Source organism: Dermacentor variabilis, chromosome 8 (assembly GCF_050947875.1).
Source record: "Dermacentor variabilis isolate Ectoservices chromosome 8, ASM5094787v1, whole genome shotgun sequence".
In the NCBI taxonomy this organism is placed as follows: domain Eukaryota; kingdom Metazoa; phylum Arthropoda; class Arachnida; order Ixodida; family Ixodidae; genus Dermacentor; species Dermacentor variabilis.
The window spans coordinates 36,207,717-36,279,060 of NC_134575.1; the positions used below are offsets into that span (position 1 = coordinate 36,207,717).

At 50.3% G+C, this 71,344-nt stretch overlaps 5 protein-coding genes across 5 annotated transcripts in view; 4 read left to right on the forward strand and 1 right to left on the reverse strand.

Annotated features, from left to right (window-relative positions):
* Window positions 1-8,698: 8,698 nt before the first annotated feature.
* Window positions 8,699-28,867, forward strand: LOC142591362 (uncharacterized). The gene is made up of 3 exons (XM_075703687.1): window positions 8,699-8,868; window positions 27,545-27,718; window positions 28,715-28,867. Exons 1-3 carry the CDS (start codon window positions 8,699-8,701, stop codon window positions 28,797-28,799), a joined length of 429 nt encoding a protein of 142 aa, XP_075559802.1. The 3' UTR covers window positions 28,800-28,867.
* A 10,037-nt stretch (window positions 28,868-38,904) lies between these two features.
* LOC142590997 (uncharacterized) lies at window positions 38,905-41,181 on the forward strand. Its single transcript, XM_075703372.1, has 2 exons — window positions 38,905-39,466; window positions 40,419-41,181. Exons 1-2 carry the CDS (start codon window positions 39,243-39,245, stop codon window positions 40,693-40,695), a joined length of 501 nt encoding a protein of 166 aa, XP_075559487.1. The 5' UTR covers window positions 38,905-39,242; the 3' UTR covers window positions 40,696-41,181.
* Window positions 41,182-46,571: 5,390 nt separating this feature from the next.
* Window positions 46,572-48,955, forward strand: LOC142590006 (progestin and adipoQ receptor family member 3-like). Its single transcript, XM_075701811.1, has one exon. It carries the CDS (start codon window positions 46,771-46,773, stop codon window positions 47,656-47,658), a length of 888 nt encoding a protein of 295 aa, XP_075557926.1. The 5' UTR covers window positions 46,572-46,770; the 3' UTR covers window positions 47,659-48,955.
* A 6,683-nt stretch (window positions 48,956-55,638) lies between these two features.
* LOC142590998 (progestin and adipoQ receptor family member 3-like) lies at window positions 55,639-56,604 on the forward strand. The gene has a single exon (XM_075703373.1). The coding sequence runs from the start codon at window positions 55,700-55,702 to the stop codon at window positions 56,585-56,587; it is 888 nt and encodes a 295-aa protein (XP_075559488.1). The 5' UTR covers window positions 55,639-55,699; the 3' UTR covers window positions 56,588-56,604.
* A 2,342-nt stretch (window positions 56,605-58,946) lies between these two features.
* Window positions 58,947-71,344, reverse strand: part of LOC142590008 (uncharacterized) — a 16,674-nt gene continuing 4,276 nt past the window's right edge. The window contains exons 2-3 of the mRNA XM_075701812.1: window positions 63,248-63,479; window positions 58,947-61,134 (exon numbers count right to left, since the gene is read on the reverse strand). Of these exons, the coding sequence (XP_075557927.1) occupies window positions 61,019-61,134; window positions 63,248-63,479 (348 nt within the window). The 3' untranslated portion in view covers window positions 58,947-61,018. The remainder of the gene's footprint in view (window positions 61,135-63,247; window positions 63,480-71,344) is intronic.

The window sequence follows — 71,344 nt, forward strand, 5'->3', positions numbered from 1 at the left end:
AGCCTGTCCGCAGCTGCGGAAAGCAGCCGTTCCGGGACGGTTGGCACTAGAGAATGGCTGCCGCGTGCTGGCGGCGTTTCCTACAGAGCGTTTCAGAGGGGCAGGCAACACGCGACAACCCTCCCAGAACGGCTGCTTTCCGCAGCTGCCGACAGGCTGCGACAGAAGTTTATGCCATCGGCAACCATCGCTGAAGCTTCGCGTGCCGTCAGCAGCGCCGTAACACGCAGCCTATAGCGAGCGGTATAGACACAGTTTCCAGTATAGTACTTGCAGTGATTTCGTGTCAGCAAATTCATCGATCGTCTTGAGACACACTTTCCACGGCTCCTAACACGACCGGGAACCGGTGTTCTAGGACGTAGCAGCGCATGCGCTCAATGCGACGCGCGTGGCCATGGACAGAACTGAAATGTTGGACGTCAGGCGATAAAAGCACGTGCAAGTGGGGAGGAAGGCAGGTGGGCGCGCGTATCCTCCGCCAGCCCGACCGTGGCTGCGCATGACAGACCGCGCGGCTGAGTGCGCGCACATCCTTGGGGTCTATCTTGGAGCATGACCTTGCAGCGCACACCGCCTGACACCCGGAGGCCATGCTTGTAGGTAATCTCCGGCGGGTGCAAAGGTCCGGCGAGTCGAGATGGCTGGTGGCTATACGCATGCACTGTCTTGACCCGGGTGCAGTGGTGCTGGAAGTGGCGCATAATTTCAAGTTTCCGAGACTCGTTGTAGAAAGATAGCAGAAGCGCAGAAGAGTACGCATTTGGGCTGGTTGGTTCATGATTACGAGCAGTAAACAGCGCTAAACAACAGGTCAAAGAGAGGGACACAGACAACAGCGCTGACTAACAACCAAGTTTGTTAGTCAGCGCGGTGGTCTGTGTCCTTCTCTTTGTCCTGTTATTTAGCACTGTTTACTGCTCGTAATAGAAGTTTTCGCTCTCCTCTGCGTTATTTCCCACTTTTGGCGCGTTATGGCAGCGAGTGTTCGAGGTCATCGAATGAGATCTGCTCATGTTTGCCCGTGCGAGCATGACACCATGCTTGTTAATTTAATTAGTAAGCGAATGTGTACTGTCATCTACATGGCCGATAAAGATAGGAACCTTACTTCGCTTAGTTGTCTAATAATTTGCTATCGCTATCAGTCTTTCAGGCGAGACTGCCACATTTTCTAAAAAAGAGCACACGAGTAACTGTCAATTGTTAATAGTAAACCACGTGGATCATAAAATGTGGTCTTTCTGCAAAATTTCATGCTGTAATGGGTATTGACCACTTGGCTCGACGATATAGTTAAGAGACACGTAGATTGGAACGTCACAAGATGTAGCTTCTGTACGTACAACTGGGTTGATATGTTAATGCCAGCTACATAAGCAAGCGAAAACAGGTGGCGACTCATGGTTCGAATTTTCGCTTCGGATCTTTTCGGACACTGGCCTTCACGGTAATCTACACATGTATATTCTTGCTGTCTTTCCAGAAACTCGCCAGCATTGCAAACGAACGACGATGAACACGTATACTGAAATAGGCGTCGCAGCCTCTCGTACATGTTCAGGAGTTATCGTGTTGAAGACTAGCGTGAAAACTTTTTTGTCAAACAGAAAAGAACGCAAAAATGTGGACAGTTGAGATACTCCGCAGCACTTAATTCACTGCTAGGGTAGGGATGGATGGGATACAACTTTACTGTACGACCGGCAAGGTTTAACGCGACCCAGGCTCAGGTCTTCCACGGGGAAACGTCAAGGCCCTGCCTCAACGCCGCCTCACGGGCTTGCTGGACTGCCCAGGTCTGGATTCCGAGGCCTGAGCTGAGCAGAGCGGCGGCCCACCTCGATGGCCGGGTATCCGGAGCAACTGCCATCCTTCCTATAACTACATTGCACTCTCACAGCATGTGTTTTGAGTGTTGCTGGTCCTTCCTGGCACAATTTGCACTGCTCGGGTAGAGATGCCAATAAAAATATTGCGCTTGAATTTCATAACTGGGGATGCTGCACCGGCCGGAACAAAAAAGAAAATACTGAATTTATCTAAGTCACTTACAGCTGGCTTGATATGAAATGGCAATTACAAAATGATGCGTGCCCTCTGAAAAACTCAAGGTAACAACATCTCGGACGCGATTAAAACCACGTAAGCGATGAAGCGTGAATGGGAAAGCTTGGCAAACTGCACCTGTTTCGTAATGCCTTTTTCAGCATGGGAAGGGCTGAGACATAAGGATTAATGCCTGTCACGAGTTAACGAGCTCTTGTCCTATTGTTTTCCACGCTAGTACCAACATTACACGAAGCACAATACAGAGGACCACGGTTTCATAAAAAAAGAAATAACCGTAACTATATAAAGCTGGAGATTTTTTCCGGCAAACTAGGATTTTTAGGGAATTTTTTATGGGTTATGCAGGCACAGGAGGCAAGAAAATCTCGGAGCCCGTGGCCAACGACCACTTCCTAACGTAACAGAAAGGGATCTCGAAGACAATGACTTCGCGGGCTAGACGTATACCGAATGCAATTGCAAAGCCACACGCATGTCATAACCGTCATATTTCTTTTTTAGCTGACCCAAATTCAAGCCTTCGCGGGCCACACTATCAACGATTAATTTTGCCTTTCTCCTCTTCTAGAGCGCTGTAATCGCAAGCATTCTACAAACAGTACCGGAGTCCCGAGTTTAAAGAAACGTCACCAAACATGCTCCGCATCAGCCCAGAATGCCCTTTCGCAGTGCATGGTCCGCTCTTGTAAGATGTAACTAATGGTTCAGACCGTCGTCGCCCTTAGAGCTGCTGTACCATTTTGTTGTTTTATTAAACGTCAGAGGAATACACGATACAGAGTCACGGAGCCATGCAGAGTCATTAGATAAAACGACAGAATGGTTGAGTTTCAAAGCTGCCACTCTGAGCTTTGAAAAAAAGGGAAAGAAGGATACTAGACTGGATGAGTAATGACTGGATGAGAGGGCATGTGCATGGGACGAAATATGGGGCAAGGAAGCACGCACTGCTGGTCACGGAGGAAGAAAAAGGAACTATAGAAGCGAGCTCGGAGTCAGGCAGCTGGCCCGCAGAGTTACTGTATAGGCTCCGTTGAGCCTATGCGTGTATTATATATATATATATATATATATATATATATATATATATATATATATATATATATATATATAGTAACTCTACTAGCCACGGCAAGACCAGCCTCCTCTGACGCCGCCCCTCCCTCCCTCCCAACCTCCAGGGCTGATACGCGCGTTGACTCTCGAGAAGTAGACCATCCTATAGGTTGCCGGACCTCTCGAGCCATTGTTTGGTTTGTGATATAGGCTTTACTGAAGCCCTCGTCACGTGATCCGCCCTGACCACCTGCTGTATGCTGTATGCCAGCGCACCATGCTCATACACTCTCCGCGCGGCGCTCGGGCAGCTCAAAATTACGGCTTGCTCATCGCGTGGTGAGGGCGCGCCTATTTCTGATTACCCTTTCCTTTATACTTTTTGTGACGAGGCTTCATAATTATCACGTGACGCTACCTCCTAGTACTTTTTCCTTTTCCTTCCTCCGTTTCGCTCTTCCGCGTTTCGTACCTCCGCATATCCTGAGCCATTGAAAGTAGCCAGGGCAGTGGCCTATGGAATATGTGGCACACGGAACAACTGACAGACTTAAGACTCAGAAAGGGGGCTTATTAGCGTACGCCTGAGCCCAGAACGAAAAAGGTGCCTGCCTTCGTCTCTCTTCGAAAGCGCTCACGCACTCCCTCGCCCTCTTCTTTTTACAGGAAAGCTGTATATGGCTAGCCGATTCATCCGTCCGTCTGTCGGTAGCCAGTACGCCGAAAACTCCTCCGGCGCAACCCCATGCGCATGCGCGAAAAAGGTAGGAGAGAGAGAGAGGTGCGCGATTATCGAACATCTAGATAACACAAGGCCCATTCACTCCGGTCCATGACGTCACTCTACCTGGCCCAAGATTTCCATTGGCAAGGCTGGCGCGATGAAAGCGGTGACGTGAAAAATCATTGTTGCCTACTCGATCGGGAACACCCCCATTAAATTCTATGGCAGCCGGGCCAGGCAACATGACGTCATGGATCGGAGTGAAAGGGCATTGTGCTCTCTATGTTGTGTTGGATTAACTGCGCCTGTAGTGAGTCGCTGCTCTCCCTCGCAGCCGAGCGCGCGCGCAGCAGTTTCTCTGCGGCTCCGAAAATGGTAGGCCACGCGTCATATGTACTCCTGAGGAGCAGGCAGCTTTCGATCAGCAACGCCCCGAGTAGAACAGGGAACGAGCTCGTCTGCGCCGTGCCGAAGCTGCAGCCCGGGTTGTTACGATCGGCCTGCGGGGTTAGTGACCTTCGAACCTCTGCCAGTCCGCTGCGACGAATCGCTGCTTGAAGCCAACAATGCGCATAGAGCCAAGCCACCTTCGGACAGCCCAACGGCGCCAGCAAGGCTAGCCACGTTTTGGCGGACCGAGAATTGTTAGTTGGTTCGCTGTCGCCTTCACGGTGTAGTTGGAGCAAGAGAACTCCTGGAAGAGGGTGTTGTACGTCGCTTTCTCACGGGCCTCAGTAATCGCCACACTCGTTTGACAGACGCGGCGGCTAACTGCGGAGTCAGCTCTGGAATCAAGAGGCGCCAGCTTGAGTCAAGCGTGACAACCCCTGTCTACAAGGACCCTCTCCGCGCGGTTTGTTCAGTGAAACAAAAGCGCGGGAATGAGTGTGTGATCTCTCGTCCTCAAAGGTGGGTCAACTACGACTACGACGACTTTGGACAGTCTGATTGGACGAAGGTTGGACGGAAATTTTCCCTCACCTAGGGATCTAGGGAGGACAGAAGGTTTTCAAGCAGCCGTTTTCGGCTGCTCGGCGTGCTTCGTGCTTCGTTTTCAGTCATGCTAGACTGTTGAAATGTAACGTTCTCCTGTCTTCATGCAGATATTGTAAATAAATTCCGTACTCCTAGTTCTCGATGAGAGCAAGTTCTTCCCTTTAACCACGTCCCAAGCGTGGATGAGTTGGACGACGGCATGGGCCCACTACCACATTTCTACATGCCCGACTACAACCCGTACAGCTGGTTGCCAGCGGTGGAATTGTCCTACGACTCGTAGAGCGCACAAGAACAAGCTCGCGCAGCCGAGCGCAAGCAGCACCTGCGTGCCGAGGATCCGGCAGCCTAGTAAGCCGTCGTTTAATTAACTGTCGGGATTAACCCAGTGATAAACAACGGGGCCGCACGTTTAAGCTTCGCTGGGTAACCATCTGTACGGAGTACTTGGGCGGTGATTTTTTTTTTTTTTTTTTGAGAAAGAACGCGATAAATTCAACAGGCCTATATTTAAAAATGTGGATAAGAATGCACTTGAAAATTACAGTTCTGTTTCAGTTCCGAGTTCTATTAATACTCTATTCGAAAAACTAATTGCTAAACGGATGTGCTCGTTCTCTCGAGAGCGAATTCGTTCTTAGTAAATGACAGCATTTTTGTTTTCAGGCTTAAAAAGCCCACAGATTCCTATCTTGTAACCTTTTCCGATATTGTGAATTCGCATCTAAACGGCAACAGAACCGAGCCAGGCGTTCGATACTGTAAACCGTAATATATATTATTGGGTAAGTTGAAATGCAGCGGTTTTCGGAGTGTACCACATTTTTTTTCCGTAGCTATCTTGTTAATATAAAACACCTATATTTACTTCATTAAATACTGTATGCTTCCGGTCTCTCTGACGTAACCACAGGTGCACCCCGTCACTCGATATTGGGGCCAATACTTCTTTTTTTTCCTTGAATGTGAATGACCTGTCAGAAGCACCATTTACTTTCTCTACTACAATGCATTGCAGATGACACTGTTCTTCTTTGTGCACAGAACTCTCCCGTTCAGGCGATCCGCAATGCAAAAAAAAATAACTTTCTCTCTTTAACTAGCGCTCCCTGTCAAATAAAGATGCTCTCAACGCAAAGCAAAAACGAAAAATACATATTACTTGGAATGCGTCGACAGTAGTTCCATTTCCACTGGAGATTAAAAGCAACGAGCTCCATTGCGTAAGCGCTGTACAATAGCTGAAGCTTATACTAGTCGTTTCACTGGAAACCTCGTTATTTGTAAGGTTTGCAATAAGCTGGGAAAAAGCCTGTTATATTTTTCTGAAGAGGCGAAATTCTTTTAATACGTAAGCCCTTCGTTCGCCGTCGGCGTTGCCGTCGCCGTGATGCTTCGTATATATTTATTTATGTGTATTTAAGACGCCACGCCATGCTACGTAACATGCGGTATATGCTTGGATTGTCGGTATAATTGCTATCGCAATGATAATTTATTTCAGCTTGTACCACAGCGACCTGTCGCACATCTTGGCGAAATGCTTATTGTTCACGCAAGTAAGCCAGTTATGGAACTTCAAAAGAGGGCTGTTCACTTCACGACTTCTTCACATTGCAATGCTAACGCAGCGGCGTTCTTTCAACTACTTCAATTTTGCCATTCACCTCAGTAATAAATCTTAGAACTCTCAGAATTTTTTTATGATAGCGTTGTCGCCAACATGCCCATTCTCTGCGGTTGACTTTACGGGTGGAGTCCGGATGCAATACACACGGTGCGCTAAAAAAGTAAGCTTTTTCAACTTCCAGAGGGCCGCGATGGGAACGATAAACGAAATATTTCATGTGTTGGCGTAGTCTCTACCCACAGAGTAAACGCTCTACCCACAGAAGTAAAACAAGCAGTTAATTTTCAGACAGCATTAAAAGTGTATTTCACGGCCTTATTTCGTCTGTTTATCGCTACATTCACCGCATCTTTTGCTGGTGCACTTCCTTCTAGTTGTAATTGTTCAATGAGTGTATTGTCTGCATCGTGAAGATCTTTACGTTGCATTATCTACCTTGTCTGACATAATGGTGCTTCTTGTTGCCTCTGCTGCCTGTATTTTTCTTTGACTTCTACGCATATATTAACGTACTGTACTCTGTACTATACGCAAGAAAATAAGCTTTGGATTCAATTCACTGCTAAAGCCATGGTGGAAGGAAAGAAACTATAGGAGGGAGCATGACTCCACACAGCCACGGCCTTCATAAACGAACACTTCGTGGAACCGTCCCATCTATCACGGATGAGACAGTAAGATACTAAAGTGTCACGTGACGACTTCGAAGCCTGAATGAGGCGTTACATCCTGAACCTTGTCGAATTCCGCCACCTCGCCATGCTGCAACGGCGATATCTTTTTTCAGCCAATCAGAGAAGGCGCGGCAGTTCTCTGGGCCAATCAGAGCTGGCAAGATGGCGAATTCGACATTGTGACACGACCGAACACACGATACAACGGAGAAGACCACACTCGATCGATCATCATCAACATCGTTGTCAGCGTCGACGATGTCCCGGTGTTCCGTAAACTGCATGGCGTCGTCGTAGCCACTGCGTGGTGCCTGTACCCGATATATACATAGCGGAAGGCCAAAACTATCACCATCATCATCGTGGCCTACGACGTCTCCGGTGTTCCGGGAAGCATTAATGCCCGCTTAACGGAAGAAATAAACCTTTATTATTCTCCGTGTATATAGCGTACTGCAGGGTTTATACGGTTCTGTCCAGTTTGGCTATAATACCTCCTAGCCAGCAAATTCGTTCACCTATATATACCCTGCGGTCAGTATACTTGCCTATACTGAGAATGATCATCCCTGTTTGCGGAATGGCAAGCAAACAAGCTCGCGCTGGTTTTGCGAACCTCGTGAAAAAGGCGAAGAGGACGAGTAGGGAGCGATGAAACTACGCGAGTCTTGGAACCTATAATTAACGGATTTAACTGGCCACCGACACCTCGTATTCCCTTGGAGTAAAACAACTTCTGCCATACTCGAAAAAAAATAATTGAAGTCCTGTTCATTAGATTCCGCTGTCCATGCACCTACCTTACGCTATCATCTGCATAAATCCGGCCTGGCGTTGTCCGCCTTGTGCTCATATCGTACATACAATGAGACGAGTGAGTACTTCTTATCATTCCGCCGTATCTAAAATAAAAAAAAATTTCCCCGACTATTCCATTGTAGAAGAGTTGACTGTTGGGCTAGTTGGTCGTCCATATTTGAAGTAGTAACTGAGCGCGAATAAATTCGAATTATTCGCGCTAAGTTACTGGTTCAAATATTCCATTGTGTTGGATTGAATCTTGCCGTTCTCGATATTCTGTCTTTGGGGGGGCCTCCTCTCCAGGACATCGCTATAGGGATGTTGGTGCAGCTTTTGTGAAGCTTATAACCGCGATTTTCACGGTAATTCAATTTTAAGATCTTCGTATTATTTTACTATTCTTTTTAATCAATTCAAATTTCTCGGTAGAATTTCTTTTTAGATTCTACTAATCATTTTTCTAGCTCACCTGACTCTTTGCCAATCCGCCATAATGGACATGAGGCACTCATAAAGGAAGCCAACCAACCTATACAAGCTTAGCCTGCCTCCCACACCCCCTCCGCCGCTCCATTCCCTTTAACTGCCGGCTTCTTGGCTAATCACCCGTAGTGGGTAAGCACCACAAAAATCAGGAGCAAGCAAGCAATTTCGCCATCTTCCTAATACCATACAAATATTGGCCAATCCAATAATCCAATCCAAGTAAATCCAATCCAATCCAGTTCAACCAAGCAACCAGCCATGGAACTGAACCTTAGCTTCCTCGACGAGGGCTACCACCTGGTCTGCGTGGTGATGTCCCTCATGGTCATCGCGCACACCGTCTTCGACGTGGGCGTGAACAGCGCCGACGTGGTGACCAGCCTCGTTCAGGAGTGTCTCATGTTCGCTTTCCACGTGGTGCGGCTCAGGTGAGCCTGCCCGTTCACACTATAGCGATTGTGCTTTCGCACAATCATCCGCGAAAGCGACAGAGAAAGCTGGGACGTATGCTATAATTCAGCGCTGGCGGCTTATTTTGCGTCCGTGTCTGTGGCCACGTCTAGACAGGCGCGTCGAAGCGTGCTAGGTTGGGATGTGGGCAGACCGCTGAAGGGTAATGCCCAACAAAAGACTTGACCTTCGCAGAAGTAATTTTACACGCATCGCCTCGCCCTTTTGAGCCGCGCCACCGCGGACTAAATGCGATCCATGACAAAGGAGACGACCTCAACGCACCCAGCACTCGCCAACGAGTGTACACTGCAGTCATATATGTGTTTCTGTTTTTCCTATACATAGTTAGCACGTGACGTCACGTCTTCGCAGGTGTTACAAGTGCACGCCTACCGTAGACATGACAGAGAAGTAGAAGTCCTGTCTAAGGTGTGCGTTCGTAAAACCTGCGAATACGAACCAACTAGCCCAGATAAATTTTCTGTTAAAGGTCACATATAGCCTGCCGTAATTGGAGTAATTGAAGTGGGTAATTGGAGATCGCAGAGAAAGGCCTTCGTCCTGCAGTCGACATAAATATGATGATGATGATGATGATGATGATGATGATGGTGGTGGTGGTGGTGGTGGTGGTGTGGTGATGATGATAGCTCTGCCGTACCGCCCTTTCGGTCGCCCATTACGGTCTACCCCAAGCTTGGATCGCTCGTTCGTTCTCTGTGACTTAATTATACAACGCGTCCTTGACTGGCGCGTACGACAGTTTAGGCGCTGATTCCAAAGAGACAAATGCAGCGACTTCTGCCCTTCGCATTTCGATAGGTTTGTGTGTCCTGCGCGGGCAAAGTGTATACGAGAGAAAAAAAGAAAGGTCGAAATCTGCGACGGCGTGGACCCTTGCAGGCTACGGGCCAACGCGGATGCCATTTACAAATGCGGAGTTGCTGCCGGCCACAACGCAAGTGGATGTCATTGATCGGCTGGTTTTATCAACGAGCTATAAGTAATCCCGGAGCAAACAACTGTAAGCTCACAACTGCACACTTCGATCGGTTAGAGTGAGCAACACTGTAACAATGCGGCTATACAAGTCGGGACGCGTACGTCATCGCACTCGGCGAGGCGAGTCAGAAAATCTACAAATTCCTTCACACCAGGAAATGAAAATGACGGCCATAGATTATCTCGTCTTTATATTCTACGCATCCGTTCAAGCCGCAGTCGATTTCCCCACGCGAGCGGGAGCAAATGGGCCCAATTAAGCCCTTGTCCTACTGAGCTCGTGAACTGACTAGTAAATACATACACGTGAAGCAACCTTTCTAATCTACCCTATTTATGGAGCTCGAAGGATAAAGCTGTCAATCAAAACCCAAATCTGAGTGAATGGACGTTACCTTTAGGTTGCACGTTCGCGCAGATAATTGCATCATTAGGCGTCGCAGCCGCTGTGTACGCGGCAACACGAAACCTCGCAATGAAGTCATCAAACCAATTAACGCAACTTTGGAAAACGTGATTCCGAGCAACATATTGGTGCGGAACAGCCGCCACAGTGTGGCATGCACTGAGGAGGGAGAGGACGACGTGTGCCCGCTTGATGTAGCGTAGCCATTTCGGCGTGCGTTAGCTCCCCTGTAAATAAATTGTAAATAGCATTGGGCATCAGCTACACGTAACATTAATTTGGTGGAGGCGGACTTTCTCCGTACTGTTTTGATCCCACCGATGGCATCGGTTGTTGGGAACTCGGCGCTGACGCCCGTGGTTGTACCTGGGTCGCAAGCCCCAAGGGTAGCGTTGGCCTGGCGGCCTGGGGTACAACTGGAAGCATCCGAAGGTCCCGGCAAAGCATGAGTCGACTGGTAACAACAAAACAACTTGTTTATTTTAACATCGCAAAGAGTTGGCGGTCAGGTTGACCGAAGTAGAGAGACGGGAGAGCACTTTACTCAACAGAAGAAATCGGAGCCCTCTTTTTGGCGTCCGGGGGCAGCTGTTTTTATACTCTCGCAGTTGAGGGCAAGAAGGAACCCCTCAATAGACGAGCACGTGATTGTACAATGGGCTAATGGTGACGCACACTGTCGTAGCGCCGCCGGTCGGGCACAAAGACGGGGAGGAGAGGGTGACCCCTGCTGTCGCATCGCCTGGTTCGGGCACAATGACTGGAAGGAGAGGGTGACCCCTGCTGTCGCATCGCCTGGTTCGGGCACAATGACTGGAAGGAGAGGGTGACCCCTGCTGTCGCATCGCATGGTTTCGGCACAATGGCACATACACTCACACACGCACATGAAGACACGTGGCATCGGAACATGCCTGGAAACGCCTGGAAACACCTGGCGGGGAGCGTTGCGGCGACGCCGAACGGGCCAAAAATGTCTGCCGCCCCGCCGCAGTCGCGCCGGCAAAACCGCGTGTCGCAGGCGAAACGCAACAGACCGCCCCGCCGGGGGAAGGAGATCCCGATGGACAGGGGACTGCATCCGCTGTCCGGAGGGATGTCGCTCGATGATGCTCATAACCGAAGTCGGGCGTCCCTCGACGTTTCTTGAGCGCAGCGCACAGAGAAGGCCTTGTTCTCTCGTTCAGGTTCGCACGGGACACTGCAAAGTGACTTCGGGAGAGTTCACATTTTTGTTCTCGTTCCCGGCAAGCGTTAGAACTACGCTGAAACTCAACCGCTCAGTCAGCAAGCACGGCACAACCCTCACTAAGCCCTGCCAGGCTCTTTCCCCTTTTTATACCACTGCCTAGTTCCTTACAGTAGTCTAGCATCACTCAGAACGCGTCCACAAATTGGAAAATTGCACTAGAAAGCATATCATCACTTTGAAACACTAAACAAAAGCAATATGTTAAAAAAAAATCCTGCCTCAGGAAGAAAAACATCAGTAACCAACAATTTTGAGGCTGATTCCTACGTTAGGGGCTTCGACTTAAGCCATCGGCGTTACCGTTGAGACTCCCCTTTTTGTAACGCACCTCAAAGGAATATTGTTGTAAAGCGAGGCTCCAGCGCAGGAGGCGGCCATTTTTGGGAGAGATGGTCTGCAGCCATTGGAGAGGGCAGTGATCCGTCTCAATGATAAACCTCGAGCCGGCTAGATAGCATGACAATTTCTGAACGGCCCACACGAGACACGCACACTCTTTCTCGGTGGCGCTATACGCCTGCTCACGACTGGTCAGCTTACGACTAGCATACAGGACGGGGTGTTCTACTTCTCCATTTTCCCGTTGGCACAGTACAACGCCCATGCCTCGCTCACTAGCATCGCACTGAACAACGAACCCTTTTGTATAGTCTGGCGATCGTAGCACAGGCTGGTTTGTTAGGGCACTCTTTAGGGCGCTAAAAGCTCTTTCCTTTGTCTCGTCCCAGACGACTGTTTGAGGCTCTGACTTTCTTAGAGCATCCGTCAGGGGAGCCGCGATATCAGAGTACCTGGGGATGTACCTCTGATAGTAGCCGGCGACACCCAAGAACGACCGAATATCGGTCTTGGTGCGCGGTTGCGGAAAGTCTCGCACAGCGGCCACTTTTATTTCAGAGGGGCGGCGACGACCCTGACCAATCACGTGACCGAGGTAGACAACCTCGGCCTGTGCTAACTGGCACTTAGGAGCCTTGACTGTCAAGCCCGCTTCGCGCAGGCGGGTTAGCACTGCCCGCAAGTGTGCCATATGCTCAGACCAGGATGCGGAGAATATCGCTACGTCGTCTAGATACGGTAAAGCGAATTCTTGCTGTCCCCGCAACACTTTATCCATGAGGCTTGAAAAACAGTATGGCGCGTTCTTCAAACCAAAACTCAACACTTTAGGACGGAATGTTCCCATTGGTGAAATGAACGCCGCATACCTACTAGCCTCTTCTGTAAGTGGAACCTGCCAATAACCCCTGACAAGATCTAGGGTGGAAATAAACTGAGCGCTACTAACTTTCTCAAGGCGCTCCTCGATGTTAGGGATCGGATAAATTTGATCCTTAGTGATGGAATTAAGCCTGCGGTAGTCGACGCAAGGACGAGGTTCCTTGCCCGGTACCTCAACTAAAATCAAAGGGGAGGTATAATCACTCTCACCTGCCTCAATAACACCGAGCTGTAGCATTTTCTTTACCTCAGCCTCCATAATATCGCTCTGGCGGGGTGACACCCGATACGCCTTGGATCGTACTGGCTCTGGGGAGGTAAGTTCTATATCATGAGTAAGTACAGAAGTCCTACCAGGCCTCTCAGAGAACAGACCTTGAAACTCTTGTAAGAGCTGGTGTAGTTCGGTTTTCTGCTCAGGCGACAGCGGTGCTTTACTGATAAGGTCACTAATGACTTGACCGGTGTCTTCCCTGTTCGTCACTGAGCCTAGTCCCGGAAGCTCGACCGGAAGCTCTTCAGGAACGTTTACCATCATGCACACCACTGCTTCCCTTTGTCTATAAGGTTTGAGCAGATTACAGTGGTAAACTTGCTGTGCTTTCCGCTTTCCTGGCAGACTTACCACGTAGTTAACGTCCGACAGTTTCTGAACAATTCGCGCTGGGCCCTCCCACTGCACGTCTAGTTTGTTGTTTAGCGATGTGCGCAATATCATGACCTCATCGCCCACCTCAAAACGACGGGCCCTGGCTGTCCGATCATAATAAACCTTGGCCCTCTGCTGGGCCTTTGTCATTGCTTCACCTGACAACCCCTGTGCCCTTCTTAAGCGTTCGAGGAGCTTAAGTACGTACTCTACCACGACTGGGTCGTCGCCCCTACCTTCCCACGATTCTCGAAGCATGCGAAGCGGAGATCGAAGCGAGCGACCGTACACCAGTTCAGCTGGCAAAAACCCCGTAGCCGCATGCGGCGCGGTCCTTAAAGCAAACATCACCCCAGGCAGACACAGCTCCCAGTCAGTTCGATGTTCAAAACACAACGCTCTCAACACGCGCTTCATGACGGAGTGGAGCTTCTCAACGGAATTCGACTGTGGGTGGTACACTGAGCTGTGTAACAGCTTTACCCCACACCTTTCGAGAAAAGTTGTCGTCAAAGCGCTAGTAAACACTGTGCCCTGATCTGATTGGATTTCCGCAGGGAAACCAACTCGCGCAAATATGGACAGTAGTGCATTAACTATCTCAACTGAGCTGAGTTCTTTAAGCGGCACTGCTTCAGGGAACTTTGTCGCTGGGCAGATCACAGTCAAAATGTGTCTGTACCCCGTGGCTGTTACCGGCAGAGGTCCCACTGTATCAATAACGAGCCGTCTAAAAGGCTCCGTTATGATAGGTACCAATTTCAACGGCGCCCTTGATTTGTCCCCTGGTTTGCCCACCCGCTGACAAGTGTCACATGTCCTCACGAAATGGTCTGCGTCCCGAAAACACCCTGGCCAATAGTACTCTTGCAAGAGACGGTCCTTAGTTTTCTTAACTCCTAGGTGTCCGGACCACGAACCCCCGTGTGACAAGCGCAACAGATCCTGACGATAGCATTGAGGCACGATCAGCTGATCGAACTCCACTCCTCGGCGGTCTAGATACTTCCGGTACAGGACTCCACCTCTTTCCACAAAACGCGCATTTTTCCTGGCGATACCTTCCTTGACATTGCAGCGCACGTTTTCCAGGCTGCCATCCTTTTTTTGCTCGGCTATCAAAGCCGACCGGCTGACTTTTAGCAACCTATTAAGTCCGTCTGACGTAGGCGCGATGAGCAAATCAGTAGATAGCTCTTCTAACTTTCCCGTGTCGGGCGTTTCCTCTCCAGTATCTGGCGCCTTTAACGTTACAGACTCAAGTTTATTCAGTTCGGGCGTGCTCTGAATATCAGCTTGCTGCGCCTCTGACCCTTTTTCGTTGTTTGATAACGTCGGCCCCGCAACTACCGCCTTTGCAGCGAGCTCCCGAACCTTCGATCTGGTTAAGGCCTGAACACTAGCTTCACCAAACAAAAGCCCCTTCTCGCGCAGGAGGTGATCGGACCTGTTTGAAAATAGGTACGGGTACTGGGGTGGCAGCATAGATGACACTGCCGCCTCCGTCTCAAGCGCTCCGAAAGGTCCTTCAATAAGCACCTTTGCTACTGGCAGACACACGCTATGAGCTTCCACGGCTTGCTTGATCCATGCGCACTCGCCCGTGAACATATGGGGTTCTACGTAAGACGGGTGAACTACATCCATCGTAGCTGCGGAATCGCGAAGCACTCGGCACTCTTTCCCATTCACGAGGAGGTCTCGCATGTAAGGCTCGAGAAGCTTCATGTTCTCGTCAGTGCTGCCTATTGAAAAAAACACAACTTTTGGTGTTGTTTCCGGACACTGCGCCGAAAAGTGACCCGGCTTCTGGCACGTATAACACAAGCGCGCTCGCCTCATCTCGAACCGCTTTCTGCGTTTGGCTGCCGCCGTCTCTTTACGTTTGGTCGGACTGCTTTCACTCGCATCCTCACTACGCGTGTCCCCCTTTAATCTCATGGGTGTGAACTTCGGCCTCTCAAACTTCGAGCCAAATTCACCCTTTTGACCGTCCTTAGCTCCGCGAGCCCGACGCGTCACAAACTCCTCGGCTAGCTCAGCGGCTTTAGCCACCGTACAAACGTCTGGCCTATCCAAGACCCAGTATCGCACGTTCTCCGGTAACCGACTATAAAACTGTTCTAGCCCGAAGCACTGCAGAACTTTATCGTGGTCACCAAACGCTTTCTCTTCTTTGAGCCACTCCTGCATGTTCGACATAAGCCTATACGCAAACTCTGTATATGACTCACTTTTGCCTTTCTCATTTTCCCGAAACTTCCGACGGAACGCCTCCGCAGACAGCCGGTACTTTTTTAGAAGACTCGATTTCACTGTGTCGAAATCCTCTGCCTCCTCTCTATCCAAGCGAGCGACTACGTCGGCCGCCTCGCCGGGTAACAAAGTGAGCAAGCGCTGTGGCCACGTTTCCCGAGAGAACCCCTGCTTCTCGCACGTTCGCTCAAAGTTAACCAGGAACAAACCAATGTCCTCTCCAAGCTTAAACGGCCGCATCAGGTCAGTCATTTTGAACAATACGCGTTCTCCTGCACCGTGTGCCTGACTTCCATTACGAGCGCGTTCCATCTCTACCTCAAGACGCTTCATTTCCAAAGCATGTTCGCGCTCTTCTTTTTCTTTCTGCTCTTTAAGTTCGCGCTCCTGTTTCTCTTTTTGCTCTTTAAGTTCGCGCTCCTGTCTTTTTGACCTCTCCTCAATAGTCTCAAGGCATTCCGACAGCTCGTCATCCTCAGCCTCTAACTCAAGAATAGCCTTTAGCAGTTCTGGTTTTCTGAGTTTGTCCGAGACATCCAGACCCAACTCTCTTGCAAGCTCCAACAATTTCGGTTTGCGCAACGACTTCAAATCCATGGCTGCTCTGAATGCTGCTTTCTCTACTGCCTATTATTGTCTTGCCGCAAACTAACCCGGCAGCAACGACAACCACAACTACCAGCTCTGTTTCTGACACTAACAAAAGCCTGGCAAAGCTCAGAAGAAGAAAGTCCCGCACTCACCAAACCTCGCAGCCAAGAGTTCCGCGCAGTCGTTCCGCTGCAGGCAACCAGTCATCACACAGGGCTCGTTGCACTGCTCCCGGATCGTCGATGAGCTGCTCAGCATACAGTCAACTGCATCTCTTCGCTGTTGGCCTCCGTTGTCGCGATCTCACCGCTGGCAGACAGTTGTTTGAAGTCGGAGGCGATCTCACCGCTGCCAACCAGATGTTTGGATCCCACCGATGGCATCGGTTGTTGAGAACTCGGCGCTGACGCCCGTGGTTGTACCTGGGTCGCAAGCCCCAAGGGTAGCGTTGGCCTGGCGGCCTGGGGTACAACTGGAAGCATCCGAAGGTCCCGGCAAAGCATGAGTCGACTGGTAACAACAAAACAACTTGTTTATTTTAACATCGCAAAGAGTTGGCGGTCAGGTTGACCGAAGTAGAGAGACGGGAGAGCACTTTACTCAACAGAAGAAATCGGAGCCCTCTTTTTGGCGTCCGGGGGCAGCTGTTTTTATACTCTCGCAGTTGAGGGCAAGAAGGAACCCCTCAATAGACGAGCACGTGATTGTACAATGGGCTAATGGTGACGCACACTGTCGTAGCGCCGCCGGTCGGGCACAAAGACGGGGAGGAGAGGGTGACCCCTGCTGTCGCATCGCCTGGTTCGGGCACAATGACTGGAAGGAGAGGGTGACCCCTGCTGTCGCATCGCCTGGTTCGGGCACAATGACTGGAAGGAGAGGGTGACCCCTGCTGTCGCATCGCATGGTTTGGGCACAATGGCACATACACTCACACACGCACATGAAGACACGTGGCATCGGAACATGCCTGGAAACGCCTGGAAACACCTGGCGGGGAGCGTTGCGGCGACGCCGAACGGGCCAAAAATGTCTGCCGCCCCGCCGCAGTCGCGCCGGCAAAACCGCGTGTCGCAGGCGAAACGCAACAGTACCCGTCATGGAGCTCCGCAGCGGTCGCAACGGCGACAGTGCAACTTCGGCTCCTGCTGGCGGCACTGCATCTACGCAAGCGTCTCCGCCTGCAGCCCCGACCTACGTCGCCGTTCCCCCTCCCCCCACCCCTCGGGATCCTGGTGTTTTCACCGGAGTCGGCAGTCCTGATGTTGACGACTGGCTCAGCTTATACGAACGTGTCAGCACCAGTCACTATCCGACTACTATGCTTCCCAACGTTCTTTTCTACCTCGACGGAGCTCCACTGGCATGGTTCCATACTCGCGAAGAGGAGATCTCGAGCTGGGATCTCTTCAAAGAGAAGCTCTGCGACCTTTTTGGCAATCCGTTCGGTCGCCAAGTCAATGCCAAGAAAGCCCTTGCCACACGTGTACAGATGTCGACCGAGTCCTACGTGTCGTACATTCTCGACGTCTTGGCCCTTTGTGCCAAGGCTGACCCGAACATGTCTGAGGGCGATAAGGTTAATCACGTCCTCAAAGGCATTGCTGACGACGCCTTCAATTTACTGGTGTTTACGAACGTCACCAGCATCGATACGATTTTCAAGGACTGCCGCCGTCTCGAGCATGCTAAAAGCCGCCGGGTATCCCAGCACATCACGCGACTTCCCAACACAGCTGCTACGTCATCATGTGACGACCTCTTCCATCAGTCGTCGCGATTTGACAACTTGACCCGCATCATTCGTCGTGAGGTCGAAGCAGCACAACCGGCGGCCCCTTCAGTCCCGTCACCTGATCATTCTCCGTTGACAATCTCCTTGATCCAGGCCTTCGTCCGTCAAGAGTTGTCGAACGTAGGCCTGCAATCCATTCGTTCCGTACGCTCGGAACCTCTTTCTCCACGCACGTCTCCACCCCGCTCTTCTTACTCCTCTTATGGACAGCGCAACCCCTCCGAATAGCGAACCGTGGACGACAAGCCTATCTGTTTTAACTGCCGACGCATTCGACATATCGCTCGCCACTGCCGCAGCCGCTGGACTTCTGCGACGCGCTATTCTCCTGATTACCACCCTCATCCTTCTAGCGCGTCCTTTTCCTTCGCTCCTTCTATGCCCGCCCCATCATCGGACCATGCGACACCGTTGACACGACCCCGCCACACGACCCCGCTACTCCCGCTCGCCTTCTCCCTCCCGTCGTCAATCTCGCTCGCCCCCGTCTCGCCGTGCTCCTTCTCCGACCTACTCGCCGCACCCCCGACCGGAAAACTATACAGTGCAGCTACTGGAGGTGAAGCTGCAATGACGACATTGGCACGAAATCCTCGCTTCACCTTACCCACGAACAAGAATCTTTTGACCGTTCTCGTCGACAATGTTCCTGTGTGCGCGTTGATTGACACCGGGGCGCATGTGTCCATTATGAGTGCTGCTCTTCGCTGTTGGCTCCAGAAAGTTCTGATGCCTGCCTCGAACCTAGTTGTACAAGTCGCCGACGGAGGGACTGTCGCTATTGTTGGCATGTACTCTGCCCGATTGACCATTGCTGAGAGACATACCGTCGTCCTCTTCACCGTCATCGGGCATTGCCCTCACGAACTCATTCTCGGTCTGGATTTCCTTGCCAATCATTCTGCCCTCATTGACTGTTCGGCCGGCTCACTTCGCCTTGACATGCCTCTCCTTGCCGACCATGTGGACCCGCCTCCAAGCCGTTTGAGTTGCATGGATTTTATTCGCCTACCGCCTCAATCTGTGACACTCGTCGACTTGTTGTCCTCACCAGCTGTACCTGACGGTAATTACGTGGTCGCACCAATCCGTGCAGTTATACTTACACATGGTGCTACCGTGCCGCATACTGCTGACAATTACTGGTAACCGCGCCTGCCTTCTCCTTGTCAATTTCGCGCTAACCGCTCAAGTTCTGTCTCAGGGGATTTCATTGGCTATAATTAGCGCTTTGCAGGATGATGAGATCGAGCCATTCACAGTGGAAGATCGTTACAGCTTAGTCCATACCGTGACGTCATCGCACGGTACTGACGTCGACATTGAGAAGATGTTTTCCTCTGACCTTACACCTGCTCAAGCTGAAGGCCTTTGTCGCGTTCTTGAAGGCTATCGCGACATTTTTTTACTTTGACACTCGACCCTTAGGTCAAACGTCCGTTGTGACCTATCGCATAAATACTGGCGATGCGAACCCTATTCACCGACGTCCATACCGTGTTTCTGCGTCGGAAGGAGCTGTTATCCAACAGGAAGTAATAAAGATGCTTGTAAAGGACATTATCGAGCCTTCCTGTAGTCCCTGGGCTTCTCCCGTCGTACTTGTCAAAAAGAAGGATGGAACGTGGCGCTTTTGTGTAGATTATCGCCACCTGAACAAAATCACAAAAGAGGACGAGTACCCTTTGCCACGTATTGATGACGCTCTAGACTGCCTGTACGGTGCCACCTATTTTGCTTCTATGGACTTACGTTCCGGCTACTGGCAGATATCCGTCAACGACATGGACCGAGAGAAGACTGCATTTGTTATCCCTGACGGCCTTTATCAGTTCAAGGTGATGCCTTTCGGTCTCTGCAACGCACCCGCCACCTTCGAACGAATGATGGACTCTTTGCTTCAGGGGTTCAAATGGTCCACCTGTTTGTGCTATCTGGACGAGGTCATCGTTTATTCGCCCACATTCGACACGCACCTGACCGTCTTTCAACGATTCTTGACGTGTTCCGCCGCGCCGGTCTCCAGTTGAACTCATCAAAATGTGACTTCGCTCGCCACCAAATAACCGTCCTTGGACACCTCGTGGATGCCAGAGGCGTGCGACGTGATCTGGACGAAATTCGCGCCGTTACGAACTTTCCTGTTTCGAACTCTACCAAGGACGTTCATAGATTCGTAAAGCTGTGCTCGTATTTGCGACGCTTTGTGTAAGATTTTGCAACCATTGCACGTCCCCTTACCGAACTCTTGAAGAAAGACGCCCATTTTTCTTGGGGTCCTGACCACGACGCATCTTTTTCGCAGCTCGCTACTCTCCTTACTACGCCTCCAATTCTGGCTCACTTTGACCCGTCTGCCTCAACGGAAGTTCGAACTGGTGCCAGCTGGTCACGGCACAGGACCAGTGTTAGTACTATGCCAGCGTGAACATGATCGCGTTATAGCCTATGCCAGCCGACTTCTATCACCCACCGAGCGCAACTATTCAATCAAAGAGCGCGAGTGCTTCGCTCTTGTGTGGGCTGTTGGGAAGTTTCGTCTATACTTGTACGTACGCCCATTCTGTGTCATCACTGATCACAACGCTCTCTGCTGGCTATCCTCGCTCAAGGACACCACGGGACGACTAGCTCGCTGGGCGTTACGCCTGCATGAATATACCTTCCCCGCAGTATATAAGATGAGGCGCTTGCACCAGGATGCCGATTGTTTCTCCCGCTACCCCGTCGAGGAACCGGCTGAAGCAGACGCAGACTGTCCTCCAACAACTTCACGACGCTCCCTTGGCTGGACACTTGGGCGTCTCGCGCACATACGACCGTGTACGCCATCGATTCTTTTGTCCGGGTCTCGCCCGCTCCGTGTGGCGCTAGGTTGTCGCTTGTGAGCTCTGTCAGCGCCGGAAGAAGCCCTCCACACTTCCAGCTGGATGTCTCTAACCGATCGACATCCCACCCAAACCATTTTTCTGTGTTCGTCTAGACCTTCTCGGATCATTTCCTCTCTCGGGCTCCGGAAAGAAATGGGTCGCCGTCGCTAGTGATTATGATACACGGTACGCAATCACCAGAGCCCTCCCGACAAGCCCTCCTGACGTTGCTGACTTTCTTCTCTATGACATCATTTTAGTGCACGGTGCTCCGCGCCAATTACTCACTGACCGTGGCCGCAGCTTTCTCTCGGCAGTCGTCGAGGACATCCTCCGCTCCTGCTCGACAAAGCAAAAGTTCAGCACGTCCTACCACCCACAGACCAAGGGCCTCACGGAGCGCCTCAACCGGACCATCACCGACATGCTTTCAAAGTACTTTGCGACCGACCACCACGACTGGGACCTTCACTTACCATGTGTGACGTTCGCGTATAATTCATCGCGTCACGACACCGCCGGCTATTCACCACTCTATCTCCTATATGGCCGAGAACCCGCGTTGCCCTTGGACACTTTTCTGCCCTCGGCCACACGTTGAGCCACTAAATACGTCCGCGACGCGATCGCACACGCCGACCACGCACGCCAGCTCGCCCGCACCCGTCTCGAGGCTTCACAGGAGCATTAGAGACGCCTCTATGATTGCCACCATCGCGACGCGCACTTTTCTCCGGGTTCTCTGGTGCTTCTCTGGCCACCCATTGGACGTGTGGGCCTTTTCAAAAAACTGCTGTCGCGCTGCACTGGCCCACACCGTGTGGTGCGACAAGTGACCGATGTCACGTATGAAATCATCCCCGCCGACGTCTCAGCGTCATCGTCAGCTGCAAGTGACATCGTTCACGTGGCGAGACTAAAGCGATACCAGACACCTTTCACCGCGGATGTGCAGATTAAGCACCGGGACGGTGCTTCTGCTGCCGGGGGTGATGATACGGAACAGCCGCCACAGCGTGGCTGCACTGAGGAGGAGGAAGACGACGTTGTGTTCCCGCTTGATAGAGCGTCGCCATTTTGGCCTCCGTTAGCTCCCTTGTAAATAAATTGTAAATAGCATTGGGCATCAGCTACACGTAACAATATTGCTACATTACTTCCATCGTGCCAAAAGCCTCCATTGACGCTCCCAACAAACCTGAACTTAGTTGCTGCACACGTCAACGGTGTCCCTTTGACGGCGTTAATTGATGCTGGAGCCCAGATATCCATGAGTGCCAACCTCTGCCGTCGACCGAAGAAGTTTTTTATGCACGCCTGCTACTACGCGAGCCGTACGCGTCGCCGATGGCAGCACTGTTGCCGTCACTGAAATGTGCACCACCCGTATAGGCATCGCCGGCCGCCGCCACGTTCGTTATTATTGCAGTGCTGACCAATTGTCCCCGTGACCTTATCCTCGGGCTTCTTATGCGCATTCTGCTCTGATCGACTGTTCTGCCGGTGGCCTTTGCCTCGGTCTCCTCTTGTCCCGGATATTCGTGACGAACTCCTGAACAACTTTAGTACTACCGCCTTCGTCCGCGTGCCGCGCCTGAAGTCTTGACTTTCGTCGATTTGCTGTCATCTTTCACCGTGCACGACTGTGATTACGTCGTCACACCTGCTATTGTTGCATTTTTGATGCGCATTATGATGTGCTCCACTCCTTCGTATAACCGTTGCCGGTAACCGGACTTGCCTCCCCTTCGTCAATTTTGGCCTGACAAAGCAAGTTCTGTTCAGTCAGCGGTTGCCACGCTGCGTGCTATAGCAGATGATCACGTCGCGACTTTTTCAGTAGACAACTGCTCCGATCCTTCAGCATGTCCGCAGAATGCAATTTGCCTCGACGCCACATTTAGTCCCACGATTGCTGCGTACGTATTGCCAGAACAAGCAGCAGCTCTAGTATGCCACCTTTGTGTTTCCTCCCGCGGCACCTTCGGCCTCAATAATGGACAACCGGGTCAGACTTCACTTGTTAAGCATAACATAAACACTGGTGATGCTAGTCCCATTCGTGCCGGCCACATCGAGTGTCTGCGTCAGAGCGTAAGGTTATTCAAGAAAAAATAAACAAGACACTTGCCAGAGGCATTGTTGAACCCTCCTCGAGCACTCAGGCGTCGGCTGTTGTGCTCGTTAAAAAGAAATATGGCACGTGACGTTTTTGCGTAGATTACCGTCATCTTAAACCGAATTACCAAAGAGGACGTTTGTACCCCTTGTCTCGCATTGACGACACCCTCGGTTGTCTCCACTGTGCCGGCCGACTACTATTCGTCAATAAATCTTCGATCTGGTTGTTGGCAGATTTCTGTGGATGGTCCGTATCAATATAAAGTTTTGCCATTCGGGCTGTGCAATGATCCAGCAACGTTCAAACGCACGATGGACTCCTTGCGTCAAGGGTTCAAATGGTCAACGTGCCTTTGCTACCTAGACGACGTTCCCGCATATTCCCCTACATTTGAGACAGGCTTTGAGCGCTTATATATCAGCTATTCTTCAAGTCTCCCACAAGGCTGGGCTCCGACTGAATTCATCCAAGTGTCACTTCGACCACCGGCAGGTTACAGTGCTGGGCCGCGTATGCATCGTCGACGCTTCCGGTATTCGACCAGACCCGGAGAAAATTCTTCATATCGTCTGCTGTACCTCAGTGTGCCAAAAGACGTCCGAAGTTTTGTAGGACTATTTGCTTTTTCAGGTATACACGATTAGGTCATACACAGGCAACAGAGTTGCAAAAGGAAACAGCATACAAAAAAGCGGACAGACCTGGTAGTGTGCGCAAACAGTATCGAGAAATCCGCAGCAATGCTGTGCAGTTGACGGCGCGGCTTTGTCGATATCGGACATATATAGTAATCAGTGGCGTAGCAACAGGGGGGGCCGGGGGGCCGTGGGCCCCGGGTGCAAGGGGCCAGTAGGGGGGGGGGGTGTCATATACGTCTGAAGACACCCCGCGCAAATGGCAAAGAATGCTCCGGTATCCAGTAGCCCAAGCTCATGTACCCGATGCGTTGCGCCGCAGAATTGTCGGCTGCAGCTCTATCAACACCCCACGAAATAATTGCACGAATGTGCGGGCTAAAAAATTTACTACGCAATATGGTCGCTGAACTGCTCGCCTTGGCGGAACGTTTCATGTGGGGTGCGCTCGTGCCGTGCATTCATGCTGGGAGCAGGCGTCGCTAAACATACAGTCAGGCGTTGTAAGGCGTTGGGGCTCTTGGGTTCCTCTTCTGTTCCGAACGCGCAGTGAAGACGAACAAAGACAGCAGCAAGAGGGCGTTCAACGAGTGCGTCCAGCGCTCGCGTTTACGGCGAAGCGTTCGTTGAGAGCGACATTGCATAAGTGCGGCCGGGAAAAGTCGCGAATGGGATTCACTGTATCGTCTTCAGACTCGGTGCCTGGAGTGTCTGGAATTTATCGCCAAATGGAACTTCTTACTTACTTATCGTTATCTTTCGCTTTTTCCTCACGATCTGCGTGTCAGTTGCATTAGGCGAAAGGAACTTTTCCAAGTTAAAGTTGATCAAAGCGTCTCTGCGCTTCACCATGAGTGAAGAAATGCTGTCAAGCTTGGCGATACTGACCACAGAAAAAGAACACGTAAGAAATACATATACTTTACTACTGTAATTAATGAGTTTGCAGAAGCGAAGTGTCGGAAAAAGAACTTCTGAAGGAAATGCGTCCTTACCGGTCATTACTTTAGTGCAAAAGGCTCGATGTCCCACCATGGTTTGTGCATCGGCAATATGTATACCATGTTCTATTTATCAATTTCGAATCGTTGTATTCGTTCTTTATCAGTTTCGCGATGTTAAATAAGATATATTTCCCCTAGTCCTAGCTAACCGTCTCTTTATCATTATGTTGTTGTGACTTCATGTCACAAGTACAGTGTCTGTGTCAGCTACACGGAATTTTATAAAAAATAGATTAATTTTGTAATAATATTTCCCGATATCCTATAACGTTATGTGTCTTTGTGATTTCTAGAAACTCAGTAGCGTGAAAAATATGGCAGATACGTTATAACCATATCCTGAATAATCCTTTAATTGGTACTTGTAGATGAAGCACTTCAATTCGAGAATCGAGGACTCAAAGTCATATTATTAACTCAAGAAAAACTTCTTAAACAAAATCGTTCTGGGTGCTACAGCCTACAGTAGTTTGGCACTGCCGGCGGCGCCCAGTATGGCAGCAGCGACAGAACTATTAAATAGCGGACCAGTGACGTTGATCCCTCAATCATCTCCATTGCTAGTGCAGACCAACAGTAGTGCAAGCTTTCGCTGGCACGGGCTTCGTCACGGCCTTTTTTTTTTATGGTGACGCCAGGAATCGACGCGAAGCGTGCTCTATTCTGTTCCCGATCTTGTGGTGGTACCGCAGCTCGGAAAATAACGTTTGTCCGTATAGCAACAAATAAAAACAAGGCTTTATTGATCAGAATAAAGAGAACTCGCAAATGTCATAGCATTGGCGCCCGCGCCGCAGGGAGGCAGGTGGCATTTTCTAATAGGGTGGGGAGATCAGCATCACTGACACACAATTTAATTTTCGTTTTCGTTTAGGGCTTCCCACAGCCAAAATACTGCGCGCTATAGCACCTGCGACGATTTTTGTGAAGTTGTTGTAGGGCAAGATATGAATGTCGGCCTTCAAGTTTGCAAATGCAATATTGCCGCTAAAATTTGTAATTAAAACATTAAAGAGATATTTTTTATTACCTGAGACGTGAGCCATATTTTTCACGATGCCGCATTTGTATTGGCTGCCAAGCCTTACAGTCTGACAAAAGATGTGCACATGCGCTTATCACAAGTTATCAGTGCAGCACCCTGTGTTATTTGGCGCAGAAAAAACAGCATGCATACCCGCTGCATTCGCGATCTCTGGGAAAGAAAGCGAATGAGAGGGGGACCAAGGGGACGTGCGCGGTATCCAAGGTGGTTGTAGTGGTGCAGAAACCCGCAAATTGCCGACATCCTCGCCTTCCTCGACTACATCCGGGGGGGGGGGGTGACAGAAGACCTATGGGCCCCGGGTGCAAGACCACCTAGCTACGCCACTGATAGTAATGCATGTCTTTCTTCTTCTTTTTTTCATATTGTGCTGTAGTGTTTTCTCCTTACCTCGGACGAAGTGGCGGCCGCAGACACGGCCATTATCAAGGTTCTTCGAGTCTTTTCTGTTGACACAGGCAAGCCAGAGGCTCCGGCTCCTTTCGGATAGAATCCTCGTTCTTTCACACTATTTAGTTACACGGGCAAATTGACGCGTATCTGCTTCCGGTACTTTGAAACTGGGACTCTTCACAGCGTTGTTCTTTTTTACTACGCAACGAAATATATTGCGTATATATGGATTATTGCGCGCGAACAAAAAAAAATACGGAGTGACACCAGCACAGCTGTAGCAACACCACCTAGATTAGCTAGGTGGTGTTGCTGTAGTCTAGGTGGTGTTGGTGGTGTTGGTGATGTCTAGGTGGTGTTGGCTAGGTGGTGTTGGCTGTAGTCCACATTTTAGGCTTAGCTTCAATGCCGGATCAGGTGGTGTACTCGATAATGGCAGATGCGGTCACGGGCACCGCCGAAAGTGGCGCGCGTGCGAACTATACGTATATACGCGGAGGCAACCATGGGCGGCGCAATGTTCGTTACTGAAGCCACATGTCGGGGGTATGTATGTGACTCTCCAGCCACATATAAATGTCGTCCTATATTCAAGGTCTCACGTTCCAGGCGCTTCGAAGTGCTCGATTCATTTCAGCAACAGCCCGAGAAAAGAAAAGACAGGCGCAAGTTCTAAATGACTAAGTGCATCTTTACCCGCCTCGCCGTGAATCTCTAAATAAGTTACGCAGACTTAGACCAGCAAAATAATGCTATAAGTATCCAGCAGATCCACACATCTAACACTATGCCGAGGCTTCGAACGTGCGTGCCCTCTTTTCAGTAGCCGAATCAGTAGTACTCCGTAAACCCTATAGGCTCCTACAGAGACGTCTACTGGATGCGTGGGATGCTGCACTATAGAGCTTATAGTGGCTGTGGCCTTGCGCCGCTGTAAGCTCGAGGTCGCAAGTTCGATTCCACATGGCCACGGCGGCCGCATTTCGATGCAGGCAAAATGCAAGAACGCTCGTGCGCGCTTAGATTTAGAAGCACATTACAGAGCCCCGGGCGGTACAAGTTAAACCAAAGTAACCCCCCCCCCCCCCACTAAAGCGTGGCCCGCGAATGCATCGTTGTTTTTGGCACGTTGAAACCTCATGATCCTTTTTTTCCCCTTTTACTGAATGCGTCGAAAATGCCGTTATAATAACTTTACATTCAGACGCAAACAATACTCATGGTTGCCTGGCAACGGCGTCCTTCACTTGCGGTATAAGGCCGCTAACACCCAGATTTTTCGTTCACTTTACCGGAGTGCCGGAGTGCGCCGTATATATATATATATATATATATTCTAACCGTCCGCAACGCGACATCGGCCGTCCGAGAACTGCCGGTGTGTCGCGAATGGTCCGACGTCACACGCAGGCCCGTCTCCGGCGTGTTGCTCGGGGTGGCCGTCTGGCTCCTGGACATGACGTACCACCTGTGGTTCCTCCTGGTCAACGGAACGCGAGTCGTGTCCAACGTGTACTTCAAGAGCGAATCGCTGGACGCGCTGCTCTACGCCAACTTCTTCCTCTTCCACCTGCTCATGCTCAGGTGGGCCCGCGGCCGTCTCGCCCGAGAACCATATCCCCTCGAGATCTTCAGCAGCGACTTGCAACGATCGCAATTAGACCAGAAGCATTATATAGGCCTTCCCGCTTTACGCACCACGCCTATAACATGTTCACAGAATGTTAACTCGGTGCCACGTATGATTAGTTATCCTATATGACACTGTTGGAAACGGCAAATAACGGCCGGCTCACGCCTTCAAGCACTTACTGAAGAAATTCTTTTTGTCTGAAGACTGTGATACCATAACACTTATTAACACCGCAAAGCTGATTGGTCGTGCATTACGTTCCTCCCATTTTTACCAAATTCGTTCTTCGTGGAACTTCATAGTTCCCTTAACAGGACAGCGGGTAAAATTCTGCGCCATACGCATTACACACCTACAATCAACGCGGCGGCGTGCTTGCATGCATGCGTAATTTACTGTAAAGACTGTAATTAACCCCCCCACACACATTGTGCTTCGCCTATCCCCGATCACGCATAACATTCCGCTTATTTTCACCAAATGTACAGACAAGGTAAATCGTTCAATTCACCAAACACGCCGAGAAAATTGATAGGAATTTCATATAACACACGAAACAAATCGGGAAAAAATAGAGACATAACGAGGGTTCGATGATTACTTAGAAATCTCGTAATTCAGCCAGAAGTGCGAAAGTTTTTCAGCCCACGTTGCACTTAACATGTCCCACGTTTTCACCAAATGTAAACTTGGTCTGACGTGTGTATATATAGCTCACTTGTGACACTGGGAAACACAGGTGATATTTTCCAGCACTTGCAAATGCAATCTATATATATATATATATATATATATATATATATATATATATATATATATATATATATATATATATCCATCTGCTCTATCTAGCTCCACCTGCAGTACGCGCGCGTACCAGCTGGTTAAGTTTGGATGCAGGCTTGGAGTCTCCCACAATAATTAGGTGTGACACTCTATCGACGCAGGGGCCTGTCTGCGGGCATTCAAGGCACGGGAGACAACGTGATCGCCGACGACTCCAGCCCGCAGCAGGAGATGTCTGGAGGATGACCGACACCACGGCGACAAACCGATTACGTCCTCACTGTGGTCTCGAAGACTCTGCGAGAACGACATGTGGAGCCATTAAAAAATTTTTGTTTTACTATATTTCTGGTCTCCGGAAACTTTCTTTTTTGCGTATACTTCCGAGTACCGTATATAGACATAAGAGTATACCTCCGACGAAATACTTTCTCCCGAGAATTCTGTCAGTGAACTGTGTATCATGAGCTACAAGTGGTTAAACATTACCGTCGTCTCAAGTCGCACCGTTCCCCCCCTCAGCCAGACTATACACGTACCCTTGCTGGAACGCGAAGATCGCGCAAGGCACGCCTTGCGTTTGCCGCACCTTGCAAGGAGTAGCGTTTCGAACTTGTACAGGACGTTCGCCCTCTTGGCTCCATAGTGTTTCTCACTATATTACCTACTTAAGTAATTACCTAATTAACTACCTTGCGGCAAATATTACAATATACGAATTGTAGCTATATGGTATGCAAAGCGTACCGACTTGCCGACTTAGAACGAATTCTGAGGATGTCAGGATCGTTTCGAGATATGCGCCATCAAAATTGCTCTAGAAATGTACTGTTGCATTTACGTTTTATAAGAAAACGTTGTGTATGTACTGAAGCACAACAGCATTTGGAAAACCAATGCATTTCATCGGACACTTTGTAAATTAGTATCTCTAAACTGGCGTAGTCCTGAGAATTCGTTCCGTGGCCCAAAATGGTAGACAATTCGGGCCATTAGGTCGGTGTTTAGACAGACAGACAGACAGACAGACAGACAGACAGACAGACAGACAGACAGACAGACAGACAGACAGACACTGACGGACAAGACAGACAATACAGACACAGGCAGACACAGACAGACAGACACAGACAGACAGACACAGACAGACAGACAGACAGACACTGACGGACAAGACAGACAAGACAGGCAATACAGACACAGACAATACAGACACGGACAGACAGACAGACAGACAGACAGACAGACAGACAGACAGACAGACAGACAGACAGACAGACAGACAGACAGACAGACAGACAGACAGACAGACAGACAGATATAGATAGATAGATAGATAGATAGATAGATAGATAGATAGATAGATAGATAGATAGATAGATAGATAGATAGATAGATAGATAGATAGATAGATAGATAGATAGATAGATAGATAGATAGATAGATAGATAGATAGATAGGCAGGCAGGCAGGCAGGGAGGCAGGCAGGCAGGCAGGCTCAATCTGTCTGAAGTAGGCAAATAATGCTAATTGTATAAGTAAATCGTTTTTCCGTAGATACAGCACACTGTTCCTTTTTTCTCCTGCCACGGGACTCTTCTACAAGCGTCGTCGGCTTCCGGAGCGAGCACTGCGGAGGCAGGGGAACTAGCGATAGCGTTAGCCATCACGACGAGACCGTACTGTGAGTGCGTCTTAGTTCTGACGAGCGCTCTCAGACAGCATGCAGAAATTTTTCCAGGGCCAAAATTTCCAGCGCAGCCCATTCCATTCTCAGTGGAGGGCACCGGCACCCACCACACATACATACAAATCGTGTGGAATCCTGGGCACGAGCCCTTACGTGGCAGTCGGCAGGCGCACGCCAACGCCCCCAGCGCACGCACACCGGGAGGCCGCGAGAGGGGTACGCGCCGAGCAGTTCCACCCCGAGCCGACAGCATTAAACTTACCCGCACATCCTACAACACTATCGCCTTTCACGGAGAACACTACCGCCGCCTCATAATGCTCTCACGCTAGAGCACTGTGTGACGCCCTCGTGTGGCGGAAACTCCAAACAAACACATTTCCACACTTGAGTCTAGAATACCACGCCATGCACCCTGCGCTGTATTCTTATAAAATTTCAGCACCGCGATCAATGCGCAATGCGTTACCACATGGCACGGGGCTCGCGCAAACACACCAGAGCTCACGTACCAAACACACCCCACCACGAGGCAACGAGAGGCAGCGCTGCAGGTACAGTTCAGACTCGACGGACCAGGTCGAATTGCTCAATTGAGCGAGAAGAGCAGCTAAGGCCGCTGGACTCCTGGACTGAGGGGACCGCCCACTAGGGGACCGCCAGAGGGGACACACTGAGGGGACCGCCAGATACCTACTCCCGCGTAGTTTATTCTCTTTCTCTCTCTCTCACCTACCCAGTGTGGTGGGTACGCGCAAATATTGAGCATCATCATCACTATTTGCGGATCAGCAAGCGAGCAAGGCAGGCTGCACGGTAAAGCTAACCACTCGTCATTGTTTTTGCAGCAACTAAAGTGAGTAAATCAGACGGGTTGGTATCCGGTGTCCCGGTAATCTGTAAACTTCAACAGCACTGTGACATCTGCTTGTGGGAACTATGAGGTGCCCACCAAGAGGACGACCACAACCATCGTCATCATTGTCGTCCTTGACGGGGCCGGTGCGCCGGTAATATGTAAACTATAACATCTACTACAACGTCTACCTGGGCCTTCCCCCGCCGTTTAGGTGGAGATAAATCTCCAATATTTATTCATGTGTTGTGGCCTCAAAACATGGCTCGTACCCACTAGCCACACTAGAGGTGCTTAAACATGCACCCAACAATAGACAAAAGAGGACTAAAAAGCAAACAATCCAAAAAATAAAACATTGCGTAAATTAAAAGCGTTACAAAATTTTGAGAGCCATAGGGCTTATTCCTTAAAAAATAATAATTATGTACCCTACAGTTTGTGCCCTAGCAGCGTTATCTTCCAGGCGCTTTAGTCAATGGACCCGCGGCTTGTGCCTAATTGACAGGCACCAAAGGACAACAGGTTTATGTGGCGTATATACTCGATGATTTTGTTTCCCAGTACCAGCCAGTTCTTCGCCTATCCATGTGATTGGCACGCGCCACGACTGGGGATCGTCATCGCCATTCGGGGAGCATCAGACAAGCAAGGCAGGCTGGTGTGCACACTTCTGGAGAAGGCAAAGAGGACGAGGATGGAGCCATGGACCTGATCCTGAGCGTCATGGACGAGGGCTACCACCTGGGTTCCGCGGTGGCGGCCCTCGTGGTCATCGTCCACACCGTCTACCTGGGCCTGGACAGCGTGGACGAGGTGACAAGCCTCGTCCAGAAGTGTCTCCTGCTCCACTTCCACGTGGTGCGGCTTAGGTGAGCCCGCTGTTCACACTATAGCGATTTCGGTTTCGCACAATCATCCGCCAAGCCTTCGTCCGCAAAAGGAATAGCGATACACTTGGACGGATGTGAATTCAGCACGAGCGGTTTATTTTTTACGCCCACTTCTGTGCGCCTGTGTAGACAGACTCGTGGAACCATGCTAGATCGCAACGTTGGCACAGGGCTGAAGAATTACGCGCCACGAAAGATATCGCTTTTTTTTTTCAAATTGAAAGCGACTTTTTTGTCAAAATTTACATACAAAAACTTTGACCGTCTGCACCGGTGCTACACCGCGGACTAAAAAGGAAGTCCAGGATAACGCGAAGTACTTCACCGCGCCCAAAACTCGCTAACGTGTGGGCAAGCATGCACGTGTTCTTCCTGTGCACGCTGAAGCAACCTTGGACCATAGTAATCTTTGCTGCAGCTTCATGGCGGGATTAACTTCTCGCGCAGTTACATGTATAACTGTCATCTTATCTTAGTAGAAGTCTTGAGGTTGAAGGCGTTTTGAAGTGCCCGATTTACTTCAACAACAGCCCGAGAAAAACTGGCGAATTCAAATCCTCCAATGCATCTCTCCGTGCTGCGCTTGAATTTCTAAAGAAATCGCACACGAAATTCACGCGATGCTACAAATATCCTGCAGCGACGTGTATCTAACATCTTGTGAGCGTAACATCTTGTGAGCGTTAAACATGCGGCCGTTTTGCAGCAGTTGAAGCAGCAGTTGTGCCTATAACCGTATACTCGTATGGAGCCGTCTACTGAATGCGTTAGCCGTCGTGGTACCTTAGTGGCTATGGCGTTGCGCTGCTAAGGTCGTGGATTCGACCCGTGCCATTGTGACCACACTTCTATTAGGGTTAAAAACAAAAGTTCTCGTGTATTTAGGTTTCAGAGGAAGCTTTAGTTCGAGGCCAACTTCGATGCCGCCTGTTCAAGTACATGTGCGGAAGGCAGAAATATTTTTCTTACAAAAGAAAGTATATCGCAGTTTCGACGGAAGGGCGAAACAACGAATGCGATAGCAACGTGTTAGAACGACACACAAAATGTAAGACTCGTAGCTGTATACCTGGCAGTACGAATTGAAGTAAACGTAAGCGTACTAAGTAAAAAGCTGTCGTGCTCGGGGTCCTTCGAATACTTCATCGGACAATTTCATTTATGTTTATTACTTAGAGCCAACGTCTTTCTTATGGCGACTTTACCACCACCATTCCATACCGGCTACGTTTCAAACCTCTTTCCTCGGCCCATTCTGTAGGTTGTGCACAGTCGTGCCAATAAAATTGCGTCATTTTCAGGTTTGAGCTCTGTCGTTGTTTGGCAATTTTAATGTTTAAATCTGAGAATATTTCAGAAGAAAGGCATGCGCGCTGTCGGTGTTTTGTTTCATGACCTTACGTTTCTGTGCTGCCATTCTCGAAATTCTGAGGAATCATTTTACCAAGAATGTTGGACCTGGTCTGAGCAATTTTAGCCATAGAATGGTGTCGCAATATAACCACTATAACCCCCATATACCGCATGTCACATAGCGCGGCACGGCATATAGCATACATATACCTAAATGTATATACGGAACCTCACGGCGATGCCGGCAAAAATTTGCTTGGAGTGTCCATATAATTGCTATCGCAATAAAATTCTGGTAGAACCAACGTTGCGTTGTGAGCGATAGCTTTAAAAGGGCGTCCCTCAGCGTACCATGCTATGTTGTAACGACATGCATATATATATATATATATATTTTTTTTTTGTGTGTGTGTGTGTGTGTGTGTGTGTGTGTGTGTGTGTGTGTGTGTGTGTGTGTGTGTGTGTGTGTGTGTGTGTGTGTGTGTGTGTGTGTGTGTGTGTGTGTGTGTGTGTTGTTTTTCACAATAATTTTCATGAAATGTCCATGCCTTCTTCTTTTCTTTCTTCCGTCTGATTTTCCTTTCATAACTTTCAAATCGGAGCTTGTTGATATTGCAAGCAGATAGAGCTAACGCACATGCTGTAATCAAAGTGAAGAGCAGCTTTGTTTATTGATGATGCCTGTGCGATGCTATACAAAGGCTGGTTTGGTTTGGTTTGACGAGTTTTACGTAGAAACAGTAGAGGGACATGGTGCATACTAGAGTGCATAGTAGAGGGACATGGTGCATACATATAGAGGGACATAGTGCATAAGTGACTATAATTCGAAGGAAATAAAATAAATTTAAGAAACCCGTTCAGTATAATTCACCATTCCATTAACAGATCGGTGCGCTTCAGAGGCGCCGGCTAGCCGACATTATGTATGTTCAGGTTTTACGTGGGAATGTAATTTTTGTGTTACGCATAGGTAAGGTTGGCGCACCTGATCACCATACAACGGTTATGCAGTAGCTTTCGCGCTTCATTCGGCGCCTAGTAGCAGCTAGCGACCTCCAGTGTCCCAACGTGGCAGTAAACGGTAAGCAACCGACAAATCGCAAAGCAGGGGGCAAGAGCCGCAGAAAGCTGTCGCTTTAAAACCGAGGGACCGATTTCAAGCGAAGTTTGTTGCACTTGAGGGAGAAATAATTTTGAGTTTTGGCCTGGAAAGCCTTGCACAAATTGCCGAAAGTCGGCAGGTATAAAAAATATAGAGCCACGAAGTTTAAAAATTCGTAACACTATAGCAAAAGTACATATCACAGTTTTATAAAGTGCATCCGCTAAAGCATGTAAACGGGAAAATTTGATGAATATATAAGTTTGCTGCTTACGTGGATTTGTGACAACGCTTACGAGGGTTTTGCAAAAGGTACTGCTCACATATTCGTGGTGCATTTCTGAGCAGTGTACAGTACATAAACGTTGTCCGCTTCTTATGCGTTATGAAGTGCACTTCACAGAATTGCGATATCCGTTTTATATTGCTGAGTCACAGAGTTGTGCATTTCATAGTTTAATTTTCTCGATGTTTTGATATTTTAAGCAATCTTTCTTTATATTGAAAACTCGGCAATATAAACGAGAAATCTGCTTCATACACTCACTAGGTATTCACTTTTTATTTTCAAGTTTAACAAGCTCCTTAAAATTCTGTGGAGTGGTACGTTGCTGAGAAAAACGATTTCTCCATACTCATTTATTTCGACAGAAGCACCCGACCTCAAGCTTCCTCTTACGAGAGCGTTAGGGAACCCGGGATGGCTGGATGGATGCAACTTTCTTGAAGGAGCCCGGGTTGGTCAAAATCAATTCGGAGACCCTCCCTACGGCGTGGCCCCTGAATGTATTGTGGTTTTGGCCCGCGAAACCTCGGACATTTCTTTTACTGAATGCCGTTGAAAGGGCAGGTATAATACGTTACGTTATAATACGATAATAATACGATTATAATACGATACGTTATATCCAGCCGCAATAACATCGGTTTCACACGGGGCACTTTTGATCGCGATCGGGCCCAAATCGGATCGAATTTCGATTTCGCGATTGTCTCCCTTCCTCGACCCGCGCAAATGAACCAATCGCGATGGAGAAATTCCATCCCGATCGGGCTCGTTCGCGGTCGAAAGTGTTCCGTGTGACACCGGTGTTGCACTCGTGGTTCACAGGCACGGCGTTTTCGCTTGCGGTAAAATGTCGCTAACACTCGCATTTTCGTCCACCTTATACTTTCTGCGAGCACTAATTTTTATGACCGTTCACCGCGTGATCAGACAAACGTTCGAGAACTGCCAGTGCAAACAAAAAAACTACCCTCATGACGTCACAGGCCGGGTTCTGGCGTGTTGCTAGAGGTGGCCGTCTGGCTCCTGGACATGGCCTTCCACATGTGGTTCCTCCTGCTGGATTGCACTCGTGTCGTTTCCAGCTTCTATTTCAACAGCAAACCACTGCATGTTCTGCACTGCGCCATCCTCTTCCTGTTCCACCTGCAGATACTCAGGTGAGCGCCCGTGCGCCCGAACCATGATCTCGGAGGCCTCCGGCGGTATGCGCGCGCTGAAGATCTTCGGAGGCCATACTCTGACAATATACCGCGCGTCCCAGCTAACGTTAGCCAAGCTGTTCAAAGCGGAAAGAAAATATTTAAAAATCAAGCTGCAAGATACGATTGTAAAACCGACAGCATCCGGTCGTCCGAGATAGGACAACCGAACACTGTAGGTGTCGAAATCATATCTTTCACGGTGCTATTTAAATCTTCGTTCTCTTTTGACAGTTTGACTAACGTTAGCTGGGACACCCTATGTAATTATAGCCATCTTGCAACACTGCCTGGAAGTACATGTAGCGCTTCGGTGTTGTCGCATTGTTGTAGCGCGCAAGTGGTGCGCAAGCTATTGAGCATGTGGTCCGGTAGAAAGTCACGCTATCCATCCAGTAGTAGTTGTGGAAGTAGTTAGCCTGCTCATGAGCTTTTCGCCCAGTGGCCTTGTGTTTTAAGGACCAACAGGTGAAAAGTAAATTAATCTTGCCGGGTGCATTCTATAGCGAAACGTGACCGGACGAATTGGTGGCGAAAAGTAAGTGAAAACTTGCAACCAGGCGAATTTTCTAATTTTGAATAATGTAGCTCAGCGTAAAAAAGGAAATCCGGCAGAATCCACCACACAATGAATTTCGAGGTGAATTCGATTAGCATCGCAAGCAATGTAGAACGACACACCGTGCTGCCCCCATACAGAAACGCGCCGTGTATGAAGTGTGTATGCAGCTGGGTTACTAGCTATCTCGTGCTTCCCGCTGAACACGCTGCGCCATCTGGCGCCGCCGCCACGAAATCCGCGCGTGGCGCCTGTGTGAGTGTAAACTGAGCCAATATTGTCTCAATATTGAGGCACTATTGTCTCAATATACATGTTGCGGGTCCGATTGCGCCAAGCACCGCAGAAATAATAAAGGATCTTTTTTTTTGTCATATAGGAGCGGTATATACACACTGGCACATACGAAGTGACCCAAGTTGGTATCAGAAGTTCATTCAGGTGCGCCACGTACCCGGTTCCCCAAGATGGCGTGCAAGACGTTCATTGAAGAGTAGCGCCAACTTATAGTGACTGTAGTTGGTCCGTTGGTTGATTTCGAGCCCTGTTCCCTCAGCACAGCAGCCTGAGGTCGTATCCATTAGATCATGGACTATGCAATGATCGACCCAAGTTGGCAGGAAAACGATTTAAGACTCAGACAGATAGATAGACGGTAAGGTAGGCAGATGGGCAGACAGATATACAGTCCCCTCAATGTGCATCAAGTTCCCAAAGAATGCCAATCGCATAAATACTATCGAAATATTTTGATACGCCAGAAACGTAATAGAGATGAGCTTGGTGGAAAGTGCAATCACCTAATATCGTAGATAATTCTCACTTCATCATTAGCATCCTCATTCGCGTGAATACCGGGGGTGATATTCGGGGCGCGATCTAATAAGAGTTTGCAAAGCAAACCGTTCGCTTTGCTCGCGTAACTGGACAGAATGGTGCTTTCGTCATCAAAATCGCACTTTTAAGGCGACAGCGTTGAGACGCTCGTCGCAGAAAAGCCGGTGTCGGCGGCGTTGGCCGTGAGCGAAAAATCCCGGAAGGCAACTCATAAATAAAAACAACTTGCAAGATGGGCTGGGTGGGAATTGAACCAGGGTTTCCGGAGTGTGAGACGGAGACGCTACCACTCAGCCATGAGTTCGATGGTTCAAAGCAGAACAAAAGCACCTCTAGCGAATGCGGTGTTGCCTTAGAAATGTGCCGTAGAAAGTTATACTGCGGCGTATATCGGTAATTATGAGCATGCAAATTACAGAAGTCGCAGTTAAACGCGTAGCGAAGTACGTTTCTGGTACACTTCTTCTGCGCTTGGCGCACACGCAGAGCCATCTTGTGGCAAACACAGAAGACTCCCTCCTCGCAATGTACGGCGCCGCCCCTACAGGTGCCGTGCCACTCGCCCGCTTCTCCCCTTCGTCTCGTTTGAGCGCATTGGGGCCGTGCGGGGACTGGTGCGAGGATGCCCCAAAGTTGTGCTGTGGACTTAGAAGTGCTGTATATGAAAACTATGTCTTTGTGTGACTCAAGAGCATGCCGAGCGAATGAGCGGGTGGTGCGAACGGAGTGCGATAACGCTATCGCGTTCCATGTTGGAGGCGAAGCTTAAGCGTCTTCCAATTTTTGACCTATCACGCGAGGCGCCAAGCGTTTTATAACCCTTTATAATATCGCGCCCCTGGAGACCGACGAGTTCCGCCATATTGTCTGATACACCATGTTGTCAGCTCTGATTGGCCCAGAAGGCTCTGATTGGCTAAAAATGCCGCCATTGCAGAATTTGAGAACATGGCATGTCCGGAATAGCATCTCGGGCTGCAATTCTCAACAATTTCTCCCCCTTGGCACTTTAAGTCAATCGGAAAATCCCTAAATGACCTCTCAACGAAGCACAGCTGTCAAGAAAGCAAATTAGACAATATGCGACGATATTTGACAGTGTCCCGGGGTGCTTTCCTAAATAGTGAAAATCTGCGCCATATTGTCTGCCGAATTCGCCATCTCTTCAGTTCTGACTTTCAATACTCGCCGTAGACGGCGAAGTAGACGGCTAAGCGGACAGTGGTCATCTTAAGTCTCGTTACAATTCCCACGAGGACGTCAACGCAGACAGCTTTGCAAAGACAGCATCGAAGTCAAAAACGATACAGGCTGCTTTCCTGTCCAGACAAGATGGCGGCTGAGCACGATGCTTGGGAAATCGATGGGAAGGTCGTCTGTGCACAAGAAAACGTAGTCACGCCTTTCTATAGCCTTAATGTAAGTCAAATCGTGTTCTTAATGCGCTCGCAGGTGCAAAGTATTAAAATACAAAAATGATGTGGGCTTTTCTCAACTCAATTTTTGACGCCGCGAGGTGGCGTAACGTCGTAGAAGCGCCTTCCAGACGCCTCGAAACGCGTTCCATTACTTGGCTTCGAAGCTGTCTCCTTAGCTGACTATAGGTAAACACTGTCTCCGATGCTGGCCAGAACTGAAACACACCCCACCCAGTGGCTCACGCAGCAGTGACTTACGGCCCCTCGGATTGGCTCTAAACGGCTGCGTGACGGAATTCGACTGTGACAGCGTCCCGAATAGCGCCCTCCAAGAGTGCACCCGCTTCGAAACGGTGACGATGACTTCGATAATGCCTATACACAACTTCATCGGGCAGTATGTATATAGTATACGCGTATACGCGTACCAACGGCCGAGCTTGGACGCAGGCGCTACTGCACGGGCATCCACGTGACGGTAGACAACGTGATGGGCGACGACGCCAACGCACCGCAGGTGCCGGCCGACGTGGTCGCCGGAGTCGCCGAGGTCCCAGCCGTCGAGGGCGCGGCCGCCGTCGCGGCGCGACGCATCGACGTGGACGCCGGCGAGTCGTCGCTGATGCCCGGCTCGCAGTCGTCGGCCACCAAGCTGACCTCGCAGTCGGCGCCCGTCGCCTGCAGCCACGACGAGCTGTCGCTGGACTTCATCAGGTGCGCGCCGCGGCCTTGCCTGTAGAACGGTGCTTGCACGCTGCATGCCGCAGTTGTGACGCTTGTGATGCGCGACGTCGTCCCAAGCGTTGCGCTGCTGCTAAAGATTGCTGCCGAGCTTGGCGAAATTAGAACGCCCGCGTTTATTCGCGGTCGTTAAAACTATATATTATGTCGTCCAGCAAATGCAGACGCTCGCTGCCTATCATATTCGTCCACACACAGACACTTGTCTGTAAGAGAACTTACTCGGTTGCGCCTACATTCAACGGGGGTATTCTGTAAAAGTTCACCTAGTGGAATGTCCATTTCCGCGGCTGCTGAAGTGCTGATTGGCTGGACGAGCGGGAAGATATGGCAGGCACGCCCCCAGCCAGTCTTCTTATCGCTGGTTCAGCTCCAGCCAATCAGCGGCGCGGCCGAAATGGACAGTCCGTTAGGACAGCCCAGTCATATATCAAGAGCTGCCACGTTGAAGGGAACAGGTGACATCCGCATCACGCACTAAGTGTGCGCTAATACTTCACCACTCTCTATAGCCCGTCGTCGATCAAGCGAATTTGAGCGGTAGATGACTGCCGAGGCCATCCGAAGGCATATTCGTACACCCGCGTGAGTATATTCGAAGCACGTATTCAGACATCCAACCTGACTATATAGTCACACACGACACAGTCGCACGGGAATACGCCCTCGAAGGACAAGATCCCCGCTCATATGTTCGACAAGTTACCCCCCCCCCATAATCTATACTTCAACTGTGAATATGTTGTCGAAGAACGTATTTACCGTCAGTTTCCGCTGGAGCAGGGCACATGGTAACTGGAGATTGGATTGGGAGATGCATTCGTCCAGCACTGTATACAGCCAGGCTTGCGGCGAACCCGTAGAGCTCAAGCGCTGCATTTCACGGTTGCTTGAATAGAATACAGAACCAACTTGTTCTTTGCAGGGCTGAGTCCGAAAGCTCGAGTCCGGCGTGCCGCTGTTTCCGCCACCAGGGGCTAGACGGCGCCTCGTCGCAGGCAGAGGACCTGCAGGCGTGCCGCCTCGGCTGCGGCTGGTCGCTGGACCGCAGTGCGCACACCGAATCGGACGGTGGACCGACCGCCAACAAGCCGCCGCCGCCGCTGGACGCGGCCATGTTCCTCGAGGGACCGCCGGCGTCCGCGTGCTTGCGACGGCGCAAGAGTGCCATCATCGAGCCGCAGCCGCAGCAGGCCAGCTAGGTGGCGCCGCGCGAGGCTTCGCAAGATGGCGCCGTCTGAGCGGAATCGCACGCGTGCCAGCACCAGCGCCCTCTACAAAATTCGGACATCTAGCCACCGCTGTGCAAAGTTCTCGCGACCGACGGTTGTCTTTTTTTTTTTTTGCTGATTCGATAAAGACGTGCCCAAGATTTCAGCGCGCAATCGAGCGCGGTTCGGAAACACAGCTGCAACATAAAACAGCGACGCCTCGATGTCGCCTCGCGTGATCTTATGAAACGGCCGTAAGCGATTCACGCTTGCAACCGAGACGCTTGCATGTTCGTGATCGGAGACCAATATCAATGGAATGTGAAGAAGATTAAATTTTAGATAAACGCGCTTTCACTTGTGAAGCGATGATTACGGGGCAGCGAAGCCGAATCGCATGTCACTTCTGTTTGCTTTCACGCTGCATTTGACGGGGCGTCCTTCAATAAACGCATGGAAGAGTTAATATTTCACTTTTCAATAGGCGTTGTAGTTCGTGTAAGCTGATGGCAGGCTGCCTGGCGCAGTGATCACGTCGAAAGAAGAACGATAACCTAGAGTGAGCAATGTCAGAGCGCTTCACAACCGCCTTGACTATAGGCGATCGCCGCTTGTCGGAATAGAGAATCCTAGTACACCAACCATAGAGATTCTCACTATATTGCCTGGAAGAAAATCTGGCCCCACCGTCTATGGGCGTTTTTTAAATAACATGGTGCCGTCATGGGAATGACGATATCTGGGTGTGCGAGGCTTGCGTTGGCTGGTGCTGTACGAGGCTCCGTCTAAAACGTGGATATGGCTAAACAAATAATGCATTCATAAAATAATATCTACATAAATGGTTTTCATTCACCCATACTCCATTTTTCAAGGAAGTTTGCTCACCTACAACGCAGAATCAACGCAGAACGCAACGCAACGCAACGCAGAACTGCGGGATTCCGCAGAACTATTACGTTAACGCAGAATCAAGCGAAGAAACGCACGAACAGACGACAAACTGTTGCAAAGCGAGCGCGAATCTTGTCGTCTGTTCTTCAACTTCAGCGGTCCGCTAGCGCTTTCTTACGTTTCATATAATTGTACATCCAATAACTCCTTATCATTAAACAAAACATGTTTTTGTTTAATAATGAAAGCTAAAACAGCTTTTTACGTGCCGTTTCAGTAGGAAATTAATCATTGGGACAGACAGAACGCTGCTAGCCAGGCGCGCCTTCAAAGCGTCCTCTCTCTCCAAGAACGATGCCAGTCCGAAGTCACAATATACCGGTATTTCCATGCATACCACAGCGCACCAGCGCCAGATTCCCCTCTCCGTAATATATTTAGAAACTCTTTGGTTCTAGCCATTCTCAGCGCGGAAGGCTTTAAAACTTTTTGTCCGATCTTTGAGAGCATACGAACTTTGTGATGCACTTGGGTTTGTCACTTGCTACATCGCGTTCAAGTGCATATATCTTGCCACTTTATTTGGCCTACAGCTCTGCTGCGATCTTAAGTTTCCTACACCGCTTCATAGAGCAGCCAGCATTTCTTTACACTGGCTATTATCCCTGTATTTCCCTATCTTCTTCCTCGCGACAAATCTCGGTACAAGTATGAATCGGACGACGCCGTCAGTTTCACAGCAAACAATGCCCTCCCCCCCCCCCCCAACCAAAGCCTGGGCATATACCGCTAGGGAGCGGCCTGTTCGGACAGTCGACAATGCAAAAACGACCACCATGCTTGGTGACTCAGTCATCAACGTCCTCTGTGCTCAAAAAAGAAGTCCGCATTCGGTCGTGCATATAAACTCTACAAACAAAGGGGGCACTGCTCACTCCTTCTCCGGTAGTAACTGCTAACTCACTCCGCAATCTCAAGCACGGGCTCTACACCACTTGTGGTGCAATTTTGTCCCACAACAATCTAAATCTGCCTTACATATGCATTTCAAAGCAAAGCTTTGCTCGCCAATACCCTCGTGGCTTTGACGGGAGTGCTGCTGCTGACTGCTGGCGACTCTCTGCCGCTGGGCCGGTCGTTGCCTCGGCTGATACCTTTGTGGATAAAAAGGAGTCTGATATGCTTTTCAGAGAGAGAGAGAGAGAGAGAGAGAGAGACTAAACTTTATGCAGAAGAGCACGCGAGCGAAATGCGAAAACACCCGTGTTACCCAGATTTAGGTGCGCGTTAGCCCCAGGAGGTCCAAATTATTCCGGAGTCCCCTACTACTACGGCATGCCTCATCATCAGGTCGTGGTTTTGGCGCGTAAAAGCCCGTAATCTAATCTAATTTTAACCTGCGTAATACTCTTAACGTTGCGCGTCCAGCGAATTTTCCTCGCACAAACACCACACGTGTCTCAACGTGCGTTATCGTTACTGACAACGAGCGCATTAAGTAAAGCAAATACAAAACAATGTGCAAAACGAGCGACGTAAGCGTTGTAAGAAGAATTTGAACCCTATAAAGGGGTTCGAACATGTAAGAAAATATCTGCACCCCCTTTCGCGCTTACAGTTTAAACTGGGGAACTTTCGTATTCCCCGATGCTGGATATGCACTCTAAAGGAAGTTTACACGCTTTGGGTTGTATTTTGTCCCCAAACAATAATCGTTAATGACATCTTAGTTGAAATCAAGAAAAAGAAATGGGGCGTGGGCAGGACATGTAATGAGGAGGGAAGATAACCGATGGTCATTAAGGGTTACGGACTGGATTCCAAGGAAAGGGAAGCGTAGCAGGGGGCGGCAGAAAGTTAGGTGGGCGGATGAGATGAAGTTTGCAGGGACGACATGGCCACAATTAGTACATGACCGGGGTAGTTGGAGAAGTATGGGAGAGGCCTTTGCCCTGCAGTGGGCGTAACCAGGCTGATGATGATGATGATGATGATGATGATGATGATGATGAATAATCGTCATCTGTCTTGCACGCATTTCCTTTCTTTAACGCTGCGAGCTCGGTACTTCCTAGTCACGAAAGGCTTGCGCGTTATCAGCTTGCCACAGCATTCTCGGCAGGAAAGTAGCGAGCGCCGAGTTTTCAAGAGAGGAAGCACAAGCAAGGCAGGTGACGATTATTGTTTGGGGACAAGATAAGCCCCAAAGGGTGTAAACGTTTTTTTAGAGTGTACGCTTTCTATAGGAGATAAATGCTTGTCCCATCTTTTGATTCCGTTGCACGAGAAATGTAATCCCCGGTACAAAGGTAACTCTGTACAGCATCGGTGTAAATGCACGTCTCGTAAATGCAATTACTCCCTTAGAATGGGTGTATATCCGGTACTCGATCCCCATCTGTGTAGGCTGCGTGACACGGAGTTACTATATATACTAGCAAAATTACCCTGAAGGACCATGGAAATTATGCAATACCTTTATTGGAGCGAGTTGGTTCATCTTGACATGTGGATGGAAAAACTTTATTTTCGTCAGAACGCATGTGCGGACATGCTAGATGGCCATCAGCTCATGGCTGACGGCGACCTGGGTGGCCCACTCCACGGCCCTGGTCTGGACGACCGGGTCTGAGCTGGCCAACACGGCCTCCCACTGCTCGAGGGAAGGATCACGCATAATGTCCGCCGGTGGCGGCGCTATATGCTACAGCTCCAGTTTTCACAAAAACGCGTTAAAGACGAAGACGAAGGAACGGAAGACGAAGTCCTGTCGTATGTGCTCCTTCGTCTTCGTTTTCAGCGCGTTTTTATTAAAACTGTCGCGTAAATTATGGATAACGCACGGGGTTGCCTAATTCTTTTGTGCGTGGTTTCAGATCTCTCGTCGCGGTATTGGTTACATCTTATTTTTCAAATAATTGCGGCTTTTGACGTGCCCGAAACTTTACACAGTGGACAAGGGGGGGGCTCCGCGTAATGAGAAACTGCCGATTCGTTTTGAACGCATGGCGTTTCTTTATGCGTGCACCTATAATGGGCGGTGCACGTACGAGTGTATCTGCATTTTCCCCCCGTCGTAATATGGTCGCAGCGACCGGGACCGAACCCGCAACTTCACGCTCAGCAGTGCAACGCAATAGCCACTGGGATAACACGGTGTTTGGATCCCACCGATGGCATCGGTTGTTGGGAACTCGGCGCTGACGCCCGTGGTTGTACCTGGGTCGCAAGCCCCAAGGGTAGCGTTGGCCTGGCGGCCTGGGGTACAACTGGAAGCATCCGAAGGTCCCGGCAAAGCATGAGTCGACTGGTAACAACAAAACAACTTGTTTATTTTAACATCGCAAAGAGTTGGCGGTCAGGTTGACCGAAGAAGAGAGACGGGAGAGCACTTTACTCAACAGAAGAAATCGGAGCCCTCCTTTTGGCGTCCGGGGGCAGCTGTTTTTATACTCTCGCAGTTGAGGGCAAGAAGGAACCCCTCAATAGACGAGCACGTGATTGTACAATGGGCTAATGGTGACGCACACTGTCGTAGCGCCGCCGGTCGGGCACAAAGACTGGGAGGAGAGGGTGACCCCTGCTGTCGCATCGCCTGGTTCGGGCACAATGACTGGAAGGAGAGGGTGACCCCTGCTGTCGCATCGCCTGGTTAGGGCACAATGACTGGAAGGAGAGGGTGACCCCTGCTGTCGCATCGCCTGGTTCGGGCACAATGACTGGAAGGAGAGGGTGACCCCTGCTGTCGCATCGCCTGGTTCGGGCACAATGGCACATACACTCACACACGCACATGAAGACACGTGGCATCGGAACATGCCTGGAAACGCCTGGAAACGCCTGGCGGGGAGCGTTGCGGCGACGCCGAACGGGCCAAAATGTCTGCCGCCCCGCCGCAGTCGCGCCGGCAAAACCGCGTGTCGCAGGCGAAACGCAACAACGGCAAGGGTTTCCTTTTCGTGTTTTTTTTTTAATTTCCGAGGAATCACGTTTACTTTCTAAACGCCATGAAGGCAAGAAAATCTCTACACACACGTACAATCATTACGAATCGTTGCAATTATGCTCTGTCTAAAATGGTCAATTTGCGGTGCCGCAAAGTTGTTCGATGAAGCTAAGGGGAACGAAGTCACTCCATCTATGCATGCTACCCGTGCATTCCCACGAATCCATCACATGCGCACTTGTTTAGCTCCCGTAGACACAAGTTCCAGGTTTACATCTAGTGATTTTTTTTGTATGAAACTCTATATGCCTCGTGAAACCCGCCGCACGGGTCGCGCCTATGCAATATATGATCGATAGCCTAAGGCGAACAGGCGCGGCGGGGTTGCGTGAGAAGGCAAGAATGGACCCGCACCTCTTACGAAACCCGGCCACCGTTCCACTGCAGTCGACCATCGCGCCGGCCACTTAACGTCGACATACATTCTCGACGTTGCTTTGACGAGCGCCTTTCTTCACTGGAACTTTCCGACTTGACGCGAGTTGAGCGCGGGTACCCCCACAAAAGAATTGAAAGAAGAAGTGGCACTCGTTTGGCAAACGCGAGCGATTGTGGGATCAGTAACCACTGCAGTGTCACATAGGTGACGTCGATCTAACGACAGCGTCGTGTCGTTGTTGCCTTGTGTAACGCACGCCAATTCACACGCGCTGTTTATGTAAACGTCGTCGGGCCACTCCGCCGCAACTGCCCGGGGCGGCGTGTCGATGTACGTCGTTCCCGTGGCCCCGATCCGGACACACGCCCGCGAAGCAATGTCGGCCGGTTTCGTAATCGTTGCACGACTGGGGAGATAATATGCAAACGCTCCGAAAGCTCGATGCAATCGCGCTAATCCGCGATTGCTATCGGGGTCACGCACGAACGCTCCGCTCCGCCACTGGCAATCGAGCGCAGAGACCTTGCTGTATACCGGCAGCTCGAGATTGTACACAGGGGCAGTATGGAGGAAGAGGACGACCGATGGGAATCAACACGTCAAGGTCATCATCATTATCATCGTCGTCGTCGACAGCCGCGCGCAACACCCTCGCGCCGGGGGGACCTTGGCCGAGGCCGCCAACGCCGCAGCTCCACGAACAAGTCCCCCTTCGCTCCCCCCCTCCTAGAACCGGTGAACGTAGTGGGCGGTCTGTAGCGCCTAGCTATAGCACGCACAACCTGCCATGGAGCCCATGTTCGCGTATGCCCGCTCGCTACGGCTGTGGTGGACGGCCAGTCGCTTCCCGCTACCGCTGCTCTGGGGAAGACTTAGCCAGCTGTGCCGCCTCGAAGACTTGCCGCCGGAGCAGCGCCACAATCCGTACATCCTCACGGGATACCGCCGATGCCGCCGCCGCGCCGACTGCCTCCTGAGCGTGCTGCAGTGTCACAACGAGACGGTGAACATCTGGAGCAACCTGCTGGCTCTGGCGATCCTCTTCGCGCTCCTGGTCGAGGACCACGCCGGAGGCCGCTTCGCGCGCTTGGGCGTCGGGCTCGCGCATCGGGCTCTGCTCACCGCCATGGCGTTGGCGTACGCCGCCATGCTGCTGCTGTCGGCCGTGTACCACACGTTCAACTGCACGGCCGAGGCCCGCTCCTGGTACCGGCTCGACTTCGCCGGCGTCTGGCTCAGCGTGGTCGCCTACGTCCTCGGATTCACGGCGCTCCAGTTCCGGGGCGCCTGGCGCGTCGCCCACCTGACGGCCGCCATCTTGGCCGCCGCTCCGTCGCTCGCGCTCGCGGCGGCGCCTCGCTTCCGAGACCAGCGCCACGACGCGGCCAGGGTCAGAGCCATGGGCGGGTTCGCGCTGTACAGCCTGCTGCCGCTGGCGCACCACGCGGCGTACGGGGACCCGCGGCTCGTGGGCAGCACGCTGTCGGGTCACCTGACTGTGCTGGTGCTCCTGGCGCTGTCGCTGTTCGTCTTCGTGACAAAGCTGCCCGAGCGCCGGTGGCCGGGCTCCGTGGACCTTCTGGGCTCGAGCCATCAGATCTGGCACGTGGGCGTCGGCGTCTGCGTGCTCTTGGCGCACGAGCTCCAGTTGGTCTACGCGACGTCACCGCCTTAGCCGACGCGCTGCTTCGACGGTGTCCTTGTGCGCGTGTGTGTGAGATCGCGAAGCCATTTTGTGCTGTCGTGCGCGAACGCTGCGTATACCGACGGTGCGGGCGATGAAGTTTCAATTTGCTTCGAAGGCAGTGCAGATAGGAGCGATGACACTGCCATTTCCTTCGGCAACAAATTATGTTTAGCATCGCCGCCTACCGGCACACCCGTGTCTTTCCCTTCCATTGCAACTAAATAATTGGCTTACGGCCACTAATTACATTTAAGGAACTCGTTTCCAGTGAAAACGAGCATCAGTATATGATCACTTGGAAATTTGTGAAACTGGATTCGAACTATATAAGAGGGCGTGCCAGAATTCATAGCGGCTTCATATCCGCGATTGCTACATATGTCTATACTGTAACTACATAATAGAAATGCTAGTTAGCTCATATTAAACTGAGGTAATCCATTATTAATAGCGATCTCTGCCGCCTCTAACGCGCCGCCGAAGGATGTACTTTATACCGCCTCCATCTGCACTGTCTTCAAGATTGGTTCAGCGCCGCCGGAGAAGTTTGTGGTGCCGATTCGCGCCACGACCGACTGGAACGGCTTCAGCACCACGGTCTCTCGTCGCACCTATATACTCACTGTGATGTATCCACGGCTTCAGCCTCCGCATCGGTTTAGAGTGCGTGACGTTTTCATCGAAGTGCGATCGCCTTGAGGAAATACACTCGCGAGCAACGCCGTGCGTACCCTGAAACGCTCATTCTGGAAACGTGTGGTCAGCGTGCGACAATTTACTGCATGCAAGTCTTTTTGGAGTTATAAAGGTTGGAACATGCCTAAGCACAATGTCAGTGAGACAACGACATAAAGATATATATACGTCGACCCTTATGAAAGCCGTGCTTCGGCGGTCTTTTTTTTACTGACTTCTAGTTGACTTTTGTATACTTATTTTGAAATGCAATCAAATATCATGAATCGATTTTGCAAGTATATGCGATTTTTACCCCGGGACCATAAAGTAACTGGAGATTCTGCGAAACGTAAATCTAGCCAGGTAGACACGAACGTTGGCCCCGTATTTTTTAAAATTTTTTCCAACCTGCTGATCGAAGTCAGAAGTTACCGCGATTATTGTGTATTACGATCACGTGCTTCCTGCTTTCCCGCACAATACGGCGGTCATTCCTAATTGACACTGGATCATCGATTTCAATCCTAGCCCAAGAACTTTAACGACGTCATTTTGATACTGTACTTGCTCTGACATCAACATCCGTCCAGCTCCTCGATTATTCTAAGTCAGCAATTCCTATAAAGGGATGTTTCATTTCATGGTCGATGTACATCTGTTCTTCTGTACGTCGTGTCTCGAGGACCAACCATTCTTGGTTTAGACGGTATCGCGGCTCTGAATATGAAGATTCAAGGGTCGCCGCTCAGGTGTCTGCTAATGACGCAAGAAACTCCTGTGCTACCACCTGAATTACGTTCCGAGTTCGAGCACTTGTTTGAAAAGAAGCTCGGAACGGTCAAAGGTTTCACTCACAAGGTCAGAGTTCGCGCGTCCGTTCAACCGGCGGCCAGCAAACTGAGACGACTACCACTGGTCATTCGTGAGCAAGTCTCTGCAGAAGTGCAAGAAATAGAAGCTGAGATCAGCACTGAGCGCGTCGGCTCTTCAGAGTGGACCTCACCAGTTGTTGTAGCCAGAGAAAAGGATGGCTCGATTCGCATGTGCGTAGACCTACGAGAGCCAAACAAAGATAGAGTAGTGGACAGTTTTCCCCTGCCACAAACTGAGGAACTTTTGAACAGCTTGGCTGGTGCACAGCGATTCTCCAAGCTAGATTTAGCTCTGCATACCATCAGCTACCACTAAGTCCAGAGAGTCGTCATCTTACGACGTTTATAACGCACGACGGACTATTTCGCTTCAAGAGGGTTTACTTCGGACTGGCATCGGCACCGTTAGCGTTTCAGAAGATGATGCATATGATCGTCAGAGGATGCAAATGCATCTTATTTTACATTGACCACATACTCGTGTATGGACGCTCCCGAGAGCATCACTTGGTCAATTTGTGCATTGTTTTGAAACGGCTCTCTGACAGTAGCCTCACGCTAAACTATAAATGTATTTTTGACGTCGCAGAGTTGACTTCCTATAGGCAATGTTGTCAGCGCCAAAGGGTTATTCCCACTGATGTCATCTATCGAGGCGATAACCAAGGCACCATCACCAACAAATATTGTTATAACTCAACTGTTATGACTGCTATCGGGCGGGAACGGCATCCGGCCGGACGGCCAGGAGCATAATAACGCTCACACAAGAACGGGGACACTGCGCCCGTTATTCAGCGACAGCCATTTTCTTCAGACGTTCTGAAGCCGCTCCGGCGCGTGTGATGACGTCAGTCTCGCGTCACGGCAAACGTGGTTTTTCTGTCTTCGTGGTCATTTTCACTTTGCAGCACTCTTCCCTCCTTAAGGTGAGTACCGCTGTACGGATTTCCTTGTACGGGCCGATCTACGAAGCACAGCTGGTTCAGCCTCTTCTGGTAGCGTCGGCACACCAGCTGGTTGATCTTGCGAAGGTTGCGCCGGCACAGGACTGTATCGATGACGGACTTGATCCATGTGACGCTCAAGCTCACCTTCTGTCGTTTCAACGGCGGTCATTCGGGATCCTCTTGTTTCTTTTACTGTGGCTGGCAGCCACCTTTCTCCCTCTCCGAAGTTGCGAGCCCAAACAGGAGAGCCCGGGTTCAACTTGTTTTCTTGATCTGCCTGTTGACAGATAGGAAAGGTTACGGGCGGTGGAATAAGGCACGTGTCCAACCGAGAACGGATCTGGTATCCCAAAAGTCGTTGAGATGGTGATCGTCCATCATTCAGGGGCGTTCTACGGTAGCTAAAGAGCAGTTTAGCCAATCACTCAGCCAAGTCACCTGACCGAACCTTCTTGAGGCCATCTTTCAGCGTCCGCACGGTGCGTTCAGCAAGCCCGTTCGATTGGGGGTGATATGGTGCCGTACGAAAGTGCCTTATGTTATTTCCTGTCAGAAACTTCGTGAAAGTCTCTGACGTGAACTGAGTTCCGTTGTCTGTCACGATGGTTCTTTGTATGCCCAGCCTGCTGAAGATTTCACGCAAGGATGTAACTGTCGACTGTAATGTGGCATCACGCACTGGAATTGCGTCAATTCATTTCGAATGTGAATCTATGGCCACTAGGATCATGGTGTTATTCATTGGACCAGCATAATCCAGATGTACACGTGACCAATTGTCGTGCGTTAGTGGCCAGCTTACTGGTATTTTCGCCGGTGGCATCGCGCTTGCTCGTATGCATGTAGTACAATTCCTACTGATTTGTTCGATAGCTCCGTCGATGCCGGGCCACCACACGACCGTACAGGCCAATGCCTTCATTGCAGACATGTTATGGTGCCTCTCGTGCAGGAATTGCAGCATGTCATCACGAGTAGCCTCGGGAATCACGACTCTGTGACCCCAGTAAATGAGACCTTCGTAAAGGGTTAGCTCACTCTTTCGTGCGAAGTATGGGTCCAACCGCGAATCGGCTAATCGGCAGCCATGGTGGGCGTGAGACGATCTTCTCGAAATAGACCCACCAGCGGCTTGTGATCTGTGATCAAGGTGAATGTTCTTCCCAGAAGGTAATCCCAAAACTTTGATACCCCGAACACAAGGGCCAACGCTTCACGCTCAAGTTGGGAATAATTCATTTCCGCTTTGGTAAGTCTTCGAGAGCGAAAACCTATAGGCTTGTCAACATTGCCAATGCGATGGGACACTACCGCTCCGATTCCGTTCGGTGACGCATCGCAGTCCAAGCGCCGTGGCAGTGAGGGATCGAAGGGAGTGAGCATTTTGGCATTGCATAAAGCGTTTGTTTCTTTTTTTACTTCTGAAACGCTTCCCGTTGTTGACAGCCCCAATTCCAGCTACGTTCTTTCGTTAGCACATCGTAGAGCGAGGATAGCAGACTGGCCATATTGGGAAGGAACTTACTATAATACGTGAGAAGACCCAAGTAGGAACGCAGTTCACTCACGTTCTTGGGTGTCGGCACCTTCATGATAGCATCCATGTCCTTTTCCAGAGGTTGCAGCCCTCACGTGCGGATCTTGTGGCCAAAGTACGAAACCTCAGGCATCCTGAATGTGCACTTGTCCTTCCTTAGCTTGACGCCATGCTCTCGAAAGCGCTGGAGAACTGCCTTGAGGTTCTTTCCGCCGTCATTCCGCTTCTCGGCAACCAGAACGTCGTCCAAGTACGCCTGGACTCTCGGCAACCCGTTCAGAACGCTGTGAATTATTCGCTGAAAGATAGCTGGGGCAGAAGACACACCTAATTGCAGGCGATTAAAGGAGAATAATGCCCGATGTGTGTTAATTACCATAAGCTTCTTTGACGGCTCATCCAGGGTAACCTGGTTGTAGGCGTCTCGAAGGTCCAATGTGCTGTAAACGTCACCCTCGTGCAGTGCAGCAAAAAAGGTCATATTACCGGGACTGGGTACTGCTCCGTCACAGAGCTGGTATTTACCGTTAGCTTGTAATCGCCACACAATCGAGCTGTTCCTTCTATTCTTCATTACCGGAACTATCGGCGTCCGCCCACTCCGGGTGAGCCACTGGGGACAGTACTCCGGATTTAACAAGCCTGTCCAGCTCGTTGGAAACCTTTTCTCGCGTCGCATATGGAAGTGGACTGGCTTTGAATAACTTTGGAACCGCATCCTCCTTCATGTATAGATGAGCGAGCGGAACCTTGAAAAGACCCAGTTCAGATGCAAACTCGTCCTCGTACTCACACATGATCGCTTGCAAGTTCAGCCATTGTTCCTTAATGCTGGACATGGTCAAAACCTTAAGGAGGGAAGAGTGCTCCAATGTGAAAACGACAACGAAGACAGAAAAACCGCGTTCGCCGTGACGCGAGACTGGCGTCATCACACGCACCGGAGCGGCTTCAGGACGTCTGAAGAAAAGGGCTGTCAATGTATAAACGGGCGCAGTGTACCCGTTCTTGTGTGAGCGTTATTATGCTCCTGGCCGTCGGGCCGGATGCCGTTCCCGCCCGGTAGCAGCCATAAAAATTGAGAATTATAACAAATAACAATGAACTTCGCTCGCTGCTGGGACTCGCACGCTTCTACTCCAAGTTCATCCCGCATTTTTCTGACGTTCTGGAGCCAATGCATGCTTTGCTTCGAGGAAATGCGCCTTTTGCTTGGACCGCGGCAGCACAAAGCGACTTGGACAGTGGCATAGCAACAGGGGGGGCCGGGGGGCCGTGGGCCCCGGGTGCATGGGGCCAGTGAGGGGGGGGTGTCATATGCTTCTGAAGACACCCCTTTTTCTGCCAGCTACACCCGGGGAGGGGGGTGACAGAAGACCTATGGGCCCCGGGTGCCAGACGACCTAGCTACGCCACTGGACTTGGAGCAGCTGAAAACGTTGATAACACCTTGCGAAGTTCGCCTTTTTGATCCTCAGTTACCTGTGTACGTTACAACTGATGCCTCAGGATATGGATTAGGTGCAGTGCTGCAGCAGGATAACGGAAAATCACTGCAAACTGTCGCGTTTGCCTCACGTACCATCCAATCGCATGAACGGAAGTACTCAGTCGGTGAACGCAAGGCCCTTGCGTGCGTCTAGGCCTGCGAGCACTGGAACGTTTACCTGGGGGGCCCACCTTTCATCTTTCGGACAGATCGCGCTGCTTTGGTTACGCTCCTTCCAGCGAAAGGCACAGGTCACCGTCCGTTAAGGATTGCACGCTGGTCATCACTGTTGCAATGCTACAACTACATCATGGAATACAGGAGGGGTAGCGAAGACGTCCTGGCTGACGCACTCTCCCGGCTGCCCGTATAGAATTTGATCTGCCATGCACCCGACGAAGAATTTGTCTTTTGTCCCCAGTAGTTAACCACGAAACATCTTCAAGAAGCGAGTGCCGCCATTCAAGCTATCTCTCAAGTTAACCAGTTTACCTTCTTACCATCTTGGCCTGACAAGAAATCCTTGTCAAAAGAGGTGCTACCTTACTTTCACGTGCGATTTGAATTCTCCGTTTTTAGCGACATTCTGTGCCGGGGTGACAGGATTGCCCTGCCTACAACTCTGACCCGCCGTCGTATGTGTCTGGCTCATGAGTCAAAACAAGGAATTAGTCGTACCAAATCTCGCCTTAGAGAGTCGTATTGGTGTACATGCATGGATAATCACATTGAAGATTTTGTGCGCACATGTGTAAACCCCGCTTTTGCGTAGCCCCGCTCTAGAAAAGCAATTCCTGGCCGTCCAGCGTGCCCGCGACCGGGCCGGTGGGCTAGACCTGCCGGTCCCGACGTGGGACTAGCCGGGTGCGCGACGAGTTCGCGTCCTCGCCGGACCTACAATAAAGTTTATTCACTCACTCACTCAGTCATGTGACAAATCAGCGCGTACGTATGTAGCTCCAATACAACACGCCAATCTTCCCAAGACGGTCTGGGAAAAAGTCGCTATCGACATTGTGGGACATTTCACGCAATCTTCAGCTGACTGCCGTTTTGCCATTACAATTATTGACTATTACAGCAAGTGGCCAGAAGTGCCTTTCGTACTGGATGCGACCACGTCTACAGTGGGAAAATTCCTACTTGAACTTTTTGCAAAAGAAGGATATCCACGTGGTATCGTATCTGATCATGGGCCACAATTTTCTTCAGCGAATTTCGAAGACTTTCTCACAGAGCGCAGAATCATGCATTACAACTCTTCTGTGTATTACTGGCAAGCTACTGGTTTGTTTGAAATATTTAACGAAGTATTAAAGTTAGAACGTCCTGATATAAGAACAGCCATGACTGATTACCTGCAAACATATCGCTGTACGCCTCGTGCGACTACTGGTGTTGCACCCGCTGTTCTTCTTCATGGACGCCAAGCTCGAACCAGACTTGACATTGTGAGATTTCCTGACAAATTCTCAGCATGGACAATTTAAAAGCACTACAGCAGTTGCGAGAGCGCATCAAGAACAAACAAATGAAATTGCAGAGCTACACCGATGAAAAACGCGTTTCCAAGGAACCCAGCATCGTCGTTGGTGATTACGTGCGGGTTAAATTACCTGCAGTTCATCTGAAGCTATCTCCACAGTTTACTGCGCCCAACAAGATTATTTAAAAGCGCGGACCCGCCTCTTACCTTTCGGAAGATGGGCGTGTGCGGAATGCTTCCAAATTAGCGGCCGTTCACCGTGAAGCTATCAGCAGAATGAAATTTGGTACCTCTGCTGTCATGAACTGGTCACAGGCATCCGATTATTCAGCCATTGCGGCTGCAAACCATCCGTCACAACCTGACACATCAAGCGCTGATAACTGTTAACACCAAGCCCTGATAAGCCTGAACCATGCACCTGCTACAGAGTGCACGCAACAAGCTTCATTTAATTTACCAGAATGCCAATTAAGCGCGCGTGTGAAGCGCCCGTAGCAAGAAGATACCGAACAAGCTGCAGGACAACGTTAGCCAGTAACGGACAACCATTTTTCTTTTTCAAGAGGGGATATGTTATATAAGACGTCGCTGTCTGCAGCAGCGCCGTTAGAAGGCGCGTGCTTGGAGTCGCCTGAAAAGAAGGAAAAGAGGAAGGAATAAATGGAGAGGGACTGAGTAATGTCTCCATTCATATCGTACTGAGTACTGTTCACGATACAACAACTACGTCACGCTGATAACGCGCAGGCCGTTCGTGACCTGGAAGTACCGGGCTCGCAACCAAGGCAGAAGACGGTTATTATTGTAGTCTGCCTATCGAAGGTCATCGTCATTATCATCGTCATCGTCGACAGCCCCATGCAACACCCTCGCGCCGTGGGGACCTTGGCCGAGGCCGCCGCCTCAGCTCCACGAACAAGCCTCCCGCACCTCCACCCCCCCCCCCCCCCACCCCTCGGTACCGGTGAACGTCGAGGGTGGTCTGTAGCGCATATCTAGCACGCACAACCTGCCATGGAGCCCATGTTCGCGCATGCCCGCTCGCTACGGCTGTGGTGGACGGCCAGTCGCTTCCCGCTGCCGCTGCTCTGGGGAAACGGCAGCAAGCTGTGCCGCCTCGAAGACGTGCCGCCGGAGCAGCCCCACAATCCGTACATCCTCACGGGATACCGCCGATGCCTCAGCCGCAACGACTGCCTCCTGAGCGTACTGCAGTGTCACAACGAGACGGTGAACATCTGGAGCAACCTGCTGGCTCTGGCGATCGTCTTCGCGCTCCTGGTCGAGGACCACGCCGGAGGCCGCTTCGCGCGCTTGGGCGTCGGGCTCGCGCATCGGGCTCTGCTCACCGCCATGACGCTGGCGTACGCCACCATGCTGCTGCTGTCGGCCATGTACCACACGTTCAACTGCACGGCCGAGGCCCGCTCCTGGTACCGGCGCGACTTCGCCGGCGTCTGCCTCAGCGTGGTCGCCTACGTCCTCGGATTCACGGCGCTCCAGTTCCGGGGCGCCTGGCGCGTCGCCCACCTGGCGGCCGCCATCTTGGCCGCCACTCCTTCTCTGGTGCTCGCGGCGGCGGCTCGCTTCCGAGACCGGCGCCACGACGCGTCCAGAGTCAAAGCCATGGGCGGGTTCGCGCTGTACAGCCTGCTGCCGCTGGCCCACCACGCGGCGTACGGGGACCCGCGGCTCGTGGGCTGCACGCTGCCGGGTCACCTGACGGTGCTGGGACTCCTGGCGCTGTCGCTGTTCATCTACGTGAAGAAGCTGCCCGAGCGCCGGTGGCCGGGCTCCGTGGACCTTCTGGGCTCGAGCCATCAGATCTGGCACGTGGGCGTCGGCGTCTGCGTGCTCTTGTCGCACGAGCTCCAGTTGGTCTACGTGACGTCACCGACTTAGACGACGCGTTGCTTCGACGGCGTAAAGCCATTTTGTGCTGTCGTGCGCGAACGCTGCGTCTCTGCGGTCGAAGTAGTTTCAATTTGCTTCGAAGGCACTGCAGATAGGAGCGATGACACTGCCATGTCCTTCGGCAACAATTAATATATAGCATCGCAGAGCGGCTTCAAATCGGCGATTGCTACATATGTCTATAGTGTAATCATATAATAGAAAGACTAATTAGGTAATATATTACATTGAGGTAATCCATTATTAATAGCGATCTCTGCCCGACTCTGATAACGCGCCGCCGAAGGATATGCTTTATATGGTCTCCTCTGCGCTGTCTTCAAGAAAATTGGTTCAACCCTGCCGGAGCAGTTTGTGCTTTGCGTCACTACCGACTGGAACGGCTTCAGCACCACGGTCTCTCGTCGCAGCTATATACTCACTGTGATGTATCCACGGCTTCAACCTCCACATCGGATTATATATTGCATGATGTTTTCGTCGAAGTGCGATCGCCTTGAGGCAATACACTCGCGAGCAGTGATGTCTACCCTAAAACGCTCATTCTGGAAACGTGTATGGTCCGCGTGCGACACTTTAGTGCATAGAAGTCTTTTGAGGGTTATAAGCACGATGGCAGTGAGACACCGATATAAAGAAGTTTGTAAGTCGACCTTTACGAAAGCCGTAATTCTGCGGTATTTTTTACTGACTTCTAGTTGGCGTTTGTACGTACTTATTTCTAGATGCAATCGAATATCATGCATGGATTTTGCAAGTATATGCGATTTTTTACCCCGGAACCATAAAGTGACTAACTGGAGATTCTGCGAAACGGAAATCTAGCCAGGTAAGTGCACGAACGTTGGCAACACATTTTTTTGTAGATTATTTTTTCCAACCTGCTGGTCGAAGTTTAGTAGACAATGTCAAATTGACACGATTGCACGGAGACGTTATCGCGATTGTGTTTTACGATCACGTGCTTCCTGCTTTCCCGCACAATGCGGCGGTAGGAGCGGGGGGAGGGGGAGGGAGGGATGGTGGGTTTACGATAGTGCCACACGGTGTGGCACAGTAAGGGCACTGAAGAAGAGGAAAACGAGGTTCGTCTCGACATCGCGCGTCGCCGCTTATACGTTTCGTAAAGTGCAAACGCCTGGATCTTCGTTCAGCGTGCATACTACAGCAGGGCATACGCGACAATTTGGTGGAGCTTGCAGGGTACACTCAACTTACGCAGGAGACCCCAGCAGCAATAACCTCGCCCCACAATTGGAGTTGAGTCCACCGCGCAAGCCGGCGAATCCGAGGCCTCGCCCCAGAATTTGGAAACCTCCAGGAAGAAAGTGATGACTGCGACCACTGCGACTTCTACGGAAAGGGCGACACCGACTCACCTAACGCTGCTGAACCTCCAAGTGCCGACGGCTTTTCATGGCGACACACTCGAAGACGTGGAAGACTGGCTGGAGGAGCGCGAGCGCGTGGCTGTGTTTAACGAGTGGGACAACAACGCCAAACTCGGGAACGTCTACTTCAGCCTCCAGGATGCTGTCCGCACGTGGTTTATGAACCGCGAAAGTGCCCTGTCATCCTGGCCTGAGTTCCAGCGCAAGCTACTGGAGGCTTACTCCAGCCCCTATCGCCAGAAAAAGCGGAGCGAGCCCTTCAGTGACGCGTTCAAAAGCCTAACGAGAGCGTCACGATGTACGTGGAGGACATGACGCGTCTCTCTCAGCGTGCCGATCCGAGCATGTCGGAAGAGAAGAAGGTGCGTCATCTGATGAGAGGCGTAAAGGAACAGCTCTTTGGCGGTCTTGTTCGGAATACGCCCAAGACTGTTGCGGAGTTCCTCACCGAAGCCACCGCGATGGAGAAGACGCTTCAGCAATGGCCGAACATGTACAACCGACAAATAAATGCCGCCTGCACACTCGGGTCTATATATATATATATATATATATATATATATAGACCCATCGAAACCGTTGAAATTAAATGCTTGTTCTGTTTAGATTGTAGCATCGCTCAAGTTCTATATATTGCAACAGACGGTGGTGCATACGTCTGCTCCGGATCGGATCACCGTCAGTTGCGCTTCGTTCCTCGAAGAGGCAGGACTTCTGTCGAGTGGGCCCCTGAACAACACTTTGCTATGCGTTGAACGCAGTTTAAATCATGAATCCGGGACCTACAAGAGGTGCGACGTAATGCCCAACGCATTTCTCTCGCGTATGCCGCTAAATCGCCACTGAAACTTTTTTTTTTCCTCTCAGTTTTCAGCAGGTGGTCTCTCCCGGAGGGACAACCGTTTCGCGACGTCGAAGATGAAAACAAGATATTTCGCTAACTAGAGCAGGTACGCAGTAAAGAAAGCACATTGTTCAATACATTGTATTTATTCAGTTCTTTCTTTCGCCCTCGTCATTCTAGTGACATGCGTTCACTTGCTAACGACTCAAAGAACGGTGACCTTTGAACACTTCCGAGAAGTCTGAAGCAGGGCCGACGTTTAATGCGCACGTCCTTGGAGAAAAAAAAATGTCCCGCGCAAGATGTGACCACATTTACAGAGCGCTCTGGATGATCCAGCCACGAACGCGGTCGTGTATGTAATCCGGGATGATGTTCACTGCATAGAAGATGATTTGGTGTCCTCCCATCCATAGACGCGATGAAACAACGGCACTGTCTTACTCATACGGCGTATGGGAAGTTTGTTGGCAGCAGGTGCTTCCGTCCCAGGCTTTTGTAATATAAACACCACTGCTGCCCTCTAGTGCTGGTGATGATGATGATGAGTGGTTCGGAGGACGTAGATAAAATATTGGGGAGGAGGGGGGCGGCGTTCTGCAACCCTTGCAGAAGCACTGATGAGTGCTGGTTACAGTGTTATTACTTTGAGCTAGAAGCGCTATTGCGACTATTGCAACGTTACTGCAACGTTACTGCGACGTTACTGTGACATTACTACGACATTACTGCGACGTTACTGCGACGTTACTGCGACGTTACTGCGACATTACTGCGACATTACTGCGACGTTACTGCGACGTTACTGCGACGTTACTGCGACGTTACTGCGACTACAACGCACCTAATGCCCAAATTTGGGAGCACTTAATTTAGAACACGAGCGAGCGAAACAGCCTGGAGCATATTGCTCGGAGCATACCTGCCACCTGTGCTGACTTCACGGTGCACCACCGCTGATCGTTCAGCACGGTGCGAAGTCAGCGCCGATTCCTGAACTAGCCGTCGCGCTGCAGCAACGTGAACGCAAGCCGCGGACAGGTGGTTAATCTACGCGTTCGCGGTTTCGAGTAGCTGGCACAAACGAAATTGCAAATTTTCAGGTCGTCAATACGAGTGAACTGTTACACGTAACAGCCGCGAGAAATAACTGTTGGCCGTCTTCAGCGTGCAAGAAACCGCCGCTATATATAGCGCCGTCCTTCGCCATCGGACGGTGGGATAAGCGCTGAACCACAACTTTCTCGCCCTCTAGAGCAGAAGCATTGACTCCAAGATCGTTGGTGCAGTACGAGTATAGAGTTTCTCGTGCTATGAGTATGAGTTTCTTCCGATCACGGAGGACATGGCAGGAAAGAAGGCTGGTTGCAGCTGCTGTTGCTGGCGGCACCAAGAGCACGGCGATTATAATATCGGAATTTCATTCTTCAATACTGCGCAGTTAAAAAAACAAAAAACAAGAAAGCTTATCGGACTACCGGGTAAGTTGTGCCAACATTTCGAAGTATATACGTACTGCATTCGGCGAAGGACTGGCTACCTGCCCAACTCGCGTGCCTTCTGAAGCAACGCGAACGCATAGCCGTCAAGGTCTTAAAACGCACGCAGGTATACTCTTGTTGAATCTGTAACGGGGCAGGACGTTCGTGACCAAACAGCCAGCTTAACGCGCCCTTATGTATTATCTCGCGCGCACATTCCGACCTATATACTCAAGGGACGATAAAACCGAGTCTTACACAGGGGACACTTGGCAAGGACATGTGGCCATGTCGGTCGTCTAGGGGCATCTGTATAGAGCGCTGCATCAAACAGCAGATTGGCCCTGACTTCAAATTAAAGGTGTCGAGAGAACACAGCGCATCTCTCTCTCTCTCTCTCTCTCTCTCTCTCTCTCTCTCTCTCTCTCTCTCCAAATAACCCATTCTTGCGCGGCTTCGCTCCGGGGCTGCGGTTCGAACACGTGACCAGCACCGCGAAAATGCCCATCGTAATACAGCGTGCTCATACGTCACGGTTCATCGGGAAGTTAATGAAGTTGCGCCCGGCACACAGGGCGTGTACTTGAGCGAGGAGGGGGGGCAGGGGGGGATGGATTAATTGTAGCTATAGTGTGTCATCGGGCGTGTTGGACTGGCGTGATGCGCGCGCGCGTAGTGGTGGCTTCTTCGGGTGAGGGCGGCGTCAGGCGCTCGGCGTCGCAGCAGGCGCCGACGCAACGTCCGGCACGTCCGCATCGTCCACGTCGTCCGCCTGGGAAGGAAACGCCGACACCACGCCGCCGTCCACTGCTGCAGACCCTGCGACGCGCGGGTGACCACAGCGAAGGACGACGCCGGTTATGCGCTGATCGCCGCGCAGCTCATATCTCTCTCTCTCTTGGCACTCGTTGTAAACTACGCGCGCAAAAAGAACTAAAGACAGCACACAGCTAAGAACGGCGGCAACCGGAAGGCCGAAGAAAACAGGCGCAAGGCGCCAGGGAGTTCCAACAGGGAATAACGCAGTCACGTGTCCGAGAAATGTACGGGGCACAGGCAGGACAGTGGCAGGGTCATCAACACAGACACTATAAGGCGACAAAAGTACATCGAGTTAACCACAAGGTTAGATATATTAGAAAAACAAAATCTATTTTTCTTTCTGTCAGCCGACTCGGACGTTGGTCACCTGACTGGTGAACGGGGAACGCTTCTCTATGACTTCGCGAGTCGTTCGACTTGTGTTCCTCAACAGAATGTTTGTTTTCTCAAACCGCACAGTTACACACTTGAGCGATCTGCCGTCTTGACCTATAGGTGGGAGTACGCGTTGTTTGTAACCGACAGCACGTGTCCGACTTGCAGTCGTTTCTACACTCACTTTAGATTGCACGTACAGACGCCTACGCTCTTGCTAAGAGCTCTGGAGCACCGCGCTGGGAAGTATAGAGAAAGCCATACCAAAGCAGCCATGGGTTCAGCACACCGGTACCACGCTGAACACCGCGTGATATACGTGACCAGAGCCGGTATAACGTAATGGATTCATTTTGCTCCGATTATATTACTCATTCATTTCTGTTCCTGTCCACCGATACCAAACGGCCAATCCCGACGATGATGATAACGATAAAGAAGACGATCTTTAATCCCAATCCCTTTGAAGTGGAACGGTGACAAATATTAGCCTAGCTTGCTTGAGCTAATTAGTTTTCTCTGCGTCTATTGCAGTCGAGCATTTTGCACATCTGCGTTATATTCTTTCACTTCATTAAATCTTCCATACCTATAACGTAAAATTACCTACGCCTGTAACGAACGACCTCGGTTCTTTCTCATTCTTGTCCTCTTTTTTTTCGACGACACTCTAAACGTCTCTTCCTTACATCGATTGCTGAGCAGTTTACGCTCGCGTTATCTTCGAATAGCAGCACTTTCGAAGGTGGACGGTCTCTAAATGGTCCTGGCTGGAGGAACATCTTGGCATTCCGTTATAATCAGTTTGTTGCGTCGTCTTTCTGCGTATATTTGCGCCAGTATCATTTGGTCCTCGGGCAAACCAGATGAGGCCTCAAAATAGCAAGTCGATTCCCTTTCCTGATAATGTGTTATCGTACTAATTTCGTGACAAAGTTGGTGGGTACGCCATTGAGAACACTGAAGAAGCATGAAAAAGAATAGCAATCTAATAGAACCGTTACATTTTCCCCACCCAGGCTACTTATACTGTTGCTCACAGGTATATACATAGTCTTTCAAACTCTTGAACCAAGCAGCAACACAAGAACAGCGCTTTCAACGCCTCGCAGCACCACTCAAGCGTCAAACACGTAAAATGAAGTTCATTAATTTCAGTGAGAGAGATGCGTTTCCCCGTGTGTGAAATAATAATAATAATAATAATAATAATGGACTCGCCTCTCACCCTCCTGTCAACAAATTCAAATTCTTGTATCAGCTAGAAAACGTGTCATCATTCCTGATGGACACGGTTAAAGCGTGTGACAATACTTCAGACAACAATTAATCATAAGTGATCCCGTCAAGTGAATGCCCAATTGCGTGTGAGTGGTAGTGAAAAAAAAGGTTCCATCAATTTAGCACACTCCCATGATGCCACACTCCGTAATGCTCAGCACAGTTAGGGTGGCTAGAATGTGCTAGGGTGCTAGGGCGGCTAGAAATTCTAGCCACCCTAGCACAGTTTGTGGGGAGGGATGGTCATTGCATGCTCCTGTGTGACGCACGCACCTGTGATGCGTACTCCTGCTTTGCGTACTCCGTGTTAGCATATACAGACGACGTGCGCCAAGGACTTCGGCGGGCCACTCGGTACGTGTCGCAACAGCGTCCGCGGAAAAACCAGCGCTGTGTAATCAATCGCGAACGCAGCTCCACATCGAAGCAGCTAAAGGGTATACAGACCACTTACCCGCCGTGAGTAATAGAGACGCCTGCTCCTCGCAGTACCGTGGTCGATTGCAGGTGTAGTAGCACTTGCGACGGTTGCAGTTGTCGAGGAAACAGAGGTAGTGGCAGTCACGACCGCTTCCGCCAGGCCGTCCGGGAGGCGGGTACTCTTGAGCAGACGACAGCGCCACCACCAGGAGAATCACCACCAACAGAGCCGCAGCGGCTAGGGACATTCTGGACGCCATGTTCTTCTGCGCGAGGGAGGGAGATCACCATGGCCATGGTAGGCGTAAGCAGGCAACGTCGAGCATACAGTTAGGAGTGCACATTAGGGCTCGTTGGCATACATCACACCGGAGAACTTGGGCGTAGCGCACCCGAAGACAGAAGTGCTCGGTCGACGAAGAGTGCTCAATCCTATAACACCGTCTGACGGTGTCGTCTGGAACCCCGTGGAATTCCGCCGTGTTGTCGTCGAATACTCGCCATCTTTTCGGCACTGACTGTCTCGCGGGGCTGCTATATATCGTCTTCCTGATTGGCTCGACGTGTCAACTTGACGCGGAATTCGACAGCGTTCAGAATGGCTTTCCGGATCATTATTTGTGTGACGCGAAAATTGTCCCTCTGCCGCGAGCGTTGCAAAGCTACAAGATACGAGCGTAGAATAAGAAAGGAAAGGAGAGGCAGTCTTTGAAAAAAAAAATTTTCTCCACCTCATTAGCGCGCTACGTGACCATGCCGGTCTGGTGTACTCCCCAGTAAGCTGACCGCGCAGTTCTTTGTAGTCAAACGTCCGGCAGTTTGGCCTAGCATAATGCGGCCTGCAGATCTGTCTTTTGCGAGACGTACTCTGCTTAGCTTACTCGAGTCCTTGCTTTTTTAAAATGGCACTAAAGAAGACTTGGATTAGGCCGCATTATCAAATTGCATTTCTGCAACAGCAAAACGTCCGCTTAATTACTTTGAGAAGAGGTTTAGTAAGACAGATAAGGACGCAAACATAAAACACGGGTGGCGACGCCCCGCTGAAGTTCCCGCACTACATCGCAGTGACGTCATTGCTTTCTTTAAAAACCTGTACATGTGCTCAGTCAAGTGTTTATCGGTAAATAAGGACATCATTGCAGTTTAAAGCAACCACAGACCCAACGTAACAACTTTCGAGAATATTTCCGATGCTGGAAAGGCCTATACATACGATCAAATTATTTCAAATCTGTGACGTCACTCTGACGCATCGGCGCTTCAGGCTTCGGCGCGAAATTCAAGCGAAAGAAATGACTGGTCTTCACTTCCTCAGTTATATGTTTTGCCCAACATGTGCCCTAGAAACTACAAAGCATATTCCACCAGTTCAAACTGACTTATAGTGTTGCTCTTTAGCGCTTCTTTAGGACTACGACACCATGTCCTTCTGCTGGAACTTCAAGTACCGCTCGAGCCCGAGTCATCAGACCAAAACACCCTTCCAACGGGAGCAGCTGGGTGTCGGCAGAATGCCATATGGTCTCTAAGCGGTTCGCACAGGTGAGTACCTGCTCGGACACGTTTTTTTTTTTTTTTGTACATGCGGGCAACACAGTCCAGAGATGGGAACCGAGAGGCTCGGTGGGAAGGTCTAAAGACCGAGGGTCCATACAACATGATTATTGGGCCAGCCTAAGGACCGGAGGACAGGAACCCGAAGACACAATACTAAACGAGTGGAGCGCAATATAATTACCAACCGGAGTTTATTGACAACGCGAGCCAGGAAGAAGGGCGACATAACGACAAAAAAAAAGGTCCTAAAGGATATCACGTGTCATGGTCTTGCCGTTCAGATATTCCTCATCTTCATGAAACTATCAGAAAATGCGCTGACGCCCTCTGCGTTCGGTTCCAGAGAGCGCGACGCGTTACGCTTCCAATATTCCCATCTTTATCCTTACCACTTCATCTTCCTAGGATTGAAGTGCCAAAAAAAAAGAAAGATAACCTCACATTTGCATGTGGCATGCAGTGCTCCGCCAAGTTTCCCCTGTCCTCGTCCTTGTATCCTTAAGCTAGCGCTAGAACTACGATGGAAACTCGCCAACTATAGCCTGCGGCTTCAAGCACTGGTCCACGCAAAGTCATTCCCTTCTCTGCCGGCCGACTCTCCCGTACAAAACTTTTTGACATACTAAAAGATTCGCATTGAGTTTCTGTAGTGCTCGATGAACATTCTTGAGAGAGAAAAAAAAAGAACAGAAAGCTGCTGAATTTCAGTGTCAAACTTTCGCTAGGGTCCCGCCGCGCTGGAAGGGACCGCGGCATCCCGGCATGCAAGCTCACCTGTCGTTCGCTTCCCTGCTGTTGCGCTAGCTGTGACGGCAACGAAAACTCTGATGGGTGCGGCTATAAATAGCCGGGTCCTTCTACAACCTCCTTTTCCTCATCGCATCTTTCTCTCTTCCGCGCTGACCAGTTGCATTGCTCGGACGGTGGACGGAATCTTTTTTTTTTAAAAAAAAACGCGATGGCCGCCGAAGAAGCGGAGAGGAGACGTGACAGGTCCCCCCTGGAAACAGTCGCAGCCAACGCCCTGTCGCAGCGCCGGCGGAGCTTTGACACCCTGCGTTCGGCGGACATCGGCGTGACCCCTTCCGCTATCGGGCAGAGCTTCCGGCTCCATCTCGGGGCCAGAGAAATACCGGTTCCCTCCCCACGGCCGGACTGGAGGGGGGGTTAAGGCCGCTGCCCCTGCCATATAAGAAGGGGTTCTGTGTATGCCACGTAATACGTTCTTTTTTTGTTGCTAAAGCTTTCTTCGCCGACGGTGATCGACCAACAGGAGCCGCAACCCCTTCCCCCCCCCCCTTTCCGCCCTGATTTACGTCGACGAACGCGCACGAATTACGTATACAAGCAGAACTTTTTATTTGGCTAGTTGATGCATGTTACTGAAGTACTAAATCGCCAAACAGACGACACGAGAAGAGCTCGTCCGTGTCTCTTTCTGTGTCGTCTGTTCGGTGCTTTAGTACTTCAGTTACGTATACGTGGGTTCCCTACATACGAGCGGAGTACAGCTTTTGGCCGCTCGGCATGTTACGTATCTTGACGGTCACGTAGCCTCCAGAGTTCGTCCTCCGTTTTCTCTCGGGGCGCATGAAAGCGCGCAAGGCCTGTTTGTTTCGTTTTGTTTTTTGGCGGACGCTCTGGCGCCGTCGTGATGAAAGCAACGTCGCCACCTTGCGCTTGCTTGGCATAAGCAGCTTGCGACCGGATTATAACGCCGGCGGAATGGATCAGTTTCTTTAACGACGTTGGGTGATAGCGTCGCCAAGGGGACTTGTAGGCGACTTGCAGGCCTGCAGGCATGAAAATACGAATAGTTTGTAAAGCTATACTGATGGGCGAACGAGCGATATCGCATGTACGTTACGTTTACGCGATTCTTTGCCTATGGTAATTACAGGTTATAGCTGCCGTGGAATGGTGTCGGCGTTGTCCAGCTGTCGACTGCGAAAGTAGCGGTAGAAATTTTGTCGTTTTTGTCTTTCTGCTGACTTTTTGCCGCCTTTTGTATATACGTAAATTATCTTGAGGTGCAATAGACTATCAAGAATTACGTTTTTCTTTTTTTTTCTTTCTTTCGAAGGGGATATCGGTGTTAGCAAAATGGCGAGATTGTTGGAGTTTGATTAACTGTGTCTACTTGGGCTGCAGGTCACCGTGCCATGAGTTAATTGGCTTGCTCCGTGCCAATGAACTCCTTTGAATCTAGTCTGTAGATCATCGATGAGCTTGTTGAAGACCGATTTTTTTTTTACAAATTTGCCGTTTTGACGACGAAGTCTACACGCTATAGAGAGAGAAAAAAAATTATTACAAGTTTCTTTCTTCTGCATCTGCTAAAAAAAATTAAATCATGTGGTTTTAGGTGCCAAAACTGCGATCTGATTATGAGGCACGGCGTAGTGGGGGGGACTGCGGAATAATTTTGACCACCTGGGGGTTCTTTAACGCTCACCTAAATATAAGTGCACGAGTGTTCTTGCATTTCGCACCCCCCCCATCGAAGTGCGGCCGCCGTGGCCGGGATTCGATCCCGCGGCCTCGTGCTTAGCAAAGCAACACCAAAGCCACTAAGCAACCACGGCGGGTTTTTGATCTGCTATCGTTGTTCATAGATTGGTACGAGGGTTACTTCCAGAAATTTCACAGTCGTTAGTCCAGAAAATTCTATAGGGCCATTGTCCTTGCATTCATTATGATGCTGTAATGAATGCCAAATAAAGCTATTTATTTATTTCTAAGTTCACAGGCAGCCTGTAGACACTCTTTAGGCTTTTTTCATAAGCAAGAGCCCATGGATTTTCCAAGTAGTCTGTCTAGGTAAATTTGCGCGAGGGAATTGTCAACGGCGGGGAAAAAAAAAATGAGGTGCCCCTGGAAAGGGTTACACAGGATGCCTTGAAGCACCCAAGTTAGCGCGTATAAATATAAAATATACATACAGTCGTACCTCTTTATTGATATGACGGAAACTTTGGTTACCGGCCGAAATTGTCCCCTAAGCGGGTCATTCATCTCTTAATTAAAAGCAATATATTATTCCGAAAATAAACTTGTAATTCTGCTTTTGCATGTAACAGTGGGCAGCATGCGCACAGTTTTCAAAGCCTTCACGTGACCGATGTTATTCCGATGTCGGCGGCGTGCTACGTAGTTAGTTAATGCGGTGCAGCCATCGGGATTTCTACTTCTCTGTGAACCAATATCTAACTCTCTCCCTCTCTCTCTCTCTCTGTTTTATTAATGCTTGTCTAGATAATTGGCCGCATGAGCATTATCGGACGGACTGTCGTTGTCCCCGCGCAGCTTCTCTGCAAAAGAATCTCTGGAGTACATACACACACACACACACACACACACACACACACACACACACACACACACACACACACACACATATATATATATATATATATATATATATATATATATATATATATATATATATATATATATATATATACACACACACACACACACACACACACACACACACCAAAGCCGAAACCTGTTGCGGGACTCTGCGTTCGCGTTACTGCCGGGTCCGGAACGCAGTATACATTCAAAGCAGCAAATTAGTTTTCGGCAAGCGCTTCTTTTCAGGCACATATGCTTCTCGTTTCAATGCTCATCAAGTATACACACCAGCAAATGAAAAGACGCGAAGGTTCAGTTTATTCACGCTGACAGCAATGAAAACTTCAAACGTTTCTATCCGCGCCATTCTTCGAGGCTGTATTGCACTCGATATTGCACGGGTGTAGCACAACGTTCGTCTTGAAGTGATAGAACTTCCGACGCTGTCCGCGTATTGACGGGAATTAAAAGTATGCGTATGCGCTTTGGATGTCTGCAGGCGTTGCATACTATTACCCTGTGCATTTGTTTGGAAGGCAAGAGTCCGCAACGATTGCAATGGCCAGAGTGCAGTAAATTTTAAATGGCAGTTTAGTCCTCGTTTTCTCTGTTAATAATACACGTTTATTTTTGTTAACGAAATGAAAATTGCACTTTGAAAGAATAGCCCATAACGTTCTAAATATTCGGGGCTTATAACGCCCCGAAACTGCACAGTGCTTATGAGGGACCATATACGAACAGATTTAGCGTTTCTTATTGTCCGTTCGAACTCTCTTTTCTTTTTTTCTAGACTGTGCTGACATACGTGTGCAGGGCCTGTCACAATAAATACGCCTCAAAGTCCCTGACGGGGACGTGTCTTCGCTTCTGATGAACGGACAACGTCGACATGAAAATGACGGCGACGGCGGGATAACGGCGAAAAACGGCGACCGCAGCAGTGTGACGATGACGGCACGATGGTTCCCTCCTCGCAGGATACTCGGAGTCGAACTTTGGGTGGCAAGGAGTAGAATGCTCTTCTCACGGCCACTTCCGTCAATGACGCATATGGCGTGATGACGTCGACAGACTCAGCGCACGTGGACGATGAACGTGACAGTCTGTAGACACGACAATGACAATCAATAGGACCTGACGCCCGAACATTGATTTGGCCTCAAGGGCCATCCACTGGAAAGAGACCGCGGCGTGGCTATCGCTGTGACGTAGGAAGTGACATCACGTGACTCGCGCCTTTGCTGCAGCCAACGCAACTAACTCGCTTGACTAGGCGATTGAAGCCTCGGTTGTATGGTTGTAGACGCGTAACGCGTTTCATTCCCATAGGCAGCAATTTGTAGTCGCCCGCTCTTACAGCGTGGTTTAATTACTGCTCGGCACCGCATTGCCGGACGTATACTCGACCGCTTCCGGCGTAAGTTTTCGCGCTTGCCCCAAAACGATCGAAGCGGTTGGCGAGATGCTTGGCCGATAAAGTCGCTGAAAACAAAGTAAAATGGTTATCTTAAGAGTCGAACAAGCGAGGCACACGGGGCTTAATTATGGCGTGCTCGCCTACTCGATGTGACATCAGTCAAACATGCCCTGTGCAGTGACGCGCGCGACTTGCACGTGTTCGCACACGGTGGAAGCGCGAATTGCGGAGACAAGGAAAAACATGTAAGCGGTTCGAAATTATAATAGACCGGTGATAAATCGTCGCCCCGCGATATAATTCTCTAGCAAAAGTGGCGAAAGCAGCTGCACTCCCCGCGACCAATGCTGTGAACAGTACACTGTTATTACGGAAAAAATGTGCGTGTTGCTACTTTTCACGGCAGATCATGCGAAGTCAGTTAAACAAATATGAAGTCGTCGCGTCGCTCGCTAACTGTCACGCCCGTAGCTAGCCGGCTGTTTGTCACCGCCCAGCGAGCGTCCTTATCAGTTGCCACCAAGACCCCTGCACGTGCGGCTTTCTTTTTTTCTTGGCACGCCCTCTTTTTGATTGTTTGGCAGCTTCTTGCATGTCTGATTGTGAACTTTTTTAGACGACGGGCTTCAACTCTTGGTTTAAAATCAATCGCTCGAATGTTTCGGTTTAAGAGCTAATTAGTCTAATATTCATATATCAGTTCTCCATATTTGCTACCGCGAGTCATATTTATGTGTACATGCCTCCGTGATGAAAGCGACCCCGAGGAAATCGCTTTGTTATTGCACCGTTCCCCATTTCAAAAATATTTCGAACGTGTTTCCGAAACACCCCATAGATGGCAAATCAGTTCTGCGGAATCCCGCAAGAGGGAGGAAGTGTCATGAAAAGTATAAAATATAAAAAAGCAAGGAAGAGATCGATACGACCGGGTCCGTTACAGCTATAGGTAGTAGTACAAGGTAGATAGAGAAGTTTATAAGAAGATGCAAAAAAAAAAGATTAAGGAGGTGTATGCAAAAACGATAGAGTGAAAAGAAAAAAAAACACGTATTATGCTGATTAACTCGAGCAGGCTAGGTGATAACTGATCAAAGGGGATACCAATAAACTGCAATCGGAAAATTGTCGTCCACCCGAGTGTAGGACGGAGCTACAAAGGAAACCGATACGCGTTCCTGGAAAAGAAAGCTTCGCAGTTGAGGGAAAAAGTTCGCCCGGGTCCCCAGGCCGGAGCCAACGCATTTGCGGGGCTGTCGCTCTACCATCTGAACTAGCCAGGATTACGTCCTGGACCACCCGGAAAGCCGTTGGTCCCGGGTTCGAATCCTCAACTGCGAAGCTTGTCTTTCTGAAAACCAGTGTGGGGTTTCCTTCGCATAGCTTCCGTTCCGCATTCGAGTGGATGAGCCCGTAGGTAAGGATCGGTTGCAACGTGTGGTGGCTGCTCGGAGTGCGTATAGGCTGTGGCATATACGGGATTGCCAGGCAGTTGCAGACGGCCTCCAAACGGTTCCCCAGTAGATCCAATATCAACGGATAGATAGATGTGCGGCGGCGCCGAGGGGCGAACGTTTTCCCACGACAGCGATCGAGCGACCACGACGAAACAGGTGGCGGACGGCGAATCACACGCGATAGGCGTGCATGCGATAACGGCTCAGCGCGCGGACACCGAGATATGCGCGTCTCTCGAGCGCGATGTGTGTATCTACGCGACGGAGAGATAACATGCACGTGGCCCATTTTTGCAAGAGTTACTTAATTAGCAAATGTTACTGTTCCGAGCTGCGA

Bases quoted from the DNA above. Each gene is read 5' to 3' on its own strand.
- LOC142590998 (XM_075703373.1), top strand. From the start codon at position 55,700: ATGGAGCCCATGTTCGCGCATGCCCGCTCGCTACGGCTGTGGTGGACG.
- LOC142590006 (XM_075701811.1), top strand. From the start codon at position 46,771: ATGGAGCCCATGTTCGCGTATGCCCGCTCGCTACGGCTGTGGTGGACG.
- LOC142590997 (XM_075703372.1), top strand. From the start codon at position 39,243: ATGGGCGACGACGCCAACGCACCGCAGGTGCCGGCCGACGTGGTCGCC. The intron at 39,467-40,418 runs GTGCGCGCCGCG...TGTTCTTTGCAG, and splicing joins CTGTCGCTGGACTTCATCAG to GGCTGAGTCCGAAAGCTCGA.
- LOC142591362 (XM_075703687.1), top strand. From the start codon at position 8,699: ATGGAACTGAACCTTAGCTTCCTCGACGAGGGCTACCACCTGGTCTGC. The intron at 8,869-27,544 runs GTGAGCCTGCCC...CGTCACACGCAG, and splicing joins TTCCACGTGGTGCGGCTCAG to GCCCGTCTCCGGCGTGTTGC. The intron at 27,719-28,714 runs GTGGGCCCGCGG...CTATCGACGCAG, and splicing joins TTCCACCTGCTCATGCTCAG to GGGCCTGTCTGCGGGCATTC.